The 72,089-nt window shown below is 37.0% G+C and overlaps 2 protein-coding genes and 1 non-coding gene across 10 annotated transcripts; all 3 read right to left on the reverse strand.

The window, feature by feature from the left end:
- Window positions 1–23,216: 23,216 nt before the first annotated feature.
- Window positions 23,217–23,324, reverse strand: LOC112740059 (small nucleolar RNA R71). The gene has a single exon (XR_003170994.1). It is a non-coding gene; the product is annotated as a small nucleolar RNA R71 (small nucleolar RNA).
- Window positions 23,325–33,367: 10,043 nt separating this feature from the next.
- On the reverse strand, window positions 33,368–43,108 carry LOC140177972 (uncharacterized). 4 transcript variants are annotated; one of them, XR_011869797.1, is made up of 5 exons: window positions 42,614–43,099; window positions 41,642–41,718; window positions 40,841–40,899; window positions 38,744–40,174; window positions 33,368–34,011 (listed from the first exon to the last, which is right to left on the reverse strand). XR_011869797.1 is itself a non-coding variant. In XM_072212095.1 (4 exons), the coding sequence occupies exon 4, from the start codon at window positions 40,165–40,167 to the stop codon at window positions 39,490–39,492; it is 678 nt and encodes a 225-aa protein (XP_072068196.1). In that variant the 5' UTR covers window positions 40,168–40,174; window positions 40,841–40,899; window positions 41,642–41,718; window positions 41,905–42,036; the 3' UTR covers window positions 39,359–39,489. The 4 variants fall into 4 exon arrangements, 2 of the variants coding, with proteins under 2 accessions (XP_072068197.1, XP_072068196.1); XM_072212095.1 differs by lacking the exons at window positions 33,368–34,011; window positions 42,614–43,099 and adding an exon at window positions 41,905–42,036 and having other exon boundaries at window positions 39,359–40,174; XR_011869798.1 differs by lacking the exons at window positions 38,744–40,174; window positions 40,841–40,899 and having other exon boundaries at window positions 42,614–43,108.
- A 345-nt stretch (window positions 43,109–43,453) lies between these two features.
- On the reverse strand, window positions 43,454–46,257 carry LOC112732333 (uncharacterized). 5 transcript variants are annotated; one of them, XM_072212094.1, is made up of 5 exons: window positions 46,123–46,257; window positions 45,904–46,020; window positions 45,723–45,815; window positions 44,154–45,367; window positions 43,454–43,830 (listed from the first exon to the last, which is right to left on the reverse strand). In XM_072212094.1, exons 3-5 carry the CDS (start codon window positions 45,733–45,735, stop codon window positions 43,807–43,809), a joined length of 1,251 nt encoding a protein of 416 aa, XP_072068195.1. In that variant the 5' UTR covers window positions 45,736–45,815; window positions 45,904–46,020; window positions 46,123–46,257; the 3' UTR covers window positions 43,454–43,806. The 5 variants fall into 5 exon arrangements, with proteins under 5 accessions (XP_072068195.1, XP_072068194.1, XP_025636802.1 ...); XM_072212093.1 differs by having other exon boundaries at window positions 44,154–45,430; XM_025781017.3 differs by having other exon boundaries at window positions 44,154–45,430; window positions 45,723–46,020.
- Between the last annotated feature and the right edge of the window lie 25,832 nt (window positions 46,258–72,089).

The following is a 72,089-nucleotide window of genomic DNA, read 5'->3' on the forward strand; positions in this document are numbered from 1 at the left end:
TGAGGAACACCGAATAAATTATATAAAAATCAATTAAAACACAACATGAAAACATCTTTAGTAAAAGATAAGATAAGCGTCTTTATCTGAATTTTCAACTATATTAAGTGTACGTAAAAATTCAGTTACCAAATTAGTTACTAATATAAAATATATATTAAAATATAAAATATATAATAAAAATAAATTAAACAACACGTATATTTATATATATAAATATATAATTATAATAGCTGATTTTTGTTGTGTATAATATTTTTATAGAAACAATATATTCTAAATGTGCTCCATTCTATCATATTTAAGAAATTAGTTTGAATGGTATTATTGAAAAAGAATATTACGCTCTACTAACTTTCATAGTACGACGTTCTTTTACATACATGTTGTTTGAAGCTTATCCTTATCTTCTCCGAGAAGTACCTCTCTGGTGCTTGAGGTAAAGCAAAGTATTTTTTGAAAAATAATACCCATTTTCGTGCAAATTCAGCGGTTTCTTGAAGAGTCTCAAAGGTGAGCATGGAAGTTCCATCATCAGAATTTAGAAACGTCAGGATCGTGAGTCATATTCTAATTAGTGTCTTTAAAAATGCGGCAAAATTTTCAGCTAATGTTCCAAAAAATGTAACGATTTATTATTATTATTATTATTATTATTATTATTATTATTATTATTAGGGGTAAGTATGGTTTTGGTCTCAAAAGTTTAGCGACAGAATCGAAACCGTCCTTCATCTAATTTTCGATTTAAAATTGTCTTTAATATTTTTTTTTCGTATTAAAATCGTCCTTTTTAATAAAATTTTTTGTTTTATTCCTAAACTACCCCTATTCCTATTTTAATAATAAAAATTATAAAATTAAAAAAAAAGAGAGAAAACGCGTGTTGGGGGAGGGGGAAGAAAACACATTGGGGGGATGTGGAAGAAAAGGGTATACGAAGAGGGAGGGGGACAGCGTCGGCGAGCCTCCGTCGTCGCCGCCGTAACCTCGTCGTCGCCGCCGCCTCCTCCAGAACTCTGTTGATGATGACGATGAAGGGGAAGGGAAGCCGCCGTCCCGCTGCCGCAGTCTCGCCGTCCCGCCGCTGCAGCCGCTGCCTCTCTCTTGTCCAGATCAACCGCGACCCTCTCCCCTCCTTCTCTTCTTTTCTGTCTCAGATCTCCTCGAACGCCGTGACCTCGTCGTCACCGCTGCCTCCTCCAGAACTCTGATGATGATGACGATGAAGGGGGAAGGGAAGCCGCCGTCCCGCCGCCGCCGTCTCGTCGTCCCGCCGCTGCAGCCGCTGCCTCTCTCTTGTCCATATCAACCGCGACCCTCTCCCCTACTTCTCTTCTTCCCTGTCTCAGATCTCCTCGAATGCCGTGACCTCGTCGTCGCCGCCGCCTCCTCCAGAACTCTGATGATGATGACGATGAAGGGGGAAGGGAAGCCGCCGTCCCGCCGCCGCAGTCTCGCCGTCCCGCCACTGCAGCCGCTGCCTATCTCTTGTCCAAATCAATCGCGACCCTCTCCCCTCCTTCTCTTCTTCCCTGTCTCAGATCTCCAAAAACTAGAGCTCACCGCCGGCGAGCCTCTCCTACTTCACCATGGCGCAGCAACGTGGAGCCTCCCCTGCTTCACCACCACGCAGCAACGTGGAGTCTCCTCTGTTTCACCACCGCCAGCGAGCCTCCCTGCTTTCCCTCCCTCAGTCCCTGTCGCAGAAGGAATCAGAGCCACCACTACCTGTTACCCTCCCTCCAGCCCCTTGATCTGATTCTGGGTTAGTTTAGCTGGATTTTAATTTTCTATTAGTTGATTTTAGGTTATTGAATTGCTGAAAGTTGCTGCTGAATTGTTGTTGTTGTTGAATTAGCTTAGGTTATTGAATTTCTGTTAATGGTTAATTGTATACAAGATCCATGGTTGTTGTTCTTCTGCATCTGGTTGTTGCTATTGAATTTGATGTTGGTCTGGATTTTCCTAATCTGTTCTTGTTCTTGTTCTGGATTTTCCTAATCTGTTCTTATTTCTTGTTCTTGTTTCTTATTTTCCTAATCTGTTCTTGTTTCCTAATCTGTTTCTCATTTTCCAAAATTTATAGATTTTTTATTTTTGTAATTGAAGATAAATTTGGGTATTTTTAATTCTTGTAATTGGATTTTGTTAATTGTATCTAAAATTTTAAAATTTTGAATTTTGTTAATGGAAGAAGAATTTTTATTCTGAAATTGTTCTGAATCTGGAATTGAAGAATTTGTTAATGGAAGAAGAAGAACAATTCTCCTGAAAAGAAGAAGAACAAGAAGAATGAAATGGTGGAAAAAAAGGGTATTTTTGTCATTTAGAAAAAAATTTATTAGAAAGGACGATTTTAAAATGAAATGCAACATTAAGGACGATTTTAAATCGAAAATTACAAGAGGGACGATTTCGATTCTGGCAAAAAACTTTTAGGACCAAAACCATACTTAACCCTTATTATTATTATTATTATTATTATTATTATTATTATTATTATTATTATTATTTAACACAATGACTAATTTATATGAATCCATGCAACGAAAGTATTGATTATGCTACATATTTATAGAATTTTTTAGAATTTGTATGATCTTGTTTCATAAAAATAAATATCTAAATATTATAATGAAAAATTTTAAAAAATAAATAAATAAATCAAATAACGAACTAGAAAGAACTAAAAAGATAATATCTAGAAATATCTATAATATCTAAGAAGTAGAATTATCTAAAAATTATAATGAATCAACTTGTGAAAACTATAAATAAGCCACTATAGAACTCATTGTAACTAACTAAACTACAAGAAACAGTATAATTATTGACGCCAAAAATTAACGGTCAGATTTTTTGTCTATATTTTTCGACGGCTTGTCGTCGATAATTTTTGACAGCTTGTCATCGATAAAATAGTTGGTGAAATACTAAAATGAAAAAGAAAACGAAAAAAGAAATTATTAGAAATAAAATACTAAAATTGAGGGTCATGTCGTCTATTATTTTGATAACCTTCTAACATATTAATATTATTGTCACATTGTCGACGAAATAATTGGTGAATTTTTTTTTAAAATCAACGGACCAGTTGTCTATTTTAGTAATTATAATATCGACAGCTTTTATCATCGATAATTTAAACGATTGAAATCTCTTTCTAAAATTGAATAAATGGTACAAATTTATTATATAAAATAGACAACTAAAATATTGATTTTTATTTTAACTAAAATTCACAAAATTAAACCCAATTTTTATCAAGGAAAAAATCACCCCACGTTTACTTTCCGCGTCCATCGTATCACTCAATTCTCGAGTAAATCCCCATAGTGGTCCTCGAGATTGACGCCGTGCATTAAAATCATCCCTGAGATTCTAATTGCACCAATTATGTTCCTGAGATTGGAAAAATTGCACCATAGTAGTCCCTGACCCGTTTTCCGTTAACGACGCGCTGACGTGAATTGATGACGTGGACCTTTGGTGACACATGTCACCTCATGGTTTGGCCACGTGTAACAGTATGATGACGTGTCGGTCAACGACACGTGGCATGCTGACGTAGATGTGTATGCCACGTGTCACAATGCTATTTTGCCACATGTCAGATTATGCCACGTGTCACAATGCTATTTGTCCACGTGTCATCCACTATGTCATCGTTACATGCACCAAATTGGTCCCTTACTTTGCATCAAATGACTCATTTTAGTCCCTGAAATTGAATGCCGTGCACCAAATTAATCCTTTCATCAGTTTTTTCTCATTTTTTTATAAATTTAAATTTTTTAATATTTTTTTATACACTAATTTTAATTATATTTTTTATTATACATATTTTATAATGAATTTTTTAATTAATAATGTTAACTTGTATCATTAGAGTACATGTTAACTAAAACCAAAACTTTATTATTGTCTCTTGTGTTTATTTGTATCTGTTTTAATACTGTTCAAGTCATGGTTACAATAAGTACTTATATTGATTAATAGTGTAATATATGAAAAAGTCGCCTAATTAAGATATAGATAAAATGAATTATAATAATCGACAGTATAAATCTATCTTATTAATTTAGTGAGAAGTTAATTATATGAAAAATCGGACATTCTTAAAATGGATGGGAATAATGAATTTATATTAGTTAATAAGTACCTTATCAAGTATTCCTAAAATATTTATTAAAGTGTTAAATATTAAAAAAATTGTATTAAGGAATATTATTATACTCGTAACTTACACTCTTTATTAAATCAATATCAATATGTCACATAATTCTTTTACTAAAATATTGTAGAAAAAAATTGTATAATTAAAACTAATATTTTAAAAATATTTTATAAAAACACTTGTATTTAAATAACTTGTGAAAAGATAAAATTAAAATTAGTATTCAAATATATAATGAGAATTTTAAATTTATAAAAAAATGAGAGAAAACTAATGAAATGACTAATTTGATGCATGACATTCAATTTCAGGGACTAAAATGAGTCATTTGATGTAAAGGGACCAATTTGGTGCACATGTAACGATGACATAGTGGATGACACGTGGACAAATAGCATTGCGACACATGGCAAAATAGCATTGTGACACGTGGCATACCCATCTACGTCAGCATGCCACGTGTCATTGACCGACACGTCATCATACCGTTATACGTGGCCAAACATAAGGTGACACGTGTCACCAAAAGTCCACGTCATTAAGCCACGTCAGCGCGTCGTTAATGGAAAACGGGTCAGGGACTACTATGGTGCAATTTTTCCAATCTCAGGGACGTAATTGATGCAATTGAAATCTCAGGGACGATTTTAGTGCACGACGTCAATCTCGGGAACTACTACGGGGATTTACTCCTCAATTCTCCAAAAATTAATCTCAAGCCTTCAAAAAACCAGAACATACACTAATTAACCCCAAATTTTCAGAGTAAGGCTGCTTCTTCTTCTCCAACGCCCGAGAGTAGAGGCCAAAGACAAAGTCACGGTCATGGATAAAATCTCTCTCTCTCTCATTGTGATTTGTGAATCTGCATGTAAGTTCTTCTTCTTCCACAGATTCGTCGTTGCAACATCTTTGCCGGTCGCCCGTCGCTATGAGCCCGTCGTCGTCGCAGCTTCTTGTAAGTTTCCCTCTGTCTCTCTCTGATTATTATATTTATTTTTTCAGTTTTTGTATTTACTATTTTCATCATGAAAGTCTGAATTTGTATTTGTTAATAACAATCGCATCAATATTACTAAAACTTAGTTAGCATAATCAATTCTTCTTGATTTGGAGATTCGATTTACTTATTGAATTTTCATCTGTTTTGCTGGTCACTGTGGTTTGGTAGGGTTTCTATTTGATTTAACATTTGTTTTAGTGAATTTATGCTCTAAATTTACCAGTTTGTTGTTTATTTTACTTTTGTTAGTGTGGAATCTGTGGAAGAATAATCTGGATTTACAATAATTTCTTTGTAGAGATCAGACATGCAGCAAAACTATGCCTGGATCACTGGAACATGATGGACAGTTCAACCATTGAAAATCTGTAACCATTTTTCATTTTACTCCATCATTGATTTAAGGATTGGGTCTTAATAATGCTAGTCTGCATCCAACAGCAATATATATGTATATACTTTTTTTTAAAACAAAACAAAGTTTGTAGTTCTTAGTTTATCCTTAAATTTTTAGGTTATTCATCATTTGAAAACTTTAAGACCACATCAATTGCTTGCGCAAATGGTATATATGTACTGCCTTCCTAGCAATGGCCGACACATTGAATAAGATCAGTTATGGAGAATTGAAACAGATGAAGACTAAGATGCAACAACTTTACCTCACCATGGCACCTGCTTTGAAGCCATTAGAAAGTTTGTTCATTTGTTTTATTCCTGTTGAAAATAATAATCTATACAATATAAAAGTATTCCCATTTGTAACCTTTTTTTGTTGTCTTCTAACTCTATTGAATTTACCTTTTTCAAGTTCAGGTATAGTTTTTATGAGATATAAATGTATAAACATGTTAAAAGGAAAAAATTACTGCCACTAAGATGCTACCACTAGCCTACTACAATCAATGTTTATGTATTACTTTAATTGCACACTTGGCCTGTATATGTATGTACATTGCATTCTGCATCATTAAAATGTGACTTCCAATTCTTATGTTAAATTTAAATAATATATGCATTTTGTGAAAAAGTAGTTTTACTCTTTAATGTTATATTATTTTTAATTACATTACTCATTAAAATTAAAAATGTGACTAGATTGGCACTGCAGAGCTTGTCAAGTCGCTAGCAGCAGCAGTATAATATTCAACTTAGTTCATTTGTTTATTTCTTAGACATAAAAGGAGTAATTGCCTCAAAGAGCATTCATTGTCATTGCTATGAATGTTCAAAAGTTGGGAAGTACCCTAAATCAATATTCAAGAGGATGAGATAATTTTTGCTTCCTGTGTTGTTCTTCTTGTTGGCTTTTTTATTTAGTTGTGATATTTGATTTAAATGTTACAAATTTCGAGTATCTCAACATATAGTAACCTCAATTATTCTGTAGCATAAACTCAAGTTTTTTTTATTCGCTACTTTTTTCAATTGTTCTATTTGTATTGAGCGACTTTAATTTGTTTTCTTTTGTTTTAGATTGAATCTTAACTCTATAGTTACTCTATAATTTGTTTTCTTTTTGGTGATGCAAAACCAGGTTAAACCAAGCCATGTTGATACCATTTTGCTACAAGAAAGCTCTTATTTTTTGTGATCTATAGTCTACCTCAAAATATTCCAATAAGCAAGGCACTAAGTACTCATTATGTTTTATTTCTTAAGTTATTTCTATTAGATTTTGATAGGAACTAATCATACTTTTGAAGCACCATTTTGGCCATTTTAGCTGAAGAGATCACTATGGTGGTTAATTATCCCAACTTCAAAGTCATTATTGGGCCATGAATAATTGCAAGAATAGCAGAGAAATGGTGGGGTTTTTTTCCAAGTTGGTGTAGGTTTCCAATGATGGGAAGAAGAGAAGGTCCTGGTGGAAGTTTGTAGCTTGCTTTGCTTCTTCTTACATTTCAATGATGGAGAAAATAAAGAGTGGTGCAAGTCAGAAAAAAAAGAAGAAGCAGCAGCATCGACACAACTCTTTGGAGAGTTTAAGAGAGACAAGAATTGGATCCAGAATGGTGCTGAGAAGTGTGAAGTTGTAGAACAAGCTTTTGAGAAATGTGATTGGAAATAAATGAAATTATGTCTAATCTCAACTAAGAATGGAGAAGCAATTCTATTTATATACTATATGACTATCATATTTATGTTGTCTTAAATCTTTATGCTAGAGGATTGTTTATTATTTTGTTAAGTTTATAAACTTATTATTTAATATTTAGTACAAATTTTATTTTTATATTTAAAATTTTAGTTGGCTCTTTATTTAATATTTATTATAAATTTTACTTATATATTTAAAAGTTTATTTACATAATTGTCTACAATTTTTTTAAATAAAAAATATGACTATTAAAATCGACAACACTCTTGTCGCTTTTTAAATTTAAAATAGACTAACGAAAATAAAAAATTGACGACATGCTTGTCAATATCTTAATAATTAAATCGACGGCTACTTTGTCAATATTAATGTATCAAATATCGACACACAGGTTGTCAATTTTATGTAATATTATCGACGGCAACTTTTTCGATTTTACTAAATAAGTAAAAATGTTAAACTCATATTATAGATGAAAATGGTATCAATTTTATTGAACACTTATCGACGGTCCTGTAAGCTGTCGATTTTATTAGAATTTCGAAAAATTGACACGTTAAAAAGTGACAACTTGTGCCGTCGATTTTTAGAATTATCGACGGCAAAGCCGTCAATTTGGTCGTCGATTTTAACGGTGTTTCTTGTAGTGTAATAAACACAAATTTCACTAGCCTTTGTACTCTCTCCTTAACCCATCAATAATATATCTATCAATTTTCTCAAACCATTCATGCACTACTTATTCATTAAAACTATCCTTGCTATAATATTCAAGTCCATACTACACTAAACCAACAACAAACTAAACTAACTATGATATCAGAGCTACGTTCAATCATTTGTTGGGTGTAGAATCTTTCTTTCTAACTATCAACTATACATATCCACCACATTATAACCCACTCCAATAAATTTTTTTATAACCATGACTATTTCAACTATAAATATTTTTGTGCCCATATTGTCCAAAGACAATCATGAAGACTGGTATTCTCAAATAAAAATATTTCTACAAGCACAAGATTTATGGGATGTTGTCCATGAAGGGTTTACCATGCCAGAGAATCAAGCAACACTTTCTGCTGCAGAAAAGAAGAAATTGAAGGAAGAGCAAATAAATTATATTATATTTCTCTAGCTTTCCCCCAACAAACTATAACGAAGACAATCTTCTCAACAACAAAAAGAATATTGTCAGGTAAGAAAGTGTAGAAAAATTTTGAGTATGAGTTCAGAGGCTACACAAAAGGTACGCACAATCTTTCTCCAATCTCTAAGGAAGCAATACACAAATATGAAAATGAAATATTCTGAGAAAATAAAAAGTTACTATACAAGATTAATGAGTTTAGTAAATGAAATAAAAGCTTATGGAGAGGACTTACTCGATAAAAAGATAGTGGAGAAAATACTCATTAGTTTGCCTTTCAAATTCGATTCTAAAGTGTCTAAAATTGAGAAAACTAAGGATTTATCAACACTACTAACACTAACAGAGTTAATAAGTTCATTACAAACTACCAGACGATGATCCTGCTCCTACCGTCATGCCTCCTCCTCCTGCTCGTTCTTCTAGGGTAAGGAATCCACCTCCTCATCTTCTTGATTACCATTGCTTTTCTACTATTCTTCATCAACATGAACCTAAGACATTCAGAGAAGCCTCCTCAAACCCAAATTGGCAACAAGCAATGCAAGAAGAATTACAGGCTCTTGAAAAAGCACACCACTTGGGATCTGGTTGATCCTCCTTCTGATCAGAAAGTTGTGGGCAGTAGATGGGTATACAAGATCAAGACTCGCTCTGATGGCTCTATTGACCGTTATAAGGCCCGCTTGGTTGCTCAAGGTTGTACGCAAGAGTATGGTATTGATTATGAAGAGACTTTTGCCCCTGTCGCTCGTCTTATGTCTGTTAGAGCTCTTCTTGCCATTGCCGCGGTTAAAAAATGGTCTCTCAGTCAGATGGATGTGAAGAATGCATTTCTTAATGGGGATTTGAAAAAGACAGTCTATATGAAACCACCTCCGGGATATCCTTGTCCTTCTAATAAGGTTTGTCTCCTTCGCAAGGCACTTTATGGACTTAAGCAAGCTCCTCGTGAATGGTTTGACAAGTTCAGCACTACCATATACAGTCTTAGTTTTACTTCTAGCCCTCATGAGAATGCGCTCTTCATTCGTAAAAGCGAACGTGGAGTTGTTCTTCTACTTTTGTATGTTGATGACATGATAATTACTAGGGATGATGTTGATGGTATCTCTGATCTCAAGGCCTCACTTCACCGTACCTTTGAGATGAAAGATCTTGGTTCTCTCAGCTATTTTCTTGGTCTCGAGGTCATCTCCACCGATGATGGCATCTATCTCTCTCAAGCTAAGTATGCTTCAGATCTTCTTGCTCGCACTGGGATTACAGATAGTCGCACTGAGTCTACTCTTCTTGAGCTTAATGTTCGATTTACCCCTATAGATGGCACTGTTTTGGATAATCCGACTCTCTATCGACAGTTAGTTGGCGGTCTCGTCTACTTGACTGTCACCCGACCAGACGTCGCCTATCCGGTTCATGTACTTAGCCAGTTCTTGTCAGCTCCTCGTACTACTCACTATGCGGCAGTTCTACGCATTCTTCGCTACATCAAAGGCACTCTCTTTCATGGCCTTTATTTTTCTGCTCATTCCTCTTTGTCTCTTCAGGCTTACTCTGATGCTGATTAGGCTGGTGATCCCACTGATCGTCGTTCTACTACTGGTTATTGTTTGTTTCTTGGAAACACTCTCATTTCTTGGCGTGCTAAGAAGCAAATGTTCACTGCTCGCTCAAGCACAGAAGCTGAGTACCGTGCCCTCGCTGACACCACTGCTGAAGTTGTCTCGGTTTGTTGGCTTCTCGAAGATTTGGGTGCTCCTCAGTCGTCCCTTACTGATGTTTTTTGTGATAACTGCAGTGCTATTCAGATCGTCCATAATGATGTATTTCATGAACGCACCAAACACATTGAGCTTGATTGTCACTTTGTTCGGAAACGTATCCTTATTGATGCTATTCGTCTCGTTGCTGTTGGAACACTAGATCAGACTGCTGATATCTTCACGAAAGCTCATCACCCGACTCGTTTCCGGACTTTGTTATCCAAACTCAAGTTGGTATCCTTAGCTCCCACTTGAGTTTGAGGGGGGATGTTAGAGAATCATTAGCATCAATTTAGATCAATTAGTATCGTCTATTTTTAAATAGTATATCTGTATATTAATTATAGGATTCTATGCCTTTATTACTCTGGTTCATTTAGCACCTATAAATACCTCTTGTATATTGTACCTTTTGATCACATTTCAATAATACACTTTTCAGATTCCTCTCATAGTCTCTTGTTTCTAACAAAGATGATGAAGATTCAATAAAAAATGTAGTTCAGTCTAAACTCAATATAAAATCTTAGAATCTAAATAAAAGAGGAGAAAAAAGACAAAAAAAATTCTAGAAGTTCAGACACTTCTAGAAAAATAGAAAATAGAATAAAAGATAGGAAACAATATTCTTCATGTGGCATATGCAAGAAAATCAACTACCTAGAGAAGGGTTGTTGGCATCGTGAAAAATCACAGTGTCGCAATGTAAAAGGTTTGGGCATATGGAGAAAGACTGTAGGATCAAGATCAATTATCGCGCAAACTTCTCTGAAGAAAAGGAGGGAGAAAAGTGCCCCTTCTATGCATCATCACAAGAAGAGCGAAAGAAGAAAGATGAATATGGTATCTCGATAGTGGTTGCAGTAATCACATGACAGGTGATCAAAGCCTATTTAGTAAGATCAATAAATCTGTTCGATCTGGCATCAGACTGAGTGATGAAACAATCGTGCAGGCGAATGACAAAGGTACAATCATGTACCTTTGTACAGGCGAATCATAAAGGCACTATAAATCAAGAAAATCAATCTCCCTAAATCTTTGATAATAAGAACAATAGTTGAGCATAAGGAAATTTTCAGAAAAGCAAGGGTTAAGAAAATTCTCAGGTTTCAAATCTTAGTCAAAAGCAAAATTCATTTTATAATCACCAACCAAAAGGCAAGCATTCACAATCTTTCTCTCAAATTATTAAGTAGGAAATAGTTCCGTGACAGAAAAGCCATGTTTAGCAACAAAGAACCATAACGGAACCAAATCATTAAATTAGAAAAGCATAACTAAACTTCAAGATCGGAAAAGACTTTCGATCCGACTAACTGATCACCCAAATAATTTACTACACTTAAGCAAAGAAAATCACCAATCAAACAAACAACAATAACATTCTATTCATATGTTTCATCACATAGTCCTTCTTCTTGAGCAACTAATTAACAAATTTTAAAATTATTGATTTGAAAGAAAGAATTAAAACCTAATCAAAATTATGTTAGCTTCAAAGATCATCAACATAAGAATAAATTTGTTTTATTGAAATCCAGAAGAAAGCATCTCAACTATCAGCTAAGCAAATTCACAATCCACAAATCCGAATACAGTTGTATAAAAAGAATCATATTCTAATTCACATAAAAAATATTGAATCTTTTAGTTCATGAATGAAATCTTGAAATCCAGAACTATAGAGAACAACATGAAGACGAAGAAGGTTAAAGCAAATATTCACAAAAGCGAGGAAGAGTAAAATCAACTAAAAGATAAAGAGTTAAAACCGAAACCATTGCACCAACGCGTTCAAAATAACCTACCAAAGGATAAGTCAAGATTGGATATAAGTAAAGGATAGGAGTAGCAAGAAGCGGCAGAGGACGCATGATCACAATAATCAAAAGGCAACAATGACATAGAGGACAAGGATGACATTCCTATAGGCCTCTGATAGTGCCACAATTTGTACAAATAGGCGCGCTTCTATTTATACAATTGTGACCCTACCATAGGACACTTACTCCATATTACACAAGTTAAACCTAGGCTCTGATACCACTTTGTCACGACCAAAAATGAGCCATGACCGACGTTCAGGGAGACAGTCCCCTAGCATGCCTATCAGACTCAAATATAAATTAAATAAGAAAGTTACAAAGATTTTAAATAATTTACAAGTTCTAAAATAAATAGTTATACATTTTTAACGAAAGTTAAAATAACTAAGAATGGTTGGATCCTGCCTGTGACATACGGAGCATACAACGTCAAGGAACTCAACAAGGAACAGATATCCATTGTAGATCATAATTCTTGAATAGAGAGCTCACATATTCAAGTATTTATTCCTGAAAAATATTCTTAGAAAAACGGAATGAGTTTTGTAACTCAGTGACTAGACAATACATTTACAATCCACATGAGACCATATAAATATTATTATTAAAGTAATTTTTAATTAGAAAACAGTAATTGATCATAATAAGTGAATCAATAAGGGAGTTCTCATATAGAAATCAAATCAAAAGTTTACACTTGGGCGGCTCCACCTCTATGGGTAGCCCTTTCCTTTTGTGTGTCCTAACAGAATAACAAATCTAATGTGCAGCCTACACATTAGGCTAGTAACACCCCTGCTAGCTAGAGTCTGAGTTAGATGCATCTAAGTTAACGTCATAATCGCTGTTAACTACGGTTTTCTAATATGAGCCTCTCAAACTAATTCAAAACATATAGTTTCAATTACAATAAATATTTAATCTTTCAGATATATAAAGTATCGAATCAAATCAAATCAGATAATAATTTCTTGTCAAAAATCTTTTCTAACTATACTTTTTCAATCACAAAAACAAATTTTACAATTTCAAAATAAGTGAGTGATCAACAAATACTTTAATGCTTCAAAAGTATGTATTTGAGTAAAATCAAATATTCTAAAATAATATAAAACTTTATCAAACATATACATATAGTCTCATATAAAATTTCTAAGGTACGAGCTTCATAAAAATAATTATCCAACTATAATAAATCAATTATTTTAATCAAATCAAAATTCTTCAACAATAATTTTATAAATATAATTAAAAACTTAAAATAGCATAAACCAAAAGGTTAACGGTTATAAATGTAAAGCTTACTCACAACATGGTCCTAAGGGACCAAAGAGACTAAATTCGGAGTGCCAAATTCAAGGTGAGGAGGATTGAAGTAGAATAGAAAATGAGCACAAAATTTGGACCAGAGTAGCAACAAGATGGAGTTGGCGATAGTTCTGGGAATCTAAAACATGACAAAACTAAAATTGAATTAAAACAAGGACAAGGCAGATTAAATGGTGGCATAATAGGACAGGAAAGCTAGAGCAGAATTAAGGAGAAAGGCTGGACTAGGATAGTGACAAGAACGGTTCAGCTCCAGCAGCACCACCAACTCTAGCTGCAAGGACGATGGCTTGGTTCAGGTACATCCGAACGTCGACAGGAACAACGCAGCAATGGACAGTGCCTCCTCCCTGGCGTTTCTCTCTCTCCGCGAACTCCTCTCTCTCTTTGAAACTCCAAATCTGCAACTACGTCGACGACTGTGAGGCTGGCTTCGACGGCGGAGGCTAGGTCTCCGGCAGTGACGGCGACGGAACCTCCCTCCTATATCCATCGTGCCTCTTTCTTTTCTGCACGTTCTCTTCTCTCTGCTCAGGCTTCCCTCAGCGACGGTGACAGTCTTCCACGTGCAGCCACGACGATGACAGTGACGGCGGCGTGGCCCTCAGCAACATCATCCTCCTTCTCCCCCTCTTCCTTTCTTCTCCCTCTCTGCTTTCCCTCTCTCTTTTTCTTTCTTTCATTCTCAGCAGTGTGTGCATGTTAAGAGATATTTAGGGTTTAGTTTGGAAAAAAAGGAGTAAGGATATTTTAGGGATTTTACAAATAGAGGATATGAAACAACAACATCATCAGCCGGGTAAACTGGGTGAATGGTTTAAAGCTAATCAAATTGGAGTCAAGGTGGAACGAAGGGAGGAGACAAGGAAAGGGGAGAGCAATGAAGCACGTCTGAATGGGGAAATAAGGAAGAAGAAACCAGTCCCAGATTGTTCAGTAGACCAATTTACAGGCCAGAATTTCAAAGTCAGCAACAAAGAGAATGAAACTCAACAATCTGACACTGGTGCCCGGTGTGAAGGGGAATCAAATTGCATCCTAATGTTAACCTAATAAAGTGACACAAAAACATGCTGTAAGAGATCCTCTTCAAGAAATTGAGACTAGTTCAAAGGCACAAAAGGGAGATAGTGAAGAAATATCACTCTCTAGTGGGGTTAAAAAATTGAAGAAGTTGGCGAGAAAAGGAGGAGGGGAGCTAGTTCACCTTGCTGAGTAGAAAAGGAGTGTTCAGAGTCCGAATAAATATAGCGTACAAATTAGAACCGCTTCACCTACAGCTTTAATCAGTACATATCCCCCCGGTGGATCGCAAGTTCCTCTTCCAATATTGCACCTTCTTTTGGACTTTTTCTTTGATGTCACTGAAGGTAGTTTTCTTAGAGCGATGGACCACCGATGGTAACACTAGGTATTTATCGTGTACTTCAATATGATCAACATTCATAATTGCTGCTAGTTGTTCCCGGATGTCTTGTGGAGTATTATTACTGAAAAATGATGATTTAGGTAAATTCACTTTTTGCCTGCTTATACTTTTATAATTCATGAGCAATGAGAGGATATTCTGGCAATGTTCTGGCAATGCCTTACCAAAAAGGATTGAGTCATCTGTAAATAGTAAGTGGTTTATTGTTGGACTTCTCTTATTTATCTAAATTTCTTGTATAAGCTTGTTTTGTTCTGCCTCATGTAGCATGAAGGATAATCCTTCCACACATATCAGAAAAGATAAGGTGATAAGGGGGTTTCCTTGACGGATTTCTCTTGTTGGCTTAAAAAAACTATAAGGTTGACCCTCCATAAGTACATAATAAGAAACAGTAGAGACTAATTTTGTTATCCAAGAAATCTATTTAACATCAAAGCCCATCTTATGCAACATAAACTATAAAAAATGCCATTCAACTCTATCATATACTTTACTCATATCTAACTTCATTGCCATTTCATAATCAATCCCTCTTTTCTTAGTTTTTAGATAGTACATTCATTCATGAGCTATTAGTATATTATCAGAGATTAATCTTCCTTTTAGGAAGGCACTTTGGGTAGGACTTATAATCACATTCATGAAATTTTGTAATCTATGAACCAACACCTTTAAGATAATCTTATATACAACCGTAGATAAACTAATTGGTCTCACCTCTGTCATATCTCTGGCACCAGGAATCTTTGGGATTAAACAAATTTAAGTGTGATTGAAACTCTCAAATATCTTTCCTCCTCCAAAGAAGCTGCGTACTACTTTATGCTCATCTCTGCCAACTATGTCCAAGTATTCTTGAAAGAATTTTGCCGTAAAACCATCATCACCCGGAGCACTAGTCGCATATACAATAAAAGCAACCCTCTTAGTTTCTTTAGTGGATAATATTTCTGTCAGTCTAAGATTCATGCTAGCTATAACCATGGGCTGAAAGTGTTTAAAGAAAGGGGATGGATCTTCCTTATTGGTTGAAGTAAATATATTTCTGAAGTAGTTTTCACCTACATTTGCAATGCCCTCAGGGGTGGAAGTAAGAACACTGTCCTCTCTTACTAGTCCTCAGATTTTATTTCTCCGATTTCTAGCATGAAATTTCTAGTGAGAAAATTCGTGTTACGATGCCCTTCCTTCAACCATTTGCACCTGGATTTTTCCTTCCAATAAGACTCCTCTTTAGCATAAACATCTTCCAGCTTCTTTTCAATTTTAATCACCTCAAAACCTCCATGTGTGCCTTCTCCTCTCACTTCCTCCAATTACGTCACCAAATCATCTATTTCCTTTTTAGAGTTATTATTAGTCTAAGTCTTTTAGGTAAAGAACTTATGCCTACATACCTTAAGTTTTTGGGCTAGGATAAACATCGGGAAACCATATACCTCTGTAAGCCATGCCTCCTCAATTAATATTCTAAGTTCATCCCTTGCACACCACATTTCTTGAAATCTGAATCGTCTCTTAATTTTCCAATTGACTGAGTCAGTGTAAAGTAAGAGAGGAGAGTGATCAGATTCTCTAAGAGCTTTCTTACCATAGCTCCTTGGTAATGTTCACACCATTGATTACTTGCCAAGAACCTATCCAACCTCTCCCGTATAAGCCAATCCCCCTTTCTCCCGTTGAACCAAGTAAAGGGTTGATCAATCATCCTAAGATCTATAAGAAAATTATCATCAATGAAGCATCCACCCACTTCTCATCTTAGCACTATATAGCATTGAAGTCCCCAAATAGCACCATATTACCTCTAAATTGCTCTAAATATGCAATAGTTGCTGAAATTGGGATAGTCTATTGGACTCATTAGTGCTAAGATGAACCCCTATGAGCCCCCATTCCACCCTCCTTATCTCATCTTTTATCATCACTGCTTGAAAGAAGTCACCCTACAGAATTATCTGGACTTGAATATGTTCTTTCTAAGCCAATATGGTACCTCCAGCTAATCCAACTGGGTCCACAATCCTCCAATCTTTGTACCTGCATAACCTGAGTTTTTGTTCCACCAACCGGGATTGGGATTGACAAATCCTTTTGAGATTGTGGACCGTCAGGGGTCTCTCCAAACTCGACAGTTCCACATTAAAATCCTCATGACGCTGATGACTTGCATCATCTACCTCTTTTTCTTATCTAAAAGGACCATAAAAAGAGCATAATCTCATTAAATCAATGTAATTTCATGAACCAAATGATAAATATTATGGTACATTGCTTTAAAATGGGTTTGTGTTGAATTTCAGGTGAAAAGAGCAACAAAAAGAGAAGGAAACAACAAATAAAGCTGAGCGTGTGAAGCTAGGCGTGCCACTTGGAACAAACGCCATGAAATTGTATGGGCGTGTGACAATGGCCAAATCGCATATAGGTTAGGAACTCGATTATCCAAAAATGGAATTAGCGTTGTAACTATAGTCCTAACCCAACAAGTTGGCCACCGATCAAATTAGAAACTCACAAGATGTGTCACAATTCAAAACTAATTCAAAACCGAGAGTATTTGACTCCCGAGTCGTCTCCCAAGGAGTACTTTTAGAATAATGAGTGTGCAAATCCAGTTGTAGTGATCAAGGGGTTGTCAATGAAGAAATGTACATATAAAGCAATAAAAGAACATGCAAAATTGTAATGATTGAACTAATGAAGAAATTAAAGAACCGACTATGTAATATAAACAAGTATAAAAGAGATCAACATAGAAGTATATTAAAGATTAAAAGCATCAAAAAGAGTCTTGGCTTGGAGTGAGCTAAGGGTCCTTTCCTTGTTGGAACCACAACTATGACATTTATGATAGATTAATCTCACTTGATCAACCCTCACATCGGAAGGTAAGTTAAATGAGCATAAGTGTTCCCAACCCACAAATCCTAAATTGCTTGCTAATTGGCTTAGCAACAAATTAGCATTAGTGGGAACAAGAACAATTAACAATCCAAGAATTGAAACTAAATGTTGGACATTCCAACTCTAGAAACCCGATTGCTCACTTTACCCAAGCCAAGAACAAAAAATTTAGCCTAAAACCATGTTTGACATTTTGTCAAACACTTGGTGGGGAAAAACCTTAAACATGGAGAAAATGAGAAAATGCTTGAAACTAAAAGCAACAATTGATCTCAATCAACAAGAATAACACAAAAAAGTATGAAACAAACATCAAACATCAAATTCATCAACAAAAAATTAAAATTGTAAGAAAGAAGCAAAATTGAACTATAACTTGAATTAAAAAAAAGAGTAATGACAATGTAACTATAAAGAGTAATAACAAGAGAATACTTACAATGAAAGCTAGCAAAATCCAAGATCAAAAATGGAAATGGCACTTGAATGTAAAACCCTAATATAAACCCTAATAGAGATGATGAAAAACTTAGAAAAAAACTAACTAAAGCTTCCTACTACTACTCTTAAAACTATACTAATGATATGCTATCTTATGTCCCTCATTTCCCCTCCAATATGAGCTAGAAGACTTCAGAAATGGGCCTCCAAAGCCCCCAAATCGCGAGTCACGTGCCATTTTAATGAAGTCATGTGCGGACACCTGTGCGGATGCACAGATGCGTGCGTCCGCACACCTTGCGAGAAATCCAGTCCTGTGCGTACGCACAAGTAGTCGTGCGCACGCACACTAGGCGATGCTTGAATGGACGCGTGACGCGCTCGAAGCAATCTATGCGCTCTGACTGGGCAGCTGTGCGTACGCACAGGCAGCCGTGCACACACACATCTCTGAGCTCATCTCCTTTGATTCTTCATGTTTCCTCCATTTTGCATGCTCTTCTTCCATTTTCTCCAACCCATTCCTACCTTATACACCTGGAATCACTCACAAACAACGTCAAGGCATCGAATGGAAGACAAACAGAACAAAATAGATTAAATTAAGCACAAAAGAGCACATTTTCATAATCAAGCGCAATTTGGAAGGAAAGTTCAAAAGCATGCTATTAAAGGGAATAAGTGCAAGTTTATATGATGAAAATTCATCCAATTCTAACCAAAATAATATGGATTCATCAGCGTGGCATGCCAGCATAAGGGCGTGGCACGCCATTTGCATTTTTCAGAGAAGAGTCCTTGAAGCCTTAACAAGGGTGTGGCACGCCAGGGGCCAGGCGTAGCACGCTAGTTATATTTTCCAGAAAGGGGTTCTTAGAGCTTTAACAAGGGTGTGGCACGCCAGAAGTCAGGCGTGGTATGCCAGTTACAATTTTTAGAGAGCAAGATTGAATGCCACAAAGAGGGCGTGGCACGCCAGGTTGGGCGTCGCACGCCAACCCCATTGATGAGCAGATAATTTATACCCTTTTTGGCATAGTTTTTAGCATGTTTTAGTTACTTTTTATTATAGTTTTATTAGTTTTTGTTCAAAAATAAAATTTTTAGACTTTACTATGAGTTTGTATATTTTTCTATGATTTCAGGTATTTTCTGGCTAAAATTGAGGGACCTGAGCAAAAATCTGATTCAGAGGCTGAAAAAGGACTGCAAGTGCTGTTGGATTCTGACCCTCCTGCACTCGAAGTGGATTTTCTGGAGCTATAGAAGCTCAATTGGTGCGCTCTCAATTGTGTTGGAAAGTAGACATCCTGGGCTTTCCATCAATATATAATAGTCTATATTTTGCCTGAGATTTGATGGCCCAAACTGGCGTCCAAAGCCAGCCTAAAACTTCCTGGCGTAAAACGTCGAAACTGGCACTAGAATTGGAGTTAAATGCCCAAACTGGCACCCAAGCTGGTGTTTAACTCCAGGAACAGCCTATGCACATGAAAGCTTCAATGCTCAGCCCAAGCACACACCAAGTGGGCCATGAAAGTGGATTTCTTCACTATCTGCACTTAGTTACTCATTTTCTGTAAACCCTAGTAACTAGTTTAGTATAAATAGCACTTTTTACTATTGTATTCAGAGACTTTATCATCTCTGGACGTTTAGTCCTTAGAACTTGAGAGATCATCTTGTGTTACGTTTTGGAGGCTTGCCATTTGGCCATGCCTAGACCTCTTTCACTTATATATTTTCTACGGTGGAGTTTCTACACCCCATAGATTAAGGTGTGGAGCTCTGCTGTTCTTTATGAATTAATGCAAGTACTATTAGTTTTCTTTCAATTCACGCCTACTTCTTCTTCAAGATATACTCTCGTGCTTAATTCAATTAACTCAGAATGAGGGGGTGACCCGTGACAATCACCCAATCTTCGTTACTCGCTTAGCCAAGATCCGCGTGCCTAACAACCACAAAGCGGTCTACATGATGTTCAACGTAGTCATTGGACGACACCTGGAGTATATTCTCTTGGATATCTAATACATGGACCGAGTCCGTGAGATTAGTATCTTCATGGTATTGGCTAGAACCAATTGGCAGCCATTCCTGGGATCCGGAAAGTCTAAACCTTGTCTGTGGTATTCCAAGTAGGATCTGAGAAGGGATGACTGTGACGAGCTTCAAACCTACGAATGTTGGGCGCAATGACAGTGTGCAAAAGGATCAATGGATCCTATTCCGACGCTAGCGGAAACCGACAGATGATTAGCCATGCGGTAGCTGTACCTGGTATTTTTCATCTGAGACGAGAAAATCCGACAGTTGATTAGCCGTGCAGAAACTATAGAGGACCATTTTCATTGAGAGGATCCTACATCTTGCCATGGAAAGGAGCACGCATGGTTGGAAGAAGGCAATAGGAAAGTAGAGGTTCAGAAGCAACAAAGCATCTCCAGACGCTTATCTGAAATTCCCACCAATGAATTACACAAGTAACTTTATCTTATTTTTTGTTTTATTTATCTTTTAATTATCAAAACCTCATAACCATTTGAATCTGCTTGACTGAGATTTACAAGATGACCATAGCTTGTTTCAAGCCGACAATCTCCATGGGATCGACCCTTACTCACGTAAGGTTTATTACTTGGACGACCCAGTGCACTTGCTGGTTATTTGTGCGGAGTTGTGAAAAGTGTGAATCACAATTTCGTACACCAAATTTTTGTCGCCGTTGCCGGGGATTGTTCGAGTTTGGACAACTGACGGTTCATCTTGTTGCTTAGATTGGGTAATTTTATTTTATGTTTAAGCTTTTTATTCTTATTTTCGAAAAAAAATTAAATAAATAATAAAAAAGTTTTCAGAAAAAAAATTTGTGTTCTTCAGAATTTTTAAGAATGAATTCTAGAGTTTTATGAGATATGTTGAAACCTGGCTGGCTGTTAAGCCATGTCTAATCTTTTGGACCAAGGTTTCCACTTTCCATTGTAGAAAGGACATGTCTGTAATTGATATGCTAAAGCTTGGCTGGCCACTTGGCCATGTCTAATTCTTTTGGACCGAAACTTTAGACTAACATTGTACGAATCCTGGAATTCTTATTAAAAATTTTGAATTTCTTTATGTTCTTTTTCCAAAATAATTTTCGAAAAATACAAAAAAAATTAATAAAATCATAAAACTAAAAAATTTTGTGTTTCTTGTTAGAGTCTTGTGTCAAATTTTAAGTTTGGTGTCAATTGCATGTTTTTAATTTTTCTTGAATTTTCGAAAATATATGCATTGTGCTCTTCTTTGATCTTCAAGTTGTTCTTGATGATTTTCTTTGTTTAATCTTGTGATTTTCTTGTTTTGTGCTTTTTGTTGTTTTTCATAAGCATTTTTGAATTCATAGTGTCTAAACATTAAAAATTTCTAAGTTTGGTGTCTTGCATGTGTTTCTTTTCCTAAAAATTTTCAAAAATATGTTCTTAATGTTCATCATGATCTTTAAAGTGTTCTTTGTGTTCATCTTGACATTCAAAGTGTTCTTGTATGTATTATTTGTTTTGATTTTAAATTTTTATGTTTTGTTTCAATTTTGTTATTTAATGAAGAGAGAGAAAAACAACAAAATAATATCTCTTTATTAATTCAAAAATAAAAAATAATATCTTTCCCTTGTTTCACTCATAAATTTCGAAATTTTGGGTTGACTTAGTCAAAAAATTTTAAAATTTAGTTGTGTCTTGTTAGTCAAACCAAAATTTCAATTTAAAAACTCTATCTTTTCAAATATTTTTCAAAAATCAAATCTTTTTCATTTTTCTTTCCTGTTTTTCGAAAATTCTTCAAATTAAAATTTTCAAAAATCTTTTTCTTAATTTTATTTCATAATGTTCGAAATTATTGCTAACATTTAATGTTTTGATTCAAAAATTTCAAGTTTGTTACTTTCCTGTTAAGAAATATTCAATCTTTAAATTCTAGAATCATATCTTTTAGTTTCTTGTTAGTCAAGTCATGAACTTTAATTTTCAAAATCAAATCTTTTTAAATTTCTTTTTCAAATCTTTTTCAAAATAAATTTCAATCATGTATTTTTTCAAAATTTAATTTCAAAATCTTTTTCTAACTTCTTATCTTTCCAAAATTTATTTTCAAATCTTTTTCAATTAACTACTTGAATTTTTGTTTAATTTTAAAAAGCTTACTATTTCTTATCTTTTTCAAAACCACCTAACTATTTTTCTCTCTCTAATTTTCGAAAACCACTAACCACTTTTTCAAAAATCTTTTTAATTAATTAATCTATTTAGTTTTCAATTTGCCTTTATTTCTTTTCTTAAATTTCGAATTCTAACTAATAATTAAAATAAAACAAAAATATTTTTTATTTTATTTTAATTAATATTCGAATAATCCTTCTCTCTCATCTCTTTCTAGTTATTTTATTTATTTACTAACACTATTCTTCCATTCTTCTACTCATATAAAGGAATCTCTATACTGTGACATAGAGGATTCCTCTTCTTTTCTGTTCTCTTCTTTTTCATATGAACAGGAATAAGGATAAGAACATTCTTGTTGAAGCTGATCCTAAACCTGAAAGGACTCTGAAGAGGAAGCTAAGAGAAGCTAAAGCACAACACTCTGGAGAGGACCTTACAGAAATTTTCAAAAAAGAAGTAGAGATGGCAGCCAAAAATAACAACAATGGTGGAGATGCAAGGAAGGTACTTGGTGACTTTACTACACTAACTTCTGACTTCTATGGAAGAAGCATCTCAATTCCTGTAATTGGAGCAAACAACTTTGAGCTTAAGCCTCAATTAGTTTCTCTAATACAGCAGAATTTCAAGTTTCATGGACTTCCATTGGAAGATCCTCATCAGTTCTTAGCTGAATTCTTGCAGATCTGTGACACTGTTAAGACCAATGGGGTTAATCCTGAGGTCTATAGACTTATGCTTTTCCCCTTTGCTGTAAGAGACAGAGCTAGGATATGGTTGGACTCACAACCTGAAGAGAGCCTGAACTCTTGGAAAAATTTGGTCAATGCCTTCTTGGCCAAATTCTTTCCACCTCAAAAGTTGAGCAAGCTTAGAGTGGAAGTCTAAACCTTCAGACAGAAGGAAGGTGAATCCCTCTATGAAGCTTGGGAAAGATACAAGCAATTGATCAGAAGGTGTCCTTCTAACATGCTTTCAGAATGGAGCATCTTATGTATATTCTATGATGGTCTGTCTGAATTGTCCAAGATGTCATTGGATCACTCTGCTAGTAGATCTCTTCATCTGAAGAAAATGCCTGCAGAAGCCCAGGAACTCATTGAAATGGTTGCAAATAACCAGTTCATGTATACTTCTGAAAGAAATCCTATGAATAATGGGACAACTCAGAAGAAAGGAGTTCTTGAGATTGATACTCTGAATGCCATATTAGCTCAGAATAAAATATTGACTCAGCAAGTCAATATTATTTCTCAGAGTCTGACTGAAATGCAAGCTGCATCAGGTAGTACTAAAGAAGCCTCCCCTGAAGGAGAAGCTTATGACCCTGAGAATCCTGCAATGGAAGAGGTGAATTACATGGGAGAATCCTATGGAAACACTTATAATCCTTCATGGAGGAATCATCCTAGTTTCTCATGGAAGGACCAACAGAAACCTCAACAAGGCTCTAATAATAATAATGGTGGGAGAAACAGGTTTGGCAATAGCAAGTCTTTTCCATCATCTTTTGAGCAATAGACAGAGAATTCTAAGCAGAGCCTCTCTGACTTAGCAACCATAGTCTCTGATCTATCTAAGACCACTCTCACTTTCATGACTGAAACAAGGTCCTCCATCAGAAATTTGGAGGCACAAGTGGGTCAGCTGAGTAAAAGAGTTACTGAAATTCCTCCTAATACTCTCCCAAGCAATACAGAAGAGAATCCAAAAAGAGAGTGCAATGCTATCAATATACCCCACACGGTCGAACCTGGAGAGAGTCAAAAGGCAGTGATTTCTAATGAGGAAGACCTCAATGGACGTCCACTGGCCACTAAAGAGTTTCCCAATGAGGAACCAAAGGAATCTGAGGCTCATATAGAGACCATAGAGATTCCACTGAACTTACTGTTGCCATTTATGAGCTCTGATGAGTACTCTTCCTCTGAAGGGGATGAAGATATTATTGAAGAGCAAGTTGCTCAGTATCTAGAAGCAATCATGAAGCTAAATGCCAAATTATTTGGTAATGAGACTTAGGAGGATGAACCTCCATTGCTCATCAATGAACTGAATGCCTTGGTTCAACAGAAATTACCTCAGAAGAAACCAGATCCCGGAAAGTTCCTAATACCTTGTACCATAGGCACCATGACCTTTAAGAAGGCTCTGTGTGACCTGGGGTAAGGTATAAACCTCATGCCACTCTCTGTAATAGAGAAACTAGGGATCTTTGAGGTACAAGCTGCTAAATTCTCATTAGAATTGGCAGACAAATCAAGGAAACAGGCTTATGGAATTGTAGAGGATGTCTTAGTGAAGGTTGAAGGCCTATACATCCCTGCTGATTTCATAATCCTAGACACTGGGAAGGATGAAGATGAATCCATTATCCTTGGAAGACTCTTCCTAGCCACAACAAGAGCTGTGATTGATGTAGACAGAGGAGAGTTAGTCCTTCAATTGAATGAGGACTACCTTGTGTTTAAGGCTCAAGGATCTTTTTCTGAAACCATAGAGAGGAAGCATGAAAAGTTTCTCTCACAGAGCCCCCACACTCAACTTCTAAGTTTGGTGTTGGAAGGCCATCAAACTCTGAGTCTCTGTAAAGCTCTCTAAGAGCTCCCTGTCAAGCTATTGACATTAAAGAAGCGCTTGTTGGGAGGCAACCCAATGTTATTTAATTATATTTATTTATATTCCATTGTCTTTTTATGTTTTCTTTAGGTTGATGATCATGTGAAGTCATAAAAACAGCTGCAGAATTAAAGCAAAAATAAAAAATAGCACACCCTGGAGGACAGACTTACTGGCGTTTAAACACCAGTAAGGATAGCAGAATGGGCGTTTAACGCCCAGCCTGGCAGCATTCTGGGCGTTAAACGCCAGAATGGGCAGCATTCTGGGCGTTTAACGCCAGAAAAGGGTGTCTGGCATCTAGCTGGCGCTAAACACCAAAAATCGCAGACAGATTGGCGTTTAACGCCAGAAAAGGGTGTATGGCTGGCATTAAACGCCAGAAAGGGGCAGCAGACTGGCGTTTAACGCCAGGAAAGGTAGCAGAGCTGGCCTTTAACGCCAGAATTGGCACACAGAGGGCGTTTGAATGCCAGATTGGTGCAGGGAGTAGAATTCCTTGACACCTCAGGATCTGTGGACGCCACAGGATCCCTACCTACCCCACCTCTTCTTCTCTCATCTTCACACCTTTCTATAACACTCTTCCCCAAATACCCTTGACCTATCAAATCCTACCCTCTTCCTCATATTCTCTTCACCACTCACATCCATCCATCATAAACCTCCACCTACCTCACCATTCAAATTTAAACCATTTCCCTCCCAAACCCACCCCTTCATAACCGAATTCCATCTCTCTCCTACCCTATAAATACCCCTTCTCACTACCTTCAATTTCACACATCACAAACAATTCTTCCCCCCGAGGCCGAAACTACTACTACTCTCCATCTCCTTTATTTCTTCTTCTTCTACTCCTTTCTATCTTCTTTTGCTCAAGGACGAGCAAACCTTTTAAGTTTGGTGTAGAAAAAGCTCTGCTTTTTATTTTTCCATAACTATTAATGGCATCTAAGGCCGGAGAAACCTCTAGGAAGAGGAAAGGGAAGGCAGTTGCTTCCAACTCCGAGTCATGGGAGATGGAGAGATTCATCTCAAAAGCCCATCACTAGTAAGAGGATGGAGCAAACAAGAGAGCCCACTCATGGACCTCAACAAGAGCACTCCATTATCCTCAATGAAATTAGAGAGGACCAAAAGGCCATGAGGAAGGAGCAACAAAGGCAAGGAAGAGACATAGAGGAGCTCAAGCACTCAATAAGATCTTCAAGAGGAAGAACTAGCCGCCATCACTAAGGTGGACCCGTTCTTTAATTTCCTTGTTCTTATTTTTCTGTTTTTTGAAATCTCTACTTTATGTTTTGTCTATGTTTTTGTCTTCATTACATGATCATTAGTGTCTAGTGTCTGTGTCTTAAAGCTATGAATGTCATATGAATCTTTCACCTTTCTTAAATGAAAAATATTTTTATTTACAAAAGAACAAGAAATGCATGATTTCGAATTCTATCATGAAATTAGTTTAATTATTTTGATGTGGTGGCAATACTTTTTGTTTTCTGAATGAATGCTTGAACAGTGCATATTTTTTATATTGTTGTTTATGAATGTTAAAATTGTTTGCTCTTGAAAGAATAATGAAAAAAGAAAAATGTTATTGATAATCTGAAAAATCATAAAATTGATTCTTGAAGCAAGAAAAAGCAGTGAAAAAGCAAGGCTTGCGAAAAAAAAAAGGCGAAAAAAATAAAGAAAAAAAAAGAAAGAAAAAGAAAAAGCAAGCAGAAAAAGCCAATATCCCTTTAAACTAAAAGGCAAGGGTAAAAAGGATCTAAGGCTTTGAGCATTAATGGATAGGAGGGCCCAAAGGAATAAAATCCTGGCCTAAGCGGCTAAATCAAGCTGTCCCTAACCATGTGCTTGTGGCGTGAAGGTGTCAAGTGAAAAGCTTGAGACTGAGCGGTTAAAGTCGTGGTCCAAAGTAAAAAGAGTGTGCTTAAGAGCTCTCGGCACCTCTAACTGGGGACTCTAGCAAAGCTGAGTCACAATCTGAAAAGGTTCACCCAGTTATGTGTCTGTGGCATTTATATATCCGGTGGTAATACTGGAAAACAAAATGCTTAGGGTCACAGCCAAGACTTATAAAGTAGCTGTGTTCAAGAATCAACATACTGAACTAAGAGAATCAATTACACTATCTGAATTCTAAGTTCCTATGGATGCCAATCATTCTGAACTTCAAAGGATAAAGTGAGATGCCAAAACTGTTCAGAGGCAAAAAGCTACTAGCCCCGCTCATCTAATTGGAACTAAGTTCATTGGTAAGTTTGGAATTTATTGTATTTTCTCTTCTTTTTATTCTATTTTGTTTTTAATTGCTTGGGGACAAGCAACAATTTAAGTTTGGTGTTGTGATGAGCGGATAATTTATACCCTTTTGGCATTATTTTTACATAGTTTTTAGCATGTTTTAGTTACTTTTTATTATATTTTTATTAGTTTTTGTTCAAAAATCATATTTCTGGATTTTACTATGAGTTTGTGTATTTTTCTGTGATTTCAGATATTTTATGGCTGAAATTGAGGGACCTGAGCAAAAATCTGATTCAGAGACTGAAAAAGGACTGCAGGTGCTGTTGGATTCTGACCCTCCTGCACTCGACGTGGATTTTCTGGAGTTACAGAAGCCTAATTGGCGCGCTCTCAATTGAGTTGGAAAGTAGACATCCTGGGCTTTCTAGCAATATATAATAATCCATACTTTGCCTGAGATTTGATGGCCCAAACTGGCGTCCAAAGCCAACCTAAAACTTCATTGCGTAAAACGCCCAAACTAGCACCAGAATTGGAGTTAAACGCCCAAACTGACACCCAAGCTGGCGTTTAACTCCAGGAACAGCCTATGCATGTGAAAGCTTCAATGCTCAGTCTAATCACACACCAAGTGGGCCCCAGAAGTGGATTTCTGCACTATCTGCACTTAGTTACTCATTTTCTGTAAACCCTAGTAACTAGTTTACTATAAATAGTACTTTTTACTATTGTATTCAGAGACTTTATCATCTCTGGATGTTTAGTCCTTAGAACTTGAGAGATCATCTTATGTTACGTTTTGGAGGCTGGCCATTCGGCCATTCCCAGACCTCTTTCACTTATGTATTTTCTACGGTGGAGTTTCTACACCCCATAGATTAAAGTGTGGAGCTCTGCTGTTCTTCATGAATTAATGCAAGTACTATTATTTTTTTTCAATTCACGCCTACTTCTTCTCCAAGATATACTCTCGTACTTAATTCAGTTAAGTCAGAATGAGGGGGTGACCCGTGACAATCACCCAATCTTCGTTACTTGCTTAGCCAAGATCCGCGTGCCTGACAACCACAAAGCGGTCTACATGATGTTCAACGTATTCATTGGACAACAGCTGGAGTATATTCTCTTGGATATCTAATACACCGACCGAGTCTGTGAGATTAGTATCTTCGTGGTATAGGCTAGAACCAATTGGCAGCCATTCCTGGGATCCGGAAAGTCTAAACCTTGTCTGTGGTATTCCGAGTAGGATCTGGGAAGGGATGACTATGACGAGCTTCAAACCTGCGAATGTTGGGCGCAGTGACAGTGTGCAAAAGAATCAATGGATCCTATTCCGACGCTAGCGGGAATCAACAGATGATTAGCCATGCAGTAGCTGTACCTGGTATTTTTCATCCGAGACGAGAAATCTGACAGTTGATTAGCCGTGCAGAAACCGTAGAGGACCATTTTCACTCAGAGGATCCTACAGCTTGCCATGGAAGGGAGCACGTACGGTTGGAAGAAGGCAATAGGAAAGCAGATGTTCAGAAGTAACAAAGCATCTCTAGATGCTTATTTGAAATTCCCACCAATGAATTACACAAGTAACTTTATCTTATTTTATGTTTTATTTATCTTTTAATTATCAAAACCTCATAACCATTTGAATCCGCCTGACTGAGATTTACAAGATGACCATAGCTTGCTTCAAGCCGACAATCTCCGTGGGATCAACCCTTACTCACGTAAGGTTTATTACTTGGACAACCCAGTGCACTTACTGGTTAGTTGTGCGGAGTTGTGAAAAGTGTGAATTACAATTTCGTACACCACCCATCTTACACCATGGGCGTGGCACTTGAACTTGTGGGCGTGGCACGCCAGTTCACTAATCCAGAAGGGGACACACACTGGGCATGCCACTTGAGGACCTAGGCGTGGCACGCCAGGCTTGAAGGAGTCATACCAACATGGGCGTGCCACTTGAACACCAAGGCGTGGCACGCCAGTACAAGTTTTCAAAGGAGGAGGTGAAAGTCCAAACACTTGGGCGTGCCACTTGGTATCGAAGGCGTGGCACACCAGTTATAATCTTTGACTTGGGCGTGCCACTTGATATCAGAGGCGTGGCACGCCAGCTTCAGCAAACAAAGAAGAAGAAGACTGGGCGTGCCACTTGAATGCTGAGCGTGGCACGTCGGTCACTGGAACAAGGAACCATGCATACAATACTTGGGCGTGGCACACCAGCACTATGGCGTGGCACGCCAGTGATGTTTTCCAAAGAGGAAGATGAAGCACACGATGGGCGTGGCACGCCAGACCCTAGGCATGCTACGACAGTTCAAATTTCCAGAGGAGATGAGCAAGAAGAAAAATCCTGGGCGTGCCACTTGGGCTTGAAGGCGTGGCACGCCAGGCTAACCAATATTGAGAAGACCCTCGGCATGCCACTTGGGTTCGAAGGCGTGGCACGCCAGGGAGGTTGATGCAAGGGGCGTGCCACTTGAGGAGCTGGGCATGGCGTGCCAAGCCAAACTTAGTGGCTAGGCGTGGCACGCCACTCAAACGCCAGCTACACGCCAAGCTTAAAGTGTCACATTTTATGAGTTCTCTTTTTCCCCTCTAGTTGTAATTTTCTTTTTTCTTTTGTATTTTCTTAATTCTAGTAATAGGAGTAGTATAAATAACCCCTAGAAGTACTGAAAAGGGGGTTGGAAAGTTAGCTTTTGGATTGGCAAGTTTTAGTTTTACTTTTACACTTAACATCATCTCTTCCATCTTTTGTACTTTTCTCTAAGTTATGAGTAGCTAAACTCCCTCTCATTGGGAGAGAGAGCTCTGTTGTACTTGATGGATTAATGATAGTGAATTCCTTCTTCTCTTCATCTTCTCTTTGATTTGCTAGAAGAAATTTCGTTCTTCATACTAGTGTTCAATCATCTTGGGAAAGAGGTTGAACACAAAATGGGTTTCATGGGAACCTTGGAAAAGGAAACATGAAATCATGCTTGAAATTCCTTTTCACAATTGAGTAGATCTGGGTTTTAGGATTGGATATAGTGACATATAATCCACCCACTATTTGGATTTATGAGGATGTGTGGTATAATCAAGGACTAAGCATATCTCTCTTCATGAGCAATTAGATAAAAGAATTGGCTGATTATCAAGATTTGAGAGATTGAATCACCAAGGGATTGGGGTTCAATCAATCATGATTGCCAAGAGGTCAATGAGTTGCATGATTGAAGATAAGATAAGCTGGATTTAATCCAAAGAGAGTAACATCTCCTAATCCCAATGAATTTCCCCTATTCTTATCTTCCATATTCTTTATAGCTTTCTTTACATTCTGTCATTCCCCATTCCCATTTATAATTCAGTCATTTACATTCCAGCACTTTATATTCTTGCCATTTACTTTTCTGCACTTTACTGCCTCTCTTTACTTTTGAGTCATTTAAATTTCTGTTCACTTAAAATTCTGTAATCACAATCTATATTGCTCAACTTGACTAATTCACCCATTAATTAAAATTGCTCAAATCTACCAATCTTTGTGGATTCGACCCACTCCTAGTGGGTTATTACTTGACAATATTTTTGGTGCGCTTGCCAAAAGAACAGATTCAATATTTTATATGGGGAGTGAATTCCGCATCAGACGCCATGGGTGCCATTGCATCACTGGCACCCTCTACCATCACAGGAGCAAACTCATCATTCCCGAGGCATACCCTCTTGGCTTTCCCTTTTTGAACTCCCGAATACTTTGTTGAATGATGTTCACAGAATACTCACTCAATTCTGGTTGGGTCAAAGGGGGGATGAGAGAAAAATGGCTTGGATAAGCTGGGCAACTATGACAAGACTGAAAAGTGAAGGAGGGCTTGGATTTAAAGAGTTGAGAGCACAAATCTTGGCATTACTGGGAAAACAGTGTTGGCGCATAGTTATCAGACCTCAATCTCTCCTGGCAAAGTTGAAAGGCAAGTACTTCCGCTACTCTTCTTTGATGAATGCAGATAAAGAAAACCAAACTTTTTGGGGTTGGCAGAGTCTATTGAGAAGAAAGAACAGTAATAAAAAAGGGACTGAGGTGGAAGATAGGATCTGGGGACAGTGTATGTATTTTTTACTTACCCATGGTTGCAATCTTTATATCCATTCACAATTAATTTGCCAAACAACCACAACCCAAATCTATATTGGGTAAAAGACCTGTTTTTAGAAGGGAGAAGATGGAATCAACAATTAATAGAAAGTTCGTTCCCTCCAAGTATTGCTGCTAGTATTTTGAAGACATCGATTCTGTTCTTGCTGAGATTGGCCGGTGTATAACTCGTCCGCCGGTGGATACTTGTAAGCTCTCCGTCAAGATGAGGTATACATCGGCAATGAGAGAACAACGGGGTGGGTACTTGTAAAAGACACTCCGACACTCAAGTCAGTAAGTGTTTAAGAGGCATATAATAATTCTATGAATATAGAATGTTAGACGTGAAATAGAGCTTATCACGTGTGTGCCCTTATAATAATTCTATGAATATAGAATGTAAGATATGAAATAGAATTTATCATGTTTTTTGTTTATAATAATTCTATGAATATAGAATGTAAGATATGAAATATAACTTATCATGCATTGTCTGTTGAGATATAGAAATTGGTGCCCTTTATAGGCATAAATTTGATTAATGATATTTATGTTATGACCGTTTGGTCATTAAGATGGAAATGATGGTCATTAAGTCGGTAATGAAGGTGTCGGTTACAAACAAAGAATGAATGATAGTTAATGCCGAGTTATAATTCATAATGCACAATAAAGACCGAGTTATAAGTTGACGGATCACAGCCCCCAAGGTTTGTCTGCTGATCATATGATCCAAGCTAAACTTAGAAAATAAAATGAGTTATAACTCGGTTAAAAGATAAGTGAATAATGATATGGTGAGCCCCCAAGCTTAGTAGGGTTATTATGTCAGCACTTATTCCAAAAATAATTGAGTGATAAGAGTCATTCAATCAAGATAGTTGTGTGGGGGATACTTTTCCGCTTAAGAATAATTTTAGCATTTGATTGTATGTGAACTGAAAAGTTCAGAAATAGATATCCATTGACGGAATCGATTGTATGATCCGAGGATATAATAGTTAATTGTCTTAAAAATTTTTCTGGCCCACAATAGCTTATTGAAATTTCTTGCTCAAAACATTTAGTTATTGAATATTTACAATTTATAGTGAAGGTCTGACACGAATAAGATAAATTGAGAAAATGAATATGTACAAAGTCGCAACATATATTAATAATATATATTGTAAAAGTAAAAGAGTTTAAAGTAGAAAAATATACCTTGAAAGTTGATAATTGTAGAGAAGAAGACAACATATATGAATGTCATACATGTCAAATGTGAATTATTTAATTTTATTAGTTAATATTTGAAATTTATTTCGTAGAATCTGTATTAACTTGTTAATAAAGCAATAAAATAATTAATCATTTAATGATATAATAAATTTTGTTTAACTATGAAGTATATTCCTTGTGCAAAAATAACAAATTTGCATGTTTGTAACTATTTTTTGCTTAACTTTTTGCATTAAATAGTAACATAAAATTTAATAGTATAAAGTGAATAATATAATAGTTATATACAATTAATTTTTTATGGAATCTAATTTTAAGATTTGAACTCATCATTACTGTCATTTAATTGTATAAATGAAATCATTAAGTAATAAAAATATAGTACAAAATAAAATAAAAATTTAATTGACATACTTGTTATATGTTATTATTGTATAGAACATATATTGAGGTTTAAATATAACTAATAAATCAGTAAGCATTAGTTACACAAAATATAAATGCAAAAATATGTGTGAATAAAATATATAATTTTACTTGTGTAAGTAGACATCTTTGAAAAAGTTAGCAAAATTGATAGGCGAGTTTGTACTCGAGTTGATTGAAAACCGAGTTTTTTTTTTCTTAAATTGATTGAAAGTCGAATTTGTTTTCGGATTGGTTAAAAGCCGAGTTTGTTCTCGGATTGGTTGAAAACCGAGTTTATTCTCAGATTGATTCATTGATCGATTATGATATGTGAAATATTATGATATGTAAAAGTGAAGTAATCCGAATGTATAAAGTGCATACTTTATAAAAAATTACGATAGATTAAAATTTTATAAAAAGTATTAAATAAAATCTTAAACAAGATTGTTGAAATTAGTTCAAAAATATGAATGTAATTCAAGTTTTATGAACTTGAGGGGCGTAGGAATTATTTTACTCGTCCCCACAGACAACGCCAATTGTTCTTGCTAAGATTGGCCGGTGTATAACTCGTCCGCCGGTGAATACGTGTAAGCTCTCCGTCAAGATGAGGTATACGTCAGCAATGAGAGAACAAGGGGGTGGATACCTACAAAAGACACTCCGACGCTCAAGTCAGTAAGTGTTTAAGAGGCATATAATAATTCTATGAATATAGAATGTTAGACGTGAAATAGAACTTATCACGTGTGTATCCTTATAATAATTCTATGAATATAAAATGTAATATATGAAATAGAATTTATCATGTGTTTTGTTTATAATAATTCTATATATATAGAATGTAAGACATGAAATATAACTTATCATGCATTGTCTGTTGAGATATAGAAATTAGTGTCCTTTTTAGACTTAAATTTGATGAATGATATTTATGTTATGACCGTTTGTGTCATGGCCCGAACCAAGATGAGGTATACGTCAGCAATGAGAGAACAAGGGGGTGGATACCTGCAAATAAATAGATAAATAGTTAAGCAGAATGAACTGAAATGGGAGTTCTCATTCCAGAAGTCAAATCAAATCGAATATTACACACTTAGGGCGGCTCCACCTCTAAGGGTAGCCCTTTCCTCTAGTGTGCCCGTACGGTATAACAGATCCAACGTATGGCCTACACGTTAGGCTAGCAACACCCCTGCTAGCTGAGGTCTGAGCCAGATGCATCTAGGTTAACGTCATAACCGCCGTTAACTACGGTTTTCTAGTCAGAATCTCCCAAACCAATCCAAACCAACTCGCTTATAAAAATCTCTAATGCTTTAACATATTACTAAATTCCATAGTAAATCAAATATATATATATATATATATATATATATATAAATGCATACTAAAATTTAATTAAAATTCAATAAAGTCAAATAAGAAAACATGTATGCTTTACAAAATATATAAATATCGTCTCGTGTGTATTTTTATAAAATTGTAAGTTTCACAATCAATATTTATTTCAGAAATTCAAAAATCACAATAATAAAGTAATTTCAAACTCCAAAATTAATGATTCAACAAAAATATTGATAATAATATATTTAAAAACAATTATAGATATAATATCCACTCACAACTTGATTTCAAAGAACCGAAAGCAACTCTAAGTGCGCCGACGAGCTACCAAATGATGTCCAATAACTCTACAACTCTAAAAATATGACAATAATGATGTTTGTGAGCTACTAACATTGTCAATTAACATAATCTAACTCATCTTGACCAAAAGCCCCAAATTTCCTAATCCTAATAACCCTAAATTCGGATTTATATATACCCATAAATATAGAGATGACAAAAATTGGGGATATGGCTAATTATTGAGTCAAAGAGTTACCTTGAAGCCTCAATAATAATTAGAACTCAAAGTTGAATGCTTCTTTCACTCATTAAGTTGACATTCCATGATTTGGGATTTTGAGAAAATGAGATTTTGATTAATAGAGGTAGAGTAGAGAAGAAAAGAAAGCAAGATGATAAAGGTGAGTTTGATGATATTGGGTGGTTGGTTACAAGGAGAAGAGATGAAATCTAGTTGGTAAGAGAAGAGAAATGAGGGTTTTACATTTTGATTTTTGAGAGGAAATGAAAGAGAAAGAAGAACTGAAGGGGAGGGGGGAGTGTCGAAGAAGAGGAGAAGAGAGAAATAAAATTTTAAGTGGGGGCATGTGCCCCCCACGTGTTCTCCCCTCTCTTTTTTTTTTCTCACACTCTCTCGGTTATTACATTCTCTCCCCCTTACGAAATTTGGTCCCCGAATTTCAAACTTATAGACTGTGATAAGTGTGACAGTTACCTTCGGATTCAAACAAATACGGATATTTGTCGCGCATAGCGTCTTCCACTTCCCAAGTTGCTTCTTCTACCGAATGATTCTTCCAAACAATTTTCACCGATGTTATCTCTTTAGAACGTAGTTTCTTTACTTGGCGATCAACTATAGCCACTGGTTCCTCTTCAAATGATAAATCCTCCTTTAGCTCTATGACTTGTGGTGCAAGCACATGAGATGGGTCGGGAAGGTATTTGCACAACATTGATTCGTGAAAAACTGGATGAATCATAGACAACTCAGACGGTAGTGCCAAGCGATAAGCGACTGCACCTATTCTATCCAAAATCTCAAATGGACCAATATAACGAGGACTAAGCTTCCCTCTTTTTCCAAACCTCATCACTCCCTTCATAGGCGACACCTTAAGAAACACTTGATCACCTACTGAAAACTCTAAGTTACGCCTTCTGTTATCAACATAAGCCTTCTGCCTACTCTGAGCTGCTAATAAACGTTCTCTTATTATGCGAACCTTCTCAACTGCATCTTGTACCAAATTTGGCCCCAAAAGCTTAACCTCACCAATCTCAAACCACCCAATAGGTGACCTACATCTTCTCCCATAAAGAGCCTCAAATGGTGCCATTTGAATACTGGCTTGATAACTATTATTATAAGAGAACTCGATCAAAGGTAGATAGCTGTCCCAATTCCCACCAAAATCTAGAACACAACACCTTAACATGTCTTCCAAAGTTTGGATCGTTCTCTCCGATTGTCCATCGGTTTGAGGGTGAAAAGCTGTGCTGAGATCCAGACGAGTTCCTAATGCTTTTTGAAAAGATTTCCAAAAATGAGAGGTGAACTGAGGTCCGCGATCTGAAATAATGGACACTGGAATTCCATGTAGTTTAACTATCTCATCAACATAAAGTTGAGCATACCGAGCTGCACTGAAAGTTGTTTTCACCGGAAGAAAGTGAGCTGACTTCGTCATTCTATCCACAATTACCCAAATTGAATCAAAACCTTTAAAACTACGAGGTAAACCTGTTACAAAATCCATCATAATCCTTTCCCACTTCCATTCAGGTATCTCAATCTGTTGCAATAACCCAGCAGGTATTTGATGTTCAGCTTTAACCTGTTGGCAAGTTAAGCAATGAGAAACAAAAACTCCTATGTCTTTCTTCATGCCTTCCCACCAAAATAATTATTTCAAATCTTGATACATCTTATTGGAACCCGGATGAACTGTGTACTTAGAATTGTGAGCCTCCTCCAAAATAGCTTTATTCAAGTCGGGATTATCTGGCACACATAAGCGTTGACCGCAACACAATACATCTTGATCAAGAGAAAAGTCTAAGTTCCTCCCATTGTGAACATCTTCCATAAGCTTTCTTAGTTTCGGATCATCACTTTGTGTAACCTTGATTTGTTCTATCAGGGAAGATTGGGCTCGAACATGTGCTAAGAAAACTCCTGATTTTTCAAGATCAAATTGAATCCCACTGGCCTCCAATTGATGGACTTCTTCAACAATTGGTCTCCTTCCAAGAGTGATATGGGCCAAGCTACCCATAGATTTCCTACTGAGGGGATCTGCTACAACGTTTGCCTTTCCAGGATGATACAAAATGGTACAATCATAATCTTTTAGTAACTCCATCCATCTCCGTTGCCTTAAGTTTAAATCCTTTTATTGGAATATATACTTCAAACTCTTGTGATCCGTATAGATCTCACAGGTCTCACCATAAAGGTAGTGTCTCCAAATCTTTAAAGCAAAGACGACCGCTGCCATTTCCAGGTCATGAGTTGGATAATTCTGCTCATGCTTCTTGAGTTGTCGCGAGGCATAGGCAATAACGCGACCATGCTGCATTAATACACAACCAAGTCCTATCCGAGATGCATCACAAAAGACTGAGAATCCCCCAGATCCATAAGGTAAAACAAGAACTGGTGCTGAGGTTAGACAAGCCTTAAGTGTCTGGAAACTTTCCTCACAAGCTTCTGACCATTGAAACTTCATATTCTTCTGAGTTAACTTGGTTAATGGTGCCGAAATTCTCGAGAAGTCCTTGATGAATCGTCGATAGTAGCCGGCCAACCCTAGAAAGCTACGAATTTCTGTCACTGAAGTAGGCCTTGGCCACTTCTGAACGGCTTCAACCTTCTTTAGATCCACCATGATTCCATCTTTTGATACCACATGCCCCAAGAATGCCACTTGATCAAGCCAAAACTCACATTTAGAAAACTTAGCATAAAGCTTGTGATCCCTTAAGGTTTGTAACACAATCCTCAAATGATACTCATGCTCCGTAGCACTTTTCGAATACACCAAGATATCATCGATGAAGACGATAACAAAGCGATCTAAGAAAGGTTTGAAGATTCGATTCATTAAGTCCATGAAAGCTGCCGGCGCATTCGTCAGACCAAAGGACATTACTAAGAACTCATAGTGCCCATAGCGAGTACGAAAAGCAGTTTTTGGAATGTCTTCCTCTTTTATCTTCAATTGATGGTACCCTGAACGCAGGTCGATTTTTGAGAAACAGGTAGCTCCTTGAAGTTGATCAAACAAATCATCAATCCTTGGCAATGGATACTTATTACGAACAGTTATCTTATTGAGTTGACGATAATCCACACATAGTCGCATCGTTCCATCCTTCTTCTTTACGAATAGAACAGGAGCTCCCCATGGAGAAGTGCTAGGACGAATGAAGCCTTTCTCTAGCATATCTTCCAATTGAACTTTTAATTATCGTAACTCAGTTGGAGCCATACGATAGGGAGGAATGGACACAGGTTGGACTCCCGGAGCCAATTCTATGGAAAACTCAACTTCACGATCAGGCGGCATCCCCGGTAGCTCATCAGGGAACACGTCAGGGAATTCTCTAACAATAGGAACCTGATCAAGACTAGGCACTTCGGCATCAACATCTCTAACAACTGCCAGAAGTCCTTGGTTTCCCTTATCCATCAATTGCATAGCACTCATAGATGAGATGATGCTAGCTAAAGTGGGACAGTCATCACCCTTAAAAGCAAAAGGTGAGATACCCGGTATGTCAAACTTCACAGTTTTGGAGTAACAGCCCACATCAGCATGACAAGCTACTAACCAATTCATGCCTAAGATGACATCAATATCTTCCATTGGTTCTAAAAGGATCAAATCAGCTAAGGTTTCAACCGTATTAATTCTAACAACACAAGACCGAAACACGACTCGAACTACCGTGGAGACTCCAAGTGGAGTGCCAACATGAAATGAGTGGGATAACAGTTCAGGTTGTTTATCGAAACAAGATGCAAGATGTGGAGATACATATGAATAATGGGAACCCGTATCAAATAACACTCGCGCATCTAAAGAACAAACTTGTAAAGTACCTGCCACCACAGCATTAGAAGCTTGAGCATCTTAACGTGTTAAAGCATACACACGTGCCTGACCTCTTCCTCTTTGGCTCCCTCCTCTGTTATAAGTCTGACCCCTGCCACCTGCTCCTCTGCCACTAGGACTAGAAGAATTTCCAATAGACATAGATGAAGATGATGGCATTGGTGTTGTAGGACGTGCAATACTAGGAGCAAAGCCTCCTCTTGGATTTGGACAATCCCTCCTAAGATGACCAGATTGACCACAACCAAAATATGCACCAGTAGCCTTGAAACATATACCAGAATGGTAACTCCCACACTGAAGACAATAGGGCTGAGCTGGCCTTGTCTGATTTGAACCATGTGCACTAGATTGAGAGGTGCTCTTAACAAAAGGTCTGGGATTCGAAACACTCATGGGAGCAGATCCAGAAGAAGCGACCCCACCAAAAGATGCTTGAGAACGAGCTCGATATCCCGAATAACCTTGCTGATTAGTCTGACCATGATGAGACTGAAATCCTCCTGAACTAGCTCCACCAGAAAATTGTCTCTTCATTTTAGGCTTCTTACCAACATCCTTAAAAGTATTTCTCTCCGCTATCCCAGCTTCAATTCCATAAGCAGAGTTTAGGACATCCTTAAAAGACATGCGTCCGACTTCAGGCATAAGAGTAGTGAGCATAGGTTCTGCCAACCCACGAACGAACCGACGTACTTTTATCTCTTCTGAATTTACCAAGTATGGAGCACTCTTAGAAAGTCTTAAACTTCTTAGCATACTCAGTCACTGTCATATTCTCTTGCCTTAATCTTTCAAAGGCAATTGCATCTTCTACTTGCTTGTTAGCTGGATAAAATCGAGCGAGGAACTCTTCAGTGAACTCTTCCCAAGAAGGAGGAGGAAGTCCATCTGCTTTTTTGCTCTCAAGAAGAGACTCATACCAATATCTTGCTGAACCACGCAGGTTATAGGATACTAACTCAACAGCCCATTCTTTGGTGCACTTGAAAGCTCGAATAGCTTTCTTTGCATCCTCTAGATATTGTTGTGGATCTTCATCCAATGAATCTCCATTGAAAGTGGACGAATTCAACTTCAAATACTTTTCAATTGGCAGCTTTTGATCCCCAAACAATTGATGAACTCTATGAGGCTGAGGATTTGGCATACTAGGAATGCCTGCTCCGCCCCTATTTTGATTTGTTAGGGCCTGTAATACCGCATTAAGGGTTTGATTCATTCCCCTTAATTCAACCGCTAAGTCCGGTTGAGCCTCTCTTATTGCGGGGTTCTCTTCTTCGCGCCTATCAGCTATCCTTTGGCTCCTTGGCCTTTGTCGAAGCGCTCCAAGCGACGGAGAAACTGCCCTATTGGACTCAGCAGTATCAGGAGCATTAACAGCTCCACCACGTCTTTTCTTAGGTGGCATCTTCCACCTATTGAGTAAATAAAGCGATTGGATCACCAACGACATATGTATATGGAGTTCAAAGACAATAGGACAGACAGAAAGAATTATAAGACCAAAAGATCGAGGACAACTTCCTATAGGCCTCTAGTAACATCACACTTTGTGAAAATGGGCCGGCTTCCATTTGCACAATTGTGATCTTACTAAAGAACACTTGCTCCATATTACACAGGGAAACCTAAAGCTCTGATACCATTTTGTCATGACCCGAACCAAGCCATGACTGGCGCTTAAGGGACAAGTCCCTCAGCAAGCCAAACGACCGAATTTTCAGAAAAACGGACAGAACCTCCTATGTTTCTAGGACCTTACCAATATAAATATTAACTCCCTGTATCGATAATAAACATCCATTTCCAAAGACAACAACAACAACATATTCCAACCATATCCACAACCAAATATATCCAGAATACGCATCATATATATCAAGTTGATAACTAAAGTATATAATCAAATCCATAAGTCTTACATAACCAACTTATAATTACTATCTAAACAGTTCAAGATTCAAAATAACATAACCCACACGAGGATCCTGCCTGTGACATATGGAGCATTGACATAATCTAAATTTTGAGCAAGGTTCCATTACATAATTACTTAGCCCTTGGAAAGAAGAAGGGCTCACCAAAATGACTAAGATCTACTGAGAGGCAGGTGGAATGGAACCTGGAATGACTCCTGTATCTGAAAAATATGGGAATATAATAGGGTGAGTTTTGCAACTCAGTGAGCAAATATTACATCTATAACCCACACGAGACAATACAAATTTTACCATGAAAATTATATTTCTTTCCAAAGATGAGGAATTCATATAAATTAAGTATGCAAATAAATAGATAAATAATTAAGCAGAATGAACTGAAATGGGAGTTCTCATTCCAGAAGTCAAATCAAATCGAATATTACACACTTAGGGCGGCTCCACCTCTAAAGGTAGCCCTTTTCTCTAGTGTGCCCGTACGGTATAACAGATCCAACGTGTGGCCTACACGTTAGGCTAACAACGCCCCTGCTAGCTGAGGTCTGAGCCAGATGCATCTAGGTTAACGTCATAACCGCCGTTAACTACGGTTTTCTAGTCAGAGTCTCCCAAACCAATCCAAACCAACTCGCTTATAAAAATCTCTAATGCTTTAACATATTACTAAATTTCATAGTAAATCAAATATATATATATAAAAATGCATACTAAAATTTAATTAAAATTCAATAAAGTCAAATAAGAAAACATGTATGCTTTACAAAATATATAAATATCGTCTCGTGTGTATTTTTATAAAATTGTAAGTTTCACAATCAATATTTATTTCAAAAATTCAAAAACCACAATAATAAAGTAATTTCAAACTCCAAAATTAATGATTCAACAAAAATATTGATAATAATATATTTAAAAACAATTATAGATATAATATCCACTCACAACTTGATTTCAAAGAACCGGAAGCAACTCTGAGCGCGCCGACAAGCTACCAAATGATGTCCAATAACTCTACAACTCTAAAAATATGACAATAATGATGTTTGTGAGCTACTAACATTGTCAATTAACATAATTTAACTCATCTTGACCAAAAGCCCCAAATTTTCTAATCCTAATAACCCTAAATTCGGATTTATATATACCCATAAATATAGAGATAACAAAAATTGGGGATATGACTAATTATTGAGTCAAAGAGTTACCTTGAAGCCTCAATAATAATTGGAACTCAAAGTTAAATGCTTCTTTCACTCATTAAGTTGACATTCCATGATTTGGGATTTTGAGAAAATGAGATTTTGATTAATAGAGGTAGAGTAGAGAAGAAAAGAAAGCAAGATGATAAAGGTGAGTTTGATGATATTGGGTGGTTGGTTACAAGGAGAAGAGATGAAGAAATCTAGTTGGTAAGAGAAGAGAAACGAGGGTTTTACATTTTGATTTTTGAGAGGAAATGAAAGAGAAAGAAGAACTGAAGGGGAGGGGGGAGTGTCGAAGAAGAGGAGAAGAGAGAAATAAAATTTTAAGTGGGGGCATGTGCCCCCACGTGTTCTCCCCTCTCTTCTTTTCTTTTTTTTCTCACACTCTCTCGGTTATTACAGTTTGATCATTAAGATGGAAATGATGATCATTAAGTCGCTAATAAAAGTGTCAATTATAAACAAAAAATGAATAATAATTAATGTCGAGTTATAACTCATAATGCACCATAAGTACCGAGTTACAAGGTGACGGATTATATTCAAAGCTCAAGTGGTGACTTTTTGTGTTGGATTAGGACCAAATGGCAAGCGTATGAGGTCTGTTTTGGTTATCAAATAGCATATGGGCTTCGGCATCTCCCTGTTTTTTTGTGCCCCCAAATTATGAAAAATAAAAGTCTGTGGGGATCTTTGTGGAGTATGAAGGTACCTTCAAAAGTCCTCTTTATTTGGCGAGCCATTCACAAAAGGTTACCAGTTGTGGAACTAATTCACTGAAGATTCCAATCACCCTCACCAATTTGTTCAAGATGCCAAGTTACTGAGGAAACCATCTTGCACTGCCTCCTGTCCTGTCCCGAATCGGCACCAGCGTGGTACTACCCCCTATGAAGTTAGATGTTCGTGAGCTGGTTCAACCGAATTTTGCTGAGTGGTGGAGTAGAAGACTTGAAGCTGCTAGAACAAGGAGTGACGGAAGAGGGAAGATGGAGTATATTGCTCTTTTATGCTGGGGAATATGGAAAGGGAGGAATGAATTTGTATTTGTTCAGAGAGAGAAGCCGGTCTTTGATATTGTGGAGGCCACCAAGAAGATGCATCAAGAAATTTTGAGAGCTCGAGTTTTCTGACTATAACCTAACGTTGCTGTTTCACCTTTATCTTTATATCAAGTGTTTTATTTTATCACTGAAATGTGAAATATGAGAGAACCCCTTTTTGCTTTATTTAATTCTTTAATAGACATTTGTATTTCTTACATTATTAAGAAATGCAAATCTACCTTTTGGGAAAAAAAATATGTTGAAATTAAAACTGAAAACAAAAAAATTAACTACTAAATCAATTATCACGTATTTTATATATTTATACATGTTATTTTATATTATTTTTTGAACCAAATAATCTACTCTCAAAATAATTAAACATTTTACAATAAAATACTTCAACTTATTATGACAGAATACTGGGTTTTCTTTATGACTTTATGACAGTATATCAAATTTTTTCATGAATACTAATTAAGTATATATTTTTATATGGTGCCATATTTTTGGTGTACATACAACATAGTTCCTTAAAAGTATCCCCAAAATGTTAGGGATAGAAAGTTGAAAAACATAATTTAGCCTGAATACAACAATCAAAGAATTCAGGACGCTTTATCAACAAATTGCTGGCAAACAGACGATGCATATAATTTTGCGATTTCAATATTGCAAGCCATAGCCTATCAAAACCTCAATCTCTTCATCAGATTACAGTACAACCTTGATTATAAATATCCGTCACGCCATTGCCAATATTGCATGATATTGAATTTGTGACAATCAAAATTTGAACTTTTCTACCTTGTACCCCAGAATATCCCCTCTTGCGGACTAGCCTTTTGCTGATACTTTGTCAAAGCCAAAAGTGCAACATTGCCTGTGCATATATGCATAATATTTTGTCATCACTTTATTTATATTTCAGACGTCAGAAAGAGCACAAATAATCAAAGTTCTCATAAAATATGATAGATGTAGTTGTAAACTAAAGAGTACTGTATGAGCACTGATTTGAAGCTTCAATAAGAGGCAGCCATGGAAAAGATACTATAATGAGAATTGCTCAATTGAATAAAAAATGTTTGGGTTTAACATGGACGGTATAGTTCTAGTATAAGGATTCGATGTTAAAATTGTGCTTTCTGTACGTTGAACCAAGAATTTCGGGTTTAAATTAACATGGAGGAAAATTATATTTACCTCTTGGAGAGGAGCTAAAGACACATCTTCATTTGGGGTGGCTTTCTTAGTTTTCCAACTTTTCATCTCTAGATGCATCAATTTAAGTTGACTTTCTATGTGCTTCAACAGCCTCAACTGCTCTTCACCATCCACTTCTTTGGTAATCTCTTCTCTAGTACTGAATTTCTCCCTCTCAAGCCTCTCAACTCTCTGATGCACCTTTTGCAGCTCCTCTTGCAAGTTGCAATCCACACCCATGCCTTCTTTCCTTTGGCCAACAACAGTCGTCATGCGCCTAATGCTTCGGGTAGTGATTTCGCGGTGCACATTAAGCTTCCCCTCAGACTCAGACACAGAGTCTGGTTTCCTTAATCTATTCTCTGCCTCTGACTTCCATTTCTCAAACCATTTTTTCCCAATTTCATTCACTTTATTTTTTTCACTTGTTTGTGGGACTTCAAATACGTCGTGCACATTAGGCGTGGAAGGAGGATTATCTGAATCAATAAAAGAGGGCATTATCTCTCTTTGCTCACTTATAGTACTCAAGTTTGCACACTTTTCTTCTTCATTCGAATCTGAAACCACTTTCACTCTTTCATTCAACATTTTTATCTGGTTCCAGTAGGAGTCAAGTGTTCCACTTACCAATTCTGTTGACTTTCTTGCCAGATCCAAGCTCGGAGGAATAGCTTCCAAGGCCAGAACTGGACTAGTTGATCTTTCACTCTTCCTAAACGACTTCTTGAACTGTGAAGCAGGCATAGATTGAAACCTTCTGATAGAGTTATTTTGGCAGAATTCTTCATCTTGTTGATCGGTTGCGTTGTTCAAAATCTGATCCTTTGGGACTTCAATTCCAAACTCGCTGGCATTGAAATCGCACCTGAAGCTCAGAAGCTTTTGCTTGTAAGCCTTTACTTGGAACTCAAGCGACGCAATTTCCATTTCCTTTTGGTATATAACTTCTTCAAGTTCTTCAAGGGTCGCTTCGGCATGGCCTATCTTCTCCTCTGCCATTCTTTTGTAGTGATTGGCCTCCATCTTCACTGCCGCCATTTCGCCTTGCAAACGCAGAATCATTTCTAACGCTTCGCTGGCTGCGGTGGCAGAGGCTTCTCTTTCTTGATCCAACTCCACGTAGAGCTTCTGTAGAAGTTGCTGTTGGGCATGAAGAGTCTCCTTCAACGCCGTTGCATCACTTTGCGTTCGAGCTAACACATGACACGTGCCTGTTTCAGCCATGGTAACCCGATCGATATATGTTGAATTGAAGTAATCACGATCACGAATTTCTGAACACGGAATGTATAGCAGTTTGATTTTAGCCAAGGTAGTGATGGGAAAATATAATTTATTTTTATTTTCAATAAAAAAGCGAATGATTTCACGATTTTGATATAAAATATTTTAAGAACAGGTGTCGCTATGCCACTAAATGCGCAAAACCATGTGCTCAGTACCACAAATAGATCATAGATATTACCTTGACGAAATTTCTGAATTTTAAAAAAAAAATTAGAACAAAGCATTACATAGGTGATCGTAAAGAGAAACAATAAAGGGTGAGAGAAACGAAGCACATACCGGTTACCACCATAAGATTATCAAAATCAGAACCCGACCCGAGTCAAAATCAACTTGCAAGAACAGAGAGGGTTATGGCTTCACAAGAAACAACTGTGAGGAATAAAAATAAAATTAAAAAGGGTAGGTAAAAGAATGATGAAAATGAGTTAAGACCAAAACTTGAACACGCTTCTCTTACTAGGAAAAATTGTTAAGACCGAATCTAACTGTTTATATACTTTCCCAAATAATGAGCATGGATAGGTGCAACGAAACACACACGGGAAAGTAAATGTATGTCTGTGTAGAGTGAACTCTGCGATTAACAAAATTCAGAAGCCGAGTCTTAATTACGAGGAATGAAAAGAGAAAATGAAAAGGAAAAAGCTTTTACGGAAAGGAACGAGTAACATCCTACCTAGAAATATTGAAGGACACGCACATGAGGAAAAGAAACAGATACTATCTTTCGGTTTCCAGTTGCAGACAAAACCATGGTTCGTTTTTAACGTCTTTGGCTTGCTGTGTATCTAGAAAGCGTGGTATACTCCAGATTTCTAGACTGTCTTTATTATTTAATTATTTGTTATTATCATAATTAAATGTGCCTGTTATTTTATATTTTTATAAATTAATTAAATTTGAAATTAGGAAGATAGTATGTTAGATTAAAATTAAAATATCAAAATTGGTGAAAACTCAGGTGAAGTTGACTTTTACATGAAGTTGATATCTGAAAGTCGTTAGATGAAAATTTAGTCAAATAATTTAACGGTTCTCAGATATTAACTTCACGTGAAATCAACTGCACCTAAATTTCTACCAACAAAATTTTAACTCGTGAAGTTACGGTTAGAAGTAACTCAAATTGAGTCAAATTAGAACAAATTTAAATTTATCTCACTTAAAGTTCATGGATTAAATTAAATAATATAAACATAATTTATAATTTTATATAAATAAAAATTTATATCTCTACCAATTATAATTAATATCATCTGTGATATATAATTATATAAAAATTATATATGTACATACGTGTGTATAAAATAATATATATATATATATATATATATATATATATATATATATATATATATATATATATATATGTGTGTGTGTTAATAGTCAAATTCGTTTCTGAAAAATCACTCATTCTTCAAATTAGTTCTCAAATGATTTTTGTAGTCATATTAGTCCTTGAAAGATAAAACATAAGTCAAAGTGGTCCTTCCATCAATTAGATGATGACGTGTCATGGTAAGTGTCACGTGTCACCAGATGATTGATTGACGTGCCAAGTTAGTGACACCTAGCATATCACGTGTCACTTGACATGTAAAAAAATATTTATAGTCAAAATAGTCTCTGAAAGTCCAAACGTAAGTCATTTTCATCCCTAAAATTTTAAAAATTAATCAAATTAGTACAGAGTCGGAAATCAAGACTTAGAAATTTGAAAATTTAACGATGATAATTGGATACAGTGAATTCTTTCGAGTGGAAAAATATAATTTTCTGCGAAAAAATACCTAAGGAGACGTAGTGGGGATTTAACTAGCAATACCAGCTTAGACTGTCTGGTACTTTGAGTGAAAAAATTTAATTAATAAATAAATAAATTTAAGAAGTTAAATTTTATAAATTAGAGAAGATATAAATATTTGGGATAGAAAATCGAACGCTTATTGTAAAGGTTTTATTCAGAGATTGGGCTAAACGAACCATAAACTGGTCCGGACCCAAGTTGGGCACAAGCCCACTATATAAATACTCAATATTGAAGCATTTCAGCTCATTTCAATCAGAAAAGAGAGAGAAAGAGTATGGTTTATAGCCACGCATAGCTCTCCTCATCCTCTTCAATTCTATCTAAGTTTTGTGATAAGAAACTTTAAGATTTTCGTCCAGATTCATTTTCCACAGTAAGTCGCTTTTTTTGGTTCATGGGATGTTGAATTATTATGATTTTGGTTGTTTAGGGGATGCTCTAGTATAGATTCCAAATGGGTTCTATCTAAATTTCTTGTAGGTCAAGGTAAGAAAATCTTATCCCCTTTTGAGTTGCCAATTCTATAAACCCTAGGTTGAAATTTGTTGAAATTGTGAAATTAGATGAACTAGAGCTTGTTGGAATTGATTGTCGGCGTGAGGTGGAGTTTGCTCGGCGTGTTATTGGTACGAAGCTCTTGGATTGGTGTACAAAGTTTTAAGGGTTTAGAACCGCCGACATTCAGGTACGGGTTTGAATTTCAAGTAGGCATTATGTAAAGTTATGTGAATCCCTAAGTTAGTTGTCCATAGGATAAGATTGAATGTGTAACACCCTAATATACAAATCCTTAAACTCGAGTTATAAGTCAGTGTTAATAAGGTTGTACGACTCTCAAGGTAGATTATAATACATACATATATATAATTGAAGGGAGTTATTAAACAAGAAGCATGAAAAGGAGTAAAATAAAATCGACATCGGAGAACACTCACATATCGAAAAACAGAAGATAAAGGCGCGTTCGAAAAGCAAAGGTAAAGACAAAACGTACAGAAGAATAAGATAAAGACAGGATATAAATATATCATAAGTAAATAGCCACTAGTCACGGCCTGCGAAGTTTAGGCCGACTGAGGTTACAGAATTAAAATCAATTTGACAACAGTATTTTATTATCTCTCCTAAAACATACATCAAAGCCTCTATAGGCAAGTTCCAAAATAGATAATTACATACATATAAGTTTTTCAAAATAAATAAGGAGAGATTCTAAACAAAATATAAATAGAGGACAAATTTCTTCGCCATCACTCAGATGAACCACTGCTCACTGCTGAGCACCTGGACCTGCATTTGAAAAATAAGAGATATATTCGGAATGAGAACCCCTGATCCATGAGTTTCTAGTATGGTAAAAGTGCCAAATAAATACAATGCACTATAATAGGACCTCACTAAGCATCCTAAGCTTCCTTTTATCAATTGTTCATCTTAGATTTTCACTAATCCGTGAATTAGACAACTGTTCTAGGGGATACTAAGTCTAATTCAATTTCTCATCTTTCCGAACTTTTCAAAAATTTCAACTTCCAATTTATTATAGAACCATAACCAGAACCAGCACTAGCCGTCAGCATCAACTAACACAAGTATGAGGGACCTCTCAGTTGAGCAAACACAAGCAATACAGACAAGTAATACACAAGTGAGGCAAGTAGCATTTAACCATATAACATATTCAACTAGGCAAAGTAATACAATTAGACAAACCCACATAAATCAAACATATGCAAATGATGTATGCCTGCCCTATGCCCAATGAGCTCATTTGTCGGTTATACAGCCAACCCGACATGTCCGGTAGCAAACTTTGGACACTCTCGACGTGCACGCATCTACCAAAAGAAATTCACATCTCTTAGAGGAATAATATCCGGAAAGATCTAAGTGTCCGGCCACATCTTGCGATGGAGGGTGAACATTTGCGAGCAAGCGGGATAAAATCACCATCTTTGCATCTACCCCAGAAGATCAAATACAAACTAGGAGCAAGCAAGACAAAGCCACCATCCATGCATCTACCCAGAATCTCAAACCATAACCCAAAACAAGTGAAACAATACCGCTGTATCTACCCAAACAGGTATATCTCACCACATTTCGGAACAAGCAGAATCACTCCACTGCATCTACTCGGGTAGATACATTTCAATCTCAATCATTTATTGTAAATCCTGCGTAATTAGTAATTAATAAATAATTAGTCAATAAATTTTTTATTAATCAAAGAAATTAGGAAGCTAATTTTTACTAATCTAAAGAGATAAAAATATTAAAAATACAAATTTTGATACTAATTTTAAAGGTTTTGGTCCAAAATCGGGCCAACAGGACAAACCGATTGGACCAGATCCAAACCGAGTCCAAGGCCCAACATATAGAACACCAAACTTAGTCATCTTCCTTCCTCATTTCCATGGAAGCACGCTGAAAGGGAAGAGAAGAAACCTCAAACCTTAGCTCCAAATTCAAATCCACTTATCTTTCAATTTCGAGCTTCAATCGCCGCACCGTTTACGGCCATGCGACCACCGTGTCGAGCTCTACAAAACCCACCAAAAAAAGTGGTAAGTACCTTGCTATTTTTTCTCATCCTTCTTCCTTGTAATTTCGAAAATTTAGATTTTAATTTTGGTGTTATAGGATTGAATTAGTTTTGGGAACTTGTTGGGACTTATCCCAAACGAATGTGGGTAAGGTAAGAAACCACTAACTCTTGTGAATCATTCATAATTATGAATCCTATATTGTTTTTTAGTGATATTGTTTGGTATTAGACTAAATTGTATGTGTTAGGATCAAATTGGTGGCATTGGAAGCTTGAATTTGAATCTTGGTGGCTGGGAGTTCGCGTTTGGTGAGGAGTTGGAGCTTTGGAGCTTAAGAAACGGTTAAATTTGAGGTGTCTTTAGATTAGGGAGGAATAGACCAAAGTATGGTTTTGGTTTCTCATAGATAATATATAATGTCATGTGAAAACACAGGATAGATGATGATACGATAGGTTGAATTATGTGAGTATGTAGGGTTAGTAACCTAAATCATAATCATATTCAACATTAATTCCATCATCAATCTCATCTCAATTCATATTCAATCTTAATTAAACTCATTCATCATCATAACCAATCATTATTAATCATCACATTCATCCTTATCTTGCATCACTCCACGTCTTATTCAATTTTCTCAATTTCACTAACTCAACTCTTTAGATTTGGTCTTTAACTCTTCCATCCTTAATTACACCGGCTCTATACTCTTATCGGGATTTATAAAGGTTTAAAAAGCTAAAAGAATGGTTGAGAACATTAAAATTCAAGTTTTGAAAATCTGGTTGGCCATGTGTATGCATGCCTCATGCATACGCATGAGTGCAAAATTAGGCAAACTCGCGTACACAGACCACCCTCGCGTACACAAAAAAATTGGAGAGTAGAGGACGCTCACATCACCATGTCTGCGTACGCATGAGCATTTTTATACCAAAGTCACGTACGCAGATGCATGGGTATTGGACAAAGGCCAACTCCCGCATACTCACGACAATGCTCGCGTACGCATGCATATCAGAATGGCAAAAAGCTAATATGTTGTAAAAACTAAATTTTCAGCCCAAATTTCAAACCTTCATGTCTTTTTTCACAAAATTTCTTTTTCAGCCATTATTGAACCGTTGGAAAGATCAATAAATGAGTTTTAATAAAAATCTAGTTTTGTAAAATTTTCAACTCCGAGGACCGAGATACAGCCCGCCAAAGTTGGCCGAAAATCAATTTTTACCAAAAGCAGAATCTACCAATTTTTTCAATGTTCACAAGGCAAAACAATTTTTCACTCAACAAATTGATCTCGAACTAACTCAATCCACATATCCACATTCAACCAAAATTTAAACCTACTTCATTTATACATTCCAAATTAAATTCATCAATCCAATACCTCAAAATCTCATTTTCCACTATTTCATCAATCATTCCAATTTCCACACATTCTATACCAATTCTCATTCAAACTCATATATCATCACAAAATTCAATCATTACTTACCGTTCATACTTTTTTCTGGCCACTGGACCAATTCTACGGTCTTCGACTCAATATTTATCAATTCAATACAAATTCATATATGCATAATCATTAACCAATATCAATTCCATTTATACATTCACTATACATACTAATACATTCAATCAAACCATTCAAGCTTAATCCTAGGGACGTCTAACATAGGAATTCTCATCACACCATACGGACATACGGTACTTAAATGAAATGACGACGGTTCACATCCAAAACTTGAATTCTCCACTCCAAGGCTCACCCCAAAAGTTTCACAAGCAAATTTGAGTCCTCAAAGTGTGCCAAATTCACCTAACAATACTAACATAACCAATTTTACATATAAATTAATCTAGGGTTCATGAGATTTGATAAATCACAAGAGTTTGGAGATTTCTTACCTTAATCCATGGAAATGGTTGATGAAACTCACCAATAGCTCATACTAGAGCACCCTAAACAACCAAAATCATAAGATTTCTTCAAAATTCAAACCAAAAAATAAATTCAGAGAGAAACCATACTGAACAGAGGACAACGAGATACTCGCTATAATATCTAAATAGAATCGAAGACGATGAGAGCGACGCGTGACAGCAAACGACTCATCAATCGGAGCACCAAAGAGGAAGTTATAGTGGAAGGAAGAAGAAGGTGAATAATGCTCCTTCTCCTTTTCTCTCCAAGGGGACAAAGTTTGTTTTTGATGATAATGAGGAGGTGTCTGTTGAATGGGGTGGAGTATGGGTATAAGCTAATGGGCCTTGGGCATAATTGCAGCCCAAGTTCGTTTGCTTAGTCCGTTGGTCCAATTTTTGACCAAAACCTTTAAAATTATCATTTTAATGTGCGTTTTAATTATTTTTACCATCTCAATTACAAATTTTAACTTTTTTAATATTTCTCACTCATAGTTAATTTTCTCAACTACAGTATCAGACAAGTCTCAGCCGGTATTATCGGTCAAATTTTTAATGCGCGATTTTATGTAGAACACTATATTTTTCGACTCAGAAAAATTCACTGAGTCTAAATATCATATTTAAATTGTCAAATTTTGACTGCTAAATTTTCTAACCATTTTTGCCCATATTTAATTAATTACTTATTTAATACAGTTTGACTGGGTTTTACATCCTACCCACCTTATTTAAAATTTTGTCCTCAAAATTTGGTCCACAAAAAGAAAACTAAACTTAGGCTAAATCACCATTGAAAGTTTCCTCAAATTCAAACAAACTCACACTATTCATCCTACCATTTAACGTCAATTTAAATGCTTAATCACCTCTGTCATTGTCTTGCATAACTCATAAACTCAACCGACTTTCAAGTCTACGCTGTTCTCCCTTGTGTTACTCTTAACTTCCTCTAGATATTTCTTAATAGCTATTCAAACATCACATTCATCTTTCTATTTATAAAACCTTTCACAACTCTCAATTAAAATTATAACTCAAAATCTCCAAAACTCTTCAAATCCTTACCAAAGTTGGCAGAACCTCTCCTAAGTTGAAATTCACCACCCTTCGTGGGTTCCCTCAATGTAATCGCAACACAAACCTAGCATTCCAACTTCAACACAACTCAGCATTTCAATTCAACATCTTAGATTCATCATTTAAAACCAAGTATTTTTAATCTTCACTCTAAAACCAAAATCAACATGATCTAATATCGAAATAATTGTCTTTCAAACACAACATCTTGCACTCACTTATCACCCAAAACCAATTACACACTGACACTCATTTCGATAACCATTTCGAAATTAATCTAATCTCGCAGCCACAATCGAATTTAATTTCCTGGAAATCGTTATTTACGTTAACCCACTAAACTCTTTGAGTATTCAAGACTAAGATATTTCTAGTCACTTTCTACAGCTCCTATTCACAACTATCCTGTGTTAATGCTTTCGCTGCGTCACTCTGATCGTTAGCCACGAAGAATCCAATCATGTATTCACATCATATTCCCTTATCGGATCACAAAACCTAGGCTCACTTCTAAACTTTCTCAACCTAACCTAAATAATGCTTACGCTCATCCTAAGACTCAACTGCGATCTCTTAAAAATTCTTGATCTCCATACTCACATTAACTAATCATTCAAAGCTTATAACATCCGTTTTCTAATAACAGTCGTTATCCCATTTCTACACAATTATACAAATTCACAAACTTTCCTTTCAAGTTCAAATCCAAGGTATACCATTGCCATCTACAAGTCTTCTATCTTCTCAATCATTAATTTTCAATCAATTCAAACCTAAAAATCATACTTTCTACTTTTTTTCCATTTCTACCTGCCTCAGCACCTAACAATTTACCAAATACCCAATGTTATCCTAAGTCACCATATAATCTGCCACTAAATCTGAATTTAAATGCAAATTTTGACGTCTACAATTGTAAATTAGCAACTTATCAGTCGTACAATGCAGTTAACACATTATCCCCAATCTCTTATTTACCTTTAACCAAAGTGTCGGACTGAACGGCATCCTCCGCCATTATAGCGTACACACGTAAATTATGTATAGTTACTTTCTGAAATGAACCACCAATGATAAATATTAGTCTTGTATAAAATATTTATTTTTTTAAATCTAATTTTTTTATTCTAAAAATATTGGTCATTTTTAATTTAATTTATATTACAAATAATAATATTTTATTTTATTTTGTTTTATTTAATACCTAATAAATTTAGATTCGAATTTTATTTTATTCTTTTCAACAACGTTAAATTGAAATAGTCCCATGTATAATTGACAACTTTAATTTCTATCATAATAACTATTTATTTCTACTATAATGCTAAAGGTTAAATATTTGTTATTTAATTTAGACTATAAATAATAATATTTTATTTCATTTAATATACCTATACCTAATAAATTAAAGAGACTATAGGAGTTTAGTATCCAATTCTTTCTTTTAATTTTATCCCTATCACTATAATTCAAAATTATGTATAGTTACTCCTTAAAGAGAGTAAAAATATATAAACTATATGTAGTTATTCTCTGAAATGAGTCTACGGATATCAGTTATTGTATAAAATATTTATTTTATTTATTTTTAAGAATCTGTTTTCTTTTATTCTAAAAGTATTAGCCATTTTTTATTTAATTTATATTGCAATAATAACGTTTTATTTTATTTTGTTTATTTAATACCTAATAAATTTATATTTGGATTTTTTTTATTCTTTTCGATAAGGTTGAACTGAAATAGTTCAATTGTATAATTGATAATATTAATTTCTGTCAAATTATTTTCTTCTACTATAATGCTAAGTTTTAAATATTTTTTTATTTAATTTATACTACAAAAGTAATATTTTATTTCACTTAACATACCAGATTAATAATTATGGAAATAGAAATTTGGTGTCCAATTTTTTTTTCATTTTATCCCATCACTATAATCTAAAACAATCTGTACCATTATCATTATTTTTACTATCAAAATACAGCTTTTATGTGGAGTTATTGTTATTTTTAGGGTTAAGTACGATTTTGGTCCCTAAGGTAGAAGCTGAAAATTTTTTTGTCCTCAACCTTTTTTTGCTTACAAAATCGTCCCTAAAATTTAACTTAGTTTTAAAATCGTCCTTCGGACCAAACTACCCTTCCCCTTCTTTCCCAAAATCCTCATTTTTTATTCTTCTTTTTCTTCTTTTCCGTCCCAACATCATTTCTTCTTCTTCGTCGAAGCATCAGCAACAACAACAATGAAACAATGCAATAAACATTAAAAAAAAAAGCAATCAGAAGCAAAAGCAAAAACAACAGAATTAGAAATAAAACCAGAACTAGAAGCACAAACAACCCGAAGCAGAAGCAGAAATAATGGAATTAGAAGTAAAATCAGAATCAGAAGTACAAGTAACCAGAAGCAGAAGCAGAGTAAAATTGAATTAGAAGCAAAATCAGAACCAAAAGTACAAGCAACCAAAAATAGAAGCAGAAACAATGGAATTAGAAGCAAAACCAGAAGCAGAAGCACAAAAAACCAGAAGCAGAAGCAAAGCAACCAGAAGCAGAATGAAATTAGAATAAAAAATAATAATAGACTCATAATCAGAAACAATGAAATTAACAAAATCAATAAATCCACAAATCAAACAAATTCAATAATATAATTAACAGAAACGGAGAGGAGCAGAAACGGCCGAGGAGAAGAAATGGCCGACGAGGAGCAGCGACGACCGGCGACTGAGCGAGGAGGAGGAGTAGAAACGGCGAGCAACGTGCGATGTTCGCCCTCACGGATCTGCTAGCGTCAACGTCAAGCGAGGAAAAGGAGCAGCGGCAAGATCTGGCGACGAGATCCAGCGGCAAAGACCGAACGACAAGGAGCAGCGGCAGCAGCGAAGAGCAACGACAGCGAATTCTCTTCCCCTTTCCTTCCCCATCTTTCCTTCTCCTTCTTCTTCCTTGAACCCCAGCGTGATTCCCTTCAATTTTTTTTTGTTTTATTTATTTTATATATTTTTTAATTAGGGGTAGTTTGGTAATAAAAATTAAATTTTGAGAAAAAAAACTATTTTAAAACTAAGTTAAATCTTAGGGATGATTTTATAAAGAAAAAAAAATTAGAAACCAAAAGAATTTTCAACCCCTACCTTAAGGATCAAAATCGTACTTAACCCTTATTTTTACTATCTCATATATCATATTAGTACTCTCTTATCATATTATTATCATTATTTTTCTTTGTATTTTTGTTCTCACTCTTTTTTTATTATATTGACAGGATGTTTGCTACAAAATTATATACGTGCTACAACAAACAAAAAACATGCCTACAAATTTTCTTCTTTCAATTATTTACCATTATTTTACTATTATATATTGCATTCTCTTTTCTAGGATTAAATATTTTTTTTTATATAATTTATACCGTAAAAGTAATATTTTATTTTATTTAATATACTTGATAAATTAAGAGAGATATAGAAATTTGGTGTCCAATTTTTTTTTTTATTTATCCCATCACTATAATCTAGAATAATTTGTCCAGTTGTAATTATTTTTACTATCATAAAACAATCTGTATGTAAAATTATTGTTATTTTTACTATCTCATATATTATGTTCGTACTCTTTTATTATATTATTATTATTATTATCTTTTATTTTATTCTCACTCTTTTCTTATTTTTTTTATTTATATTGACATAGATGTTTACTACAAAATTCTATACATACTACAACAAACAAAAAAATGCTTACCGAACTTTCTTCTTTTTATTATTTACCTTTATTTCACTATTATGTGTTGCGTTCTCCTTTTCATTTCGAAATTTCATCTACAAAGTATTGTCGGTTATTTTTTGTTTCTTCTTTTTCAATCTTAACGCACAATGTTACACAATATAAAAGTAAGCAAAATATGATAAATACATTGTCTTCTAATTTTATGTTAATTTTATCTTGTATAATTTTATTTTGAGTACGTATCATCTACTAATATTATTTACAATTACACTTATTCTAATTATTCTATTAGAATTTTTGTGTAACAGTAAAAATAAATACTATATATAAAGATAGTATTTTTTCTCCTCCTCTCTTCCACTCTCTTATATGGTTTAATTTTATATTAATGTTGGTTTGTACTATATAAAATTTGTTCTCACTCTAATTAATTTATTAAAAAAATTTCATAATGATAAAAAAAACAAAATGTATGAAAATAATATTTTTTCTATTCTTCTTTTTCTCTCTTTTATTAATTTAATTATTATTTTTTAGTTGAATATTAATTTTATAATTTTATTATGAAAAGTTTTTAATTTATTTTGTTTAAATGTATTTTTATTTGTTTATTCTTTAATTAAATTTGTATTTTGTAATATTATTTTTTTTCTTGCACTTAAGATTGATGAAGATATAGGCAACATAAGAGGATTTAATAATTTTATTTTTAAATATTCTCACATGATGGTTTTTCAGTGGCTAAGAGAAGGGGTTGAATCTTAACCCCTTTTTTTGCTTATTAAAACTTGCTGGTCTTTGAAACAACTTTTGGAGACTTTTTTATTTTTGTCTCGTACCCAGTCACGAGACTTTTTCTTTTTATCTTGTAACCCGGCACGAGATATTTTTCATTTTTATCTCCTGTGCAACAGAAACAGAAATGGAGTAGAAGGAAGAGAGAGAATCACACCACGAAATATCCTGGTTCAGCTGCCAAGTGCAATGCAACCTACATCCAGTCTTCATCACAATAATGATGGAATTTCACTATAATCTTCATGATTACATACACCAATTCTCCCTAGGAACTACCCTTCCTATCCGGGACAAGTCCAGAATCTAATCCCCAATCCTGAACTTGACTTGGTCACTGCCGAGCTTTCAACCGCTAAGTGCTAACTCAACTTGCAAGGGGATTTCCACAGAATCATGATACACAACACAGATGTACAAAGGACCTCTAAGGACATCTATGGCTTTTTCTTTTAATTTTTTGCACTTTGCCTTTTCCGCTCTATGACTTTTTCTTACAAATCTCACTGTTTGCCTTTTTCTATGAGACTTAAGACAGACAAAATTAAACAGAAAAATACAAAATAAAGAACATTAAAGGAGAAGAACTTCTGTTAGCTTAGGTAGCTATGAGAACTCTGTGCTCACTCTTTTTCCTTGCTTCAAACCCTGGCTGTTCTCCGTTATTTATAGAAGGAGAAGCCTACGGTTGAAACTGTTGAACCAAGCTAAACTTCTTCTTCTTCAAACCAAAACCGGTTCGGCCAGAGAGAGAGGAGAGGAAACCGAATGTAAAACTCAACATGCAATTATCTCTGTGTCTTCTCTTTACACCAAGCTTCATCAATCCGGGCCTTCCATCTTGACTTGCACTCCAAGAAGGATTTCTAGCCCTTGATGAGTTCTTGATGATGACAGCTTCTTCTGCTCAAACTTCTACATCCTCCATCACGTAGCTAATGTAGTTACCTCCTGTGGTGGTTGATCAAAAGCTGAGACAAGCCATCCCTTAAGGATCTTCTTCCTCTGACTGAGATCATCTTCTTTCATTTTTGGTATGGAGAGCATGAGATTACTTCACCAAATCTTACCTCTTTTTAGTGAAGATCTCAACCACAACATACTTTTTGTTTTCTTTTTCTTTTTCTTGCCATCATTACAATGGTCTTTAGCTTACTTCTAGCTTTTTCTTCATTACTCTGATAGCTTGCAAAATCTTCCATGCTTTCTCTGTGAAGTGACTGAATGAAGAAGAGAGATGAGAGAGAAGAGAGAGAACTTTTAATGGATTTGAATTAAAATGAATTAAATGACTTCCCTTTTTCTGCTTTAGGTGGCGTGTAGCATTGATGATGACAATCAAATCAATTGCTAATTTCTCTCTCATTGTTCCCATGTGATTAATGATAATTGAATTAAATTTGGAATCCATCACATGAGAGAGAGATCCGTTGGAAGCAAGAAGTATTTGCTTTCTCTCTTTTCTTCATTTCGGACCAAGCAAGCCAACAAAAATTAATTTGGGTTAATAGTCATAATGATTGAATTCTGTTTCAACTAATCATAGAAATAATTCAGCTAATTAATATAACTATTTTTGCTCAAGGCTGAATGTGTTTTTCTTTAACATAATTGGGCTTGTTTAAATTAATTTGACCCAATAATCAAAATATTGCTTCAGCCACAATATTTAACAATTTTTAACCAAGGCTGATTCACTTCCAACATCTTGGGCTTGCTATTTTTTCGGCCCAATAACAAAATTTGCACAGCAAAATTATACAATTAATACATATGAATTAAATTAATAATTTGACAATTAATCATATTAATAATATTTAGTCATCACTAATTTAATTTAGAATTTTTCAAACTCATCATCACATTTATTTAATAATTTGTTCTTAATTTATTCTTAATATTTATCGCAATTAAAATACTTGATGTTGATACTTTTTAAGTTGTCTGATTCGTCGATTGAGTCACACATCCTTCACAAATTCATTCTAAATTAAATCTTTTAATTTGTAATTGCATACATGAGACCATTTTAAAGGATTTTTATTTTAATAAATAAATTAATTATAATAATTACTGAAATAAATAATTTAAAAATAAATATTTCTTTCATATTGTGTAAATGAGATATATGTATTTTTTTAAAAAAATAAATTTAAAAATAATAAAAAATATTAATATTATCAATAATCCAAACTTTTAGTATGCAATTAGTACATAAAAAGTTGGTAGAAGAGATTAAGATAAATATGTTTGATCAATTAGTATTCAAAACAAGTTGATGGAATAGTGGAAGAGAATTGAAACGGTTATCTCTCACGTTATCTCCCACTGTCCACTAACGTGAGAGATAACTATTTTAATTCTCTTTCCACTCCCATTAATCTTTCCTAACAATTGGCAAACGGTTGTTATTAGTTTTCAAATTTAAATAAATTCAATTGGATCATAATTTAAACAAAAATGTTTTATGTACTCTTTTTGAGTACTAATTGATCAAACATATCTATTTTAAAAAATTTTAAATTAAATTATAATCCAATTGGATTGCTTTAAATTTGAAAAATAAAAATAACTGTTTGCCTACTGTTAACCGAGATTAATGAGAATAGTGGGAAAAAAATTGAAATTGTTATTTCTCCCGTTATCTCCCACTATTCACACGAGAGATAATCGTTTCAATCTCTTTCTATTATCCCCATCGATTTCTCGTACCCATTGGCAAATGATTATTTTTATTTTTCAAATTTAAATCAATTCAATTGGATCATAATTTAAACTAAAATTTTTTATGTACTCTTTTTGAGTACTAATTGATCAAACATTTCTATTTTAAAAAAATTTAAATTAAATTATGATCCAATTGGATTGATTTTGTTACGGCCTGGCCCAAATTCACGCGGGTCAACCCGACCCGAGTTCCCGCCGGCCCAGCAACGCGCCCTCCACCCGACCCGGACGCGCGTCCCGTACGGCTTGCACACAGCCGTGGGACAGCGTCCTTGAGGGTATGGGCCTGTCCACTTGAGGGGTCCACTACTGACATGTATATAAGGGGGGAGACTGGCTCTCCCCCCGTGGTACGTGACATTCTTACACCACCTCCTTTCCGCCTGCGCATATTCTGACAAGAGCGTCGGAGTGTCTTTGCAGGTGGCACCCCCCCTCTCCATACGAAGTGCTCGGGACCTCGCACACCCGGGACCAGGAGATCACGACCAGACGAGCCTCTCCACCATCCCAAGCGTTGACCTCAGGGTCCTAACCCGAACCGTCCGGTATCCGACCTGCCGAACATTGGCGCCATCTGTGGGGAAGAGCTTCGTCCATGGATTTCGTGCTGGTCCAAACTGGGACAGGCTCCGAGGTAGCGCCTCCTGTGCTCGCAGGAGGCGCCGTTGCGACGGAAACCCGGCAACAACAGAGGTCACCCCCAAGGGATGCGACGCAAACTCACGAGAGACGCCCCTTTGGGGGGACAGGTGACAACCACGCCAGGATAATGCAAGAACTACGCCACAGAATGCAGGACTTAGAGCGCAGGCTAGCAGAGAGAGAGCGCGACCAACGCTCCCCAGAGCGGAGCCCCACCCGTTCCCGTTCAAGGAGCCGCTCAAGGCGCACGCCCAGCCCCCAATACGAGTCGGAGAGCACTGGGGGGCGGGTACGCCCCAGAAGAAGAAGTCGGGACCCCATCATCTACGCCCGACACGAAAGGCGGCGTGCGTCGAACAGGGGCGACGAGGAGGCGCGCCGCGAGAACGACGAGTCGAGAAAAACTGCCCGAGGACCCGTCATAATAGGAGCGACTCCTTTCCACCGTTCCGTACTCGAGGTCCGACTACCGAAGCACTTCGACAAGCCGACAGACATGAAGTATGACGGAACGCAAGACCCCCTGGAACACTTGACGGCCTTTGAGGCCAGGATGAACCTGGAAGGAGTGGGAGACGAGGTCAGATGTCGCGCTTTCCCGGTCACCTTAGCGGGCCCGGCAATACGGTGGTTCAACAACCTCCCGCAAGGCTCGGTGACCCAATTCTCCGACATTAGCCACGCCTTCTTGGCTCAGTTCACGACTAGGATTGTCAAAGCCAAACACCCAATCAATTTGCTAGGGGTGACACAGAGACCCGGAGAGCCGACCAGGAAGTACCTGGACTGTTTTAATGACGAGTGCTTGGAAATTGACGGTTTGACGGACTCGGTGGCAAGTTTGTGCTTAACGAACGGGCTCTCGAATGAGGACTTCAGGAAACACCTCACCACAAAGCCCGTCTGGATGATGCAAGAAATCCAGTGCGTGGCCAAAGAATATATCAATGACGAGGAAGTCAGCCGGGTTGTGGCTGCCAATAAACGGCAACCCGCCTACAACCAAGCCCGGCACTTTGAAGCCAGAGAAAGACCAAAGGAACACGCCAAGGACGGCGGTCCGAGTAAACCACCCAAACCGTTCCCCCGAGTTGGGAAGTTCACCAACTACACCCCCCTCACGGCATCGATCACTGAAGTTTACCAACAGATAGCAGAAAAGGGGATACTATCGAAGCCCCGACCACTGAAGGACAGGACGGGAGGAAACAAGAACCTCTACTGCGAGTATCACAAGGGTTACGGGCACAAGACCCAAGACTGTTTTGACCTAAAGGACGCCCTCGAGCAAGCTATCAGGGACGGCAAACTCGCCGACTTCTCCCACCTTATAAGGGAACCAAGGAGACGCAACTGGGACCACGACAGCGAAGATAGATCCCGACCAACGAGGCGACGACAAGAACCAGAGGCTGACGACCACGGTCTCACGGTGGTAAACGTGGTGACGGCCAGGAATACCGCCCCGAGGTCAAAATCGGCGCAGAAGAAAGATGCCAAGGTCCTAGCGGTCTCCACCTCACCCGTTAGAAGTCTTAAGGGTCTCCCACCTATCTCTTTCGGCCCGGAGGACCAATGGTTCAACGAGGTGCCGGAAAGTCCACCCATGGTCATCACGGCTAGGGTTGGAACTGGCCTCGTCAAACGAATCCTGGTAGACACGGGGGCAGACTCAAATATCATGTTTCGAAACGTTATCGATGCCCTGGGATTGAAAGACTCCGACCTGACGACCCACCAGCACGGTGTAGTGGGGTTAGGAGACCACTTCATCAAGCCGGACGGAATCATCACACTCCCGACCTCTGTGGGACAAGGGCAAAGACGGAGAACAGTCATGGCAGACTTTGTAATATTAAGAGATTTGATGGCTTATAATATCATCCTGGGGAGAAAGACCATTAACGACCTGGGGGCAGCTATCAGTACGAAACTACTGGTGATGAAGTTCATCACCGATGACGGATCCGTGGGATCCCTCAGGGATGACTTGAAAACGGCGGTCGCTTGCGACCACGCCAGCCTTTCTCTCAGGAAAAAATCCAAAGAAGCGTCAGGGGTCTTCCTGGCCGACCTGGATGCCAGAGTAGACGACAAACCCAGACCGGAGCCAGAAGGAGACTTGGAAAAGTTCAGAGTCGGCGAGGAGGACGATAAATTCACATTCATAAAAAGAAACCTCCCCCACGAGATAAAGGAGCCCTTGATGGAAATGATCAGGGCCAATGCCGACCTGTTTTCCTGGACACCTGCTGACATGCCCGGGATAGATCCCCAGCTCATGTCGCATCACCTGGCCGTAAAGGCAGGAGCCAAACCAGTGGCCCAGAGAAGGAGAAAGATGTCGCAGGAAAGGGCGGAAGAGGTGGCCAAGCAAACGGCCAGCCTCCTAGAAGCGGGGTTCATCCGAGAACTGGACTACTCGACTTGGTTGTCGAATGTAGTTCTGGTTAAAAAACACAATGGAAGATGGAGAATGTGTGTGGACTACTCTGACCTCAACAAGGCTTGTCCCAAGGACTGCTACCCCCTGCCTAATATTGATGCACTCGTCGACGCAGCGGCGGGGTACAGATATCTAAGCTTCATGGATGCCTACTCAGGGTACAATCAGATACCGATGCACCGACCCGACGAGGAAAAAACGGCGTTCATAACGCCGGGGGGCATCTATTGTTACAAGGTAATGCCTTTTGGTTTAAAAAATGCTGGAGCCACATACCAAAGGTTGATGAATAAGATATTCAGCAAACTCATGGGCAAAACAGTAGAAGTCTATGTGGATGACATACTCGCAAAGACCGCACGACCCGACGATCTCTTGACCGACCTTAACGGCGTTTTCTCGTCCCTCCGGCAACACGGCATGAGGCTTAATCCGCTCAAATGCGCGTTCGCCATGGAGGCCAGAAAGTTCCTGGGTTTCATGATCACTCAAAGAGGAGTGGAAGCCAATCCCGAGAAGTGCCAAGCAGTCCTTCAGATGAAGAGTCCGGGTTGCATCAAAGACGTCCAGAGACTTGCCGGAAGATTGACGGCTTTATCCCGTTTCCTCGGCGCATCGGCAGCAAGAGCCCTACCCTTCTTCAATCTAATGAGAAAGGGAATGACGTTCGAATGGACCCCAGCATGCGAAGAGGCACTCAACCACTTCAAGGAGATCTTGGCAGCACCACCAGTTCTCGGGAAACCCAGGGCCGGAGAACCGCTCTATCTCTACCTGTCAGTAACCGAGGAAGCGCTTGCCGCAGTCCTCGTTACAGAAGATGCGAAGACCCAATGGCCCATTTACTTTGTGAGCAGAGCACTCCAGGGATCAGAGCTGAGGTACAGCAAGCTGGAAAGACTGGCGCTAGCGCTCCTAGTGTCCTCCCGAAGGTTAAGACAATACTTCCAGAGCCATCGTATAGTCGTGAGGACGGATCAGGTGATTCGACAAGTGATGACAAGTCATCCTAGCCTATTTTAGCTAGTCTTTTTCTTTTGTTTTCATTAGAATTATGCACTTTCTTGAGCTACAAGCAAGCTAATTGAGTAGATTTTCATGTTTCCCTTGATTGAACCAACCATATATGAATTCATGCCATTTCATGAGGTTTTGTGCTATATTTGTTGCATATTATGAAAGAATGAATATCTCATGATTTTGAGCATAGCTTTGATAAGTTTGGTTGATTAATGATAGGTGAAGAAAGCTTGGAGAAAGGTTGAAGCAAAGAGAAATGGATAGGAGTGAAGAGAGGACAATGGAATAAGTGAAATTGAACCGGGAGGCATGAAGTTAGCCCCAACGTTAGCCCCCTAACTTGGAGGCTAACGTTGGGCATGAAGATCACTCCCTGGGCTCCCCACGTTTGAGCCAACGTTAGCCCCCTAACTTGGAGGCTAACGTTGGCAAGAGAAACTTGAAATTCATCCCTGGGCCAGCCAACGTTTGCGCCAACGTTAGCCCCCTAACTTGGAGGCTAACGTTGGCACATGAGTTATAAAGGGGGAGAAGGCCAACGTTTGCGCCAACGTTAGCCCCCTAACTTGGAGGCTAACGTTGGCACCTTAATTACAAAGGGGGAGAAAGCCAACGTTTGCGCCAACGTTAGCCCCCTAACTTGGAGGCTAACGTTGGCGCCACTAGCACAAAGCATTGCCAACGTTAGGGTCAAAGTTAGACCCCTAACGTTGGCACCAACGTCCAAACCAGAGAAATATGCTTGCTGCTATGAAAAGTTAGGGCCAAAGTTAGACCCCTAACTTTGGCTCAAACGTTGGGTCCAACTATGGCTAACTTCAAAACCGGTTCAATTGGTTCACTTTGGTTCTTCTTCAAACTTCAAGAGCAATCAACCAAGGCCTCTTTCAACCCAATTCCACCAAGAACAAAGGCCCAACTCAAGGCTTGAAGATCATTTTGGAAAGTGTATAAATAGGATAGAATTCAAGTTATTCGGGGAGCTTTTCTTTTAGAATTTTCAAAATAGTTTTCGGAGAGCCTTTGAACTTGAGTGAACTTTAATTTCTTGTTTTCATTGCTTTCAATTTCATTTTACATTTGTCTTGGATCTTGGATTGGAGAATTGAAGAAATTCTGTTTCAATCTCAATCTTGGATCTCTCTATTTATTTACTGCTTAATTGAATTCCATTTCCGGTTCATTGTTCTTCATCTCTTTTCTTTGCAATTTACAATTTCCTTGCTATTGTTCTTGTTGGATCTAGGAAGGCATTGAGATCTAGACTTGGTTTTCTAGTCTCTGGGTCCTGAGATCTGAATTTCTCATTTCAATTCCCTGTTTATTGCTTTTAATGTTCATTTACTTTACTGCTTCAAGATCCGGTTCAATCCCAATTCCCTTTCCCTCTTCTGTTTGATGCAATTTAGTTTTTCCTTGTTTAAATTCTGCAAATCCATTCCCCAATTCCCTTTACATTTCAAGCAATTTAAATTCCTTGCACTTTAAGATTCCGCAATTTATATTTCTTGCACTTTAAGTTTCTGCAATTAAATTTCTTGTTCTTTAAGTTTCAGCAATTTATTTCTTGTTCTCTTTACTTCAATGCAAATTACATTCTGCAAGTCACAGATCACCCAACCAAATCTTGATTCGCTTGACTAAATCAACCACTAAACTAAAATTGCTCAATCCTTCAATCCCTGTGGGATCGACCTCACTCCCGTGAGTTTTTATTACTTGATGCGACCCGGTGCACTTGCCGGTTAGATTTGTGGTGTTTTGGAAGAGATTCGTTTCTCACCAAAATATCTCATCAAGTTTTTGGCGCCGTTGCCGGGGATTGATTAGATTGACAATGATTAAGCGAGGTGGTGATCTAGATCAAGCACTTTTTCTTTATTTTTCTTTAATTTTTGATTAACCCACTAACTGTTTGAATTTTTGCTTGAACTAAACTTCATTCTAGCAATAGATTGAAGTGATCTGGCTGGTGTTTCTTTTGTCTTGTTTGTATGTCAGGTACAGGGAGATCCGTTCCTGTTTTATCTGAAGCTGATCAGAGAACTCTTAGAAGGATTAGAAGAGCCGAAAGAGAAAAAAATATTGTTGGAGAAGACGAATTTGAGGAAGAATACCACGAGATGGAAGGAGATACATCTAATCCAGGAGGAGGAGTTAATAATCAACCACAACAAAGGAGAGTATTGGCTTCCTATGCCTTTGCAAATGCTAGACATTGTGGAAGCAACATTCTCACCCCTAATGTCAATGCAAATAACTTTGAACTGAAGCCACAACTCATCACATTGGTCCAGAACAATTGCTCATTTGGGGGAGGACCGTTGGAGGATCCAAATCAACATCTATCTACCTTCTTTAGGATCTGTGACACTGTCAAATCCAATGGCGTGAATCCTGAAACCTACAAGCTTCTGCTGTTCCCGTTCTCATTAAGGGATAAGGCTGCACAATGGCTTGAAACTTTTCCCCAAGGAAGTATCACTAGTTGGGATGACTTGGTGACTAAATTTCTAGCCAAATTCTATCCACCCCAAAGAGTCATCAGGCTGAAAACCGAGGTGCAGACATTCACACAATTAGATGCCGAATCCTTGTATGAAGCATGGGAGAGGTACAAAGCCTTAATCAGAAAGTGTCCTCCAGAGATGTTCAATAAATGGGACGTGCTGCAAAATTTCTATGAAGGCCTGACATTGAAATCTCAGGAGGCATTAGATCATTCTGCTGGAGGTTCACTACAACTGATGAAAACTGCTGAGGAAGCTCAGAATCTTGTGGATATGGTGGCCAACAACCAATATTTCTTCGCTCACCAAAGGAGCCGCCAACCATCACAAAGGAGAGGAGTAATGGAGCTAGAAGGAGCAGATTCAATCCTAGCTCAAAACAAGATGATGCAGCAGCAAATTCAGCAACAATTTGAGCAAATGGCCAAGAGGATTGATGGTCTCCAAGTTGCAGCAGTCAACACTAGCCAACCATCAACCACATGGGGACAAAGTGAAGAAACTCAAGAAGAACAACAACAAGAGCAAGTACAGTATATGCACAACCAAGGACCAAATGAAGTGTATGGTGATACATACAATCCATCCTGGAAAAACCACCCAAACCTCAGATGGGGAGATAACCATACCCAAAACCAACAACCATGGCAGAGGAACTCAAACCAACACAACCCAAGAAGCAACCAAAATCACAACCAGCAGCAGACTAACCAAAACCCCTACAGAAAACCTCAAAACAACTACCCCAACCTCAACCAATACCAATCTAATAACCAACCCACCAACTAAAATGCCTACCATCCACCACCCACATCTCATAACCCACCTCAAATATCACCTGAAGCCCAAAGAATCACTCACTTGGAGGCCATGATAGACAAAATGTTGAAACACCAAGAAATGGTAGCCAAGAATCAGGAAGCCTCTATAAAGAGCCTAGAGAGACAGATGGGGCAACTCTCCAAGCAAGTGTCTGTTGAGAGACCTTCAAACTCTCTGCCCAGTGACACAATTCCAAATCCCAAGGAGGAATGCAAGGCAATACAATTGAGGAGTGGGAGAACATTGATAAGCAACAATGACACTACAAGGAAGCAAGCAGAGAACATCAAAGAACCAACAGAGGATGAGAATCAAACAAAGGCAGATGAGGCTAAGGAGCAAGATGTGATGCCAAACAAAGACACTGAGAAACTCAAAGAGAAGAACAACCAGCCACATAGCTCAAAGGAAGTAGCTCAGGGGCAGAAGCAAATAGGAAAAAGCATCACACCTCCACTGCCATATCCTCAGAGGTTCAACAAAGAGGTTAAAGACCAACATTTTCACAAATTCCTTGAGATTTTTAAGAAGCTGGAAATCAATATTCCCTTGGCTGAAGCACTTGAACAAATGCCTCTATATTCCAAGTTTCTGAAGGATCTTATCAACAAGAAAAGAAGCTGGGATGAGAAAGAAACCATAATGATTGCTGAGGAATGCAGGGCCTTGATTCAAAAGGGGCTTCCTCCCAAGCTTGAGGACCCAGGAAGCTTCCTGTTGCCTTGCACCATTGGGAAATTGACAATCACTAAAGCAATGTGTGATCTCGGAGCAAGTATTAACTTAATATCATCCTCCTTGGTGAAAAAGCTGAATATAGAGGAGGTCAAACCAGTACAAATGTCTTTGGAGCTGGTAGACAAGTCAATGGTATACCCCAGGGGTGTAATTGAAAACCTTTTGGTCAAGGTGGACAGTTTTATATACCCTGCTGATTTTGTGGTTCTAGAATCAAACAATGATGATGGTGACTCTGTTATACTGGGAAGGCCATTCTTGGCCACTGCTAGAGCTATCATAGACGTAGAGGAAGGAGAATTAACTCTCAGGATGCATGACCAAAGCATCACTCTGAAGGTATTACCAGAGGCACAATTTAGCAAGGAGAAGAAAGACTATATAAAAAGTGACCAGGAAAGTCACAGCAACATCCCAATGCTAAAGATTGTGCAGACTGATGAAAAAGTCCAAGAGGATATTAGAGTACTGGCCACTGAGAAGAGAGGTCCCCAAGGAAAGCCTACAGCCAGAAAAGAAAGATCAACAAAAGGAAAGATGAAGCGTAGAAACAAAGCAAAAAGGGGATGGAAGAATAGAAAGATTCCAACAGAGGGGCTTTCCAAAGGTGACAAAGTGCAACTGATATATCAACAGCTGGGGGCAAATCAACAAACCGAGGATTACTACACTGTCAGCAACATACTATCATTAGAGCATGCTGAAATAGAACACCAGAAAACAAAGAAGAGGATCACGGTCAGAGGAGACAAATTGAGGCCCTACAAGCACCAACCACCATAAAAGAAAGCCTCAGTGTCAAGCTAGTGACAATAAAAGAGCGCTTGTTGGGAGGCAACCCAACCTGAGGTAGTTTTCTTTTCATAGTTATTTCAATAAAAAGGTTAAATGATTGGTGTGTATTGCAAGGAGCTAAGTTTGGTGTTTCACACCAAAACAAATTAAGGGAGAATAAAGAATTCTAAGTTTGGTGTTCCACCAAAATCTCACTTAAAAGCACATTCTCACTTTCTAGCTCCAAGCAATCTGATAAATCATTTAAGCATTGTCTGTTTCTAGTTTTATTACCTTTAGCAAAGACTTAGGCTTTCACATATGGTTATGCATAAGAAACATGGCAAGAGACTAAGTTTGGTGTTCACACACCAAAGTAAGTTCAAACGCCTACAAGAAAGTCTTGCACACTAACCAGTCATCTAAGGGCTTGAGAAACAAGCAACTTCCATTAACACTGCAGAAAGTCAATCACTCTCTTGGGAGGACTACACACCATTAGCTGAGAGAAAGAAGAAGAAGCCACCAAGAGGTTGTATTGTCACTTAACTCCATTAGCATTGAATTGCTCTAAATTGAAAGTGTGAATATGCCCATTTTAACAGTAACTGTTAGTGTAGTAGTTTGTGCATCATTTATGTTTGTTTCTTTTAAAATAAGTAGGCTAGTTTATGTGTGTGCTTGTGTGTTCACTTTCACTTGACAAGAAGCATGTGTTGTCCCCTGCATCTTTCAATTCAATAAAAGAACAGTTTGAATGTGAAGCAAGATAGTCTCTGTTAGTTAGAAGTAGAATAAAAGTAAGTGGTGGTATGTGTGTGATTGTATAATAGCTCACTTTTAGTGAATAAAGAGCTAGGATATCTCCTTCTAAGTAAAGAAGTGGCCTACTGTCTAGGAATCTCAATTGAATTAAATTCCTTGGTTAGAAAGAAAAACAAAAAGAAGGAAAGAAGAAAAAGATAGCCAAAAAGTGGCAAAACAAAAGAAAAACAAAAAGAAACAAAGCTGGACACCAATAGCTTGAACCTTAAAATATATGCCTGTGATGTCTTTGTACTAGGATCTGCTTGGATTAGTAAGCTCTTAGGAGTGCCTCAACACTTGGTGACTTGGGTTAACTAACCCGGGATCATCAGCTGAAAGTCCACTATCAAGAGCAACCTAACTACAAGGCATTTAGTAGCCCAAAGAGGTGCTGGGCATCAATGTTTTAAGAAGGAATGTGAGCCAAGTGTCTATGGTGAATAATGTGTCAAGTATAAAGAAAAGAAAATGAACTTGCTACACATGACACTCAAATAAAGCTTATGAACAAAGTAATAGCCAAGGATAAAGGAATAATGAGAAGTCATAGCAGTATGTCACTTGAAGCTTGAAGGAGACTTTCTAGGCCTAGAAGTCAATAAGAAGTGAGTATTTGCATATCCACACAAAACCCCATGAACTATCAATAATACTCTGCTAGCATGAACTTCCTCTTCCATTTCATTCTTTCTTCTCAATAAATTCATTTCTTGCTTGGGGACAAGCAAGCTTTAAGTTTGGTGTTGTGATGACAAGTCATCCTAGCCTATTTTAGCTAGTCTTTTTCTTTTGTTTTCATTAGAATTATGCACTTTCTTGAGCTACAAGCAAGCTAATTGAGTAGATTTTCATGTTTCCCTTGATTGAACCAACCATATATGAATTCATGCCATTTCATGAGGTTTTGTGCTATATTTGTTGCATATTATGAAAGAATGAATATCTCATGATTTTGAGCATAGCTTTGATAAGTTTGGTTGATTAATGATAGGTGAAGAAAGCTTGGAGAAAGGTTGAAGCAAAGAGAAATGGATAGGAGTGAAGAGAGGACAATGGAATAAGTGAAATTGAACCGGGAGGCATGAAGTTAGCCCCAACGTTAGCCCCCTAACTTGGAGGCTAACGTTGGGCATGAAGATCACTCCCTGGGCTCCCCACGTTTGAGCCAACGTTAGCCCCCTAACTTGGAGGCTAACGTTGGCAAGAGAAACTTGAAATTCATCCCTGGGCCAGCCAACGTTTGCGCCAACGTTAGCCCCCTAACTTGGAGGCTAACGTTGGCACATGAGTTATAAAGGGGGAGAAGGCCAACGTTTGCGCCAACGTTAGCCCCCTAACTTGGAGGCTAACGTTGGCACCTTAATTACAAAGGGGGAGAAGGCCAATGTTTGCGCCAACGTTAGCCCCCTAACTTGGAGGCTAACGTTGGCGCCACTAGCACAAAGCATTGCCAACGTTAGGGTCAAAGTTAGACCCCTAACGTTGGCACCAACGTCTAAACCAGAGAAATATGCTTGCTGCTATGAAAAGTTAGGGCCAAAGTTAGACCCCTAACTTTGGCTCAAACGTTGGGTCCAACTATGGCTAACTTCAAAACCGGTTCAATTGGTTCACTTTGGTTCTTCTTCAAACTTCAAGAGCAATCAACCAAGGCCTCTTTCAACCCAATTCCACCAAGAACAAAGGCCCAACTCAAGGCTTGAAGATCATTTTGGAAAGTGTATAAATAGGATAGAATTCAAGTTATTCGGGGAGCTTTTCTTTTAGAATTTTCAAAATAGTTTTCGGAGAGCCTTTGAACTTGAGTGAACTTTAATTTCTTGTTTTCATTGCTTTCAATTTCATTTTACATTTGTCTTGGATCTTGGATTGGAGAATTGAAGAAATTCTGTTTCAATCTCAATCTTGGATCTCTCTGTTTATTTACTGCTTAATTGAATTCCATTTCCGGTTCATTGTTCTTCATCTCTTTTCTTTGCAATTTACAATTTCCTTGCTATTGTTCTTGTTGGATCTAGGAAGGCATTGAGATCTAGACTTGGTTTTCTAGTCTCTGGGTCCTGAGATCTGAATTTCTCATTTCAATTCCCTGTTTATTGCTTTTAATGTTCATTTACTTTACTGCTTCAAGATCCGGTTCAATCCCAATTCCCTTTCCCTCTTCTGTTTGATGCAATTTAGTTTTTCCTTGTTTAAATTCTGCAAATCCATTCCCCAATTCCCTTTACATTTCAAGCAATTTAAATTCCTTGC

Source organism: Arachis hypogaea, chromosome 13 (assembly GCF_003086295.3).
Source record: "Arachis hypogaea cultivar Tifrunner chromosome 13, arahy.Tifrunner.gnm2.J5K5, whole genome shotgun sequence".
Classification (NCBI taxonomy): Eukaryota; Viridiplantae; Streptophyta; class Magnoliopsida; order Fabales; family Fabaceae; genus Arachis; species Arachis hypogaea.

Bases quoted from the DNA above. Each gene is read 5' to 3' on its own strand.
- LOC112732333 (XM_072212093.1), bottom strand. The intron at 43,831-44,153 runs GTAAATATAATT...ATATATGCACAG, and splicing joins CTTTAGCTCCTCTCCAAGAG to GCAATGTTGCACTTTTGGCT.
- LOC140177972 (XM_072212096.1), bottom strand. From the start codon at position 40,167: ATGCCACCTAAGAAAAGACGTGGTGGAGCTGTTAATGCTCCTGATACT.